Here is a 70,111-nt window from a genome sequence, read left to right on the forward strand (position 1 = left end):
GATTTATATATGGGTATTCAGTTTAATTCCACTGTTTAGCTTGTCTGTTTTTGTGCCAATATCCTGTTGTTTGTTTTTTTATTACTATTTCTCTGTAGTATAATTTGAGATTGGGAAAGGTGGTACCTCCAGCAATTCTTTTATTATTATTATTTGTAATTAAATTTTTTATTGTTTTTATTGTGCTATACATTTTTCTCTGCTCCCCTTCATTCCTCCCCTCTTCCTTCCTACTTTGTCCTGTGATCCACACGCTTCCAATTTACTCAGGAGATCTTGTCTTTTTTTCCTTATTATGTAAACCCAAGTATGTCTCTCTTAGGGTCCTCATTGTTGTCTAGGTTCTCTGGGATTGTGATTTGTTGGCTGATTTTTCTTTGCTTCTTGTTTAAAACCAACTTATGAGTGAGTACATATTATATTTATCTTTCTGGGTCTGGGCTACCTTACTCAAAACGTTTTTTTTTTTCTAGATCCTTCCATTTGCTTGCAAATTTCAAGACGACATTATTTTTTACTGCTGAGTAGTACTCCATTGTGTAAATGTACCACATTTTCTATATCCATTCCTCACTTGAAGGGCATCTAGGTTGTTTCCAGGTTCTGGCTATTATAAAATAGTGTACAGACATAAACAGAGATCTTTTAACAGATAAATCAAGTGAAAGACATTTAAGGAAATGCTCAACATCCTTAGCTATCAGAGAAATGTAAATCAAAACAACTCTGAGAATGGTCAAGATCAAAAACACTGATGACAATTTATGCTGGAGAGGATGTGGGGTAATGGGAACACTCCACCATTGTTGGTAGGAGTACAAATTTGTACAGCTGTTTTGGGAATCAGTATGGCTATTTCTAAGAAAATTAGGAAACAAGAGCCAGTAATACCACTTTTGGGTATATACCTAAAGGATGCTCAATCCTACTACAAGGACATGTACTCATCTATGTTCACAGTACTTCTTTTATTATTGAGGATTATTATTATCAAGGATTGTTTTAGCTATCCGTGAACACGTGTGTGTGTGTGTGTGTGTGTGTGTGTGTGTGCGTGCGTGTGTGTGGTGTTTCCATTGTCCTTTCAAGATCTGTGAAGAATTGTGTTGAAATTTTAGTGGAGATTGCATTGAATCTGTAGATTGCTGTTGGTAGGATGACTGTTTTGTCATGTTAATCTTCCTGATCCATGAACATGGGAGATCTTTTCATCTTCTGATATTTTCCTCCATTTCTTTCTTCACTGTATTAAAGGTTTTATACAAGTTGCTCAATTGCTTGGTTAGAGTAACCCCAAGGTATTTTATATTTTAAGGGTATTCTGAGATTTTAATTTAATGTATATGGTTGATTTGCCTCCATGTATATCTGTGTACCACCTGTGTGCCTGCTACCTAAAGAGGCCCGAAGAGGGTGTTGGATGCCTTGGAAATGGAGTTACAGTTGTGAATGGCCATGTTGGTGTTGGGAATTGAATCTCGATCCTCTGACAAAACCACTGAGGTTTTGGTAGGATGGTTCTTTTTACTACACTAATCCTCCAATCCATGAGTGTGGGAGATCATCCCATCTTCTGATATCTTCTTCAATTTCTTTCTTCAGTGTCTTAAAGGTTTTTTTTTTGTCATATATATCTTTTATTTGTTTGGTCAGAGTCACCCCTAAGAAATTTTATATTATTTGAGGGTATTGTGAAGGGTGTATTTTCCCTGACTTCTTTCTAAGTCTGCTTGTCATTTGTATATATGAAGGCTGCTGAATTTTGTGAATTAGTATTTTATCCTGGCACTTTGCTGAAAGTGTTGACCAGCAGTAGGCATTCACCAGTGGAAGTTTTAGGGTCCCATAGAAACTATCATCATAATTTGCAAGTCAAGATACTTTCACTTCTTCCTTTCCAGTTTGTGTCCCCTTGAGCTCCTTCAGTTGTCTCTTTACTCTAGACAAGACTACACTACTCTTCAAATGGCCCTTAGTTTTAGCTGTCTCTCCCTATATTCCTTCCTGCTACTTTCTCTCCCTTTCCCTCTCCGTTTGAGTCTCCCATTTCAGACATCCCCATCCATCAATAAATATTTATTCTCTTTTCCTTTCCTAACTAGAAGAATTGCAATACAATTTAGGATTGTTTTTAGCTATCCTGTTTCTCTTTGTTTGTTTTTGTTACTATTTGAAGCTGACTATTGATCTTTCAAGATCCATGAGGAACTGTGTTGGAATTCTGATGGGGATTTTATTTGAATCCATAGATTGCTTTTAGTAAGATGGCCATTTTTACTATGTTAATCCTACCAGTTCATGAGCATATGAGATCATCTCATCTTCTGATATCTTCTTTAACTTCTCCCTCTAGTCCCTTACTCTGTCCCTATTCTCTGTGGTTCTATGGATTGTAACTTATTATTGACTTAACAGCTAATATCCACATATAAGCATATACATACCATGTTTGTGTTTGTGTCTTGACTACTTCCCTCAGGATGAATTTTTCTAGTTCTGTCCATTTGTCTGCAAATTTCATGATGTCTTTTTTAAAAAAAACAGCTGAATGATACTGCATTGTATAAATATACCACATTTTTATCTACTTATCTGTTGAGGGACATTTTTGTTGTTTTTAATTTCTGACTGTTATCAATAGAGCAACAGTGGACATGACTGAGCAAGTGTCTGTACAGTCAGATGAAGCATCCTTTGGGTATGTACCAAGAGTGGACTAGCTGGATGCTGAGGTAGATTCCCACCTTTCCGAGGAACTTCCATTTGATTTCCATAATAGATATACAAGTTTGCACTCCCACCAGGAATGTATGAGTATTCCTCTTACTTCACAGCCTAGCCAGGATGAGCTGTCTCTTGTTTTGCCGATCTTAGCAATTCTGACAGTTGTAAGATGAAATCTCAGTGTTCTCATTTGCATTTCCCTGAAGGATGTTGGACATTTCTTTAAGTGTTTCTCAGCATTGGAGTTTCCTCTATTGAAAAGACTCTGTTTAGATAATTTAAAATTGGGTTATTTCTTGCTTTCTAGATTTTGAGTTCTTTGTATATTTTGGATATTAGCCCTATACCAGATGTAGTTGTTAAAAATGCTTTTTCCATTCTGTCAGCTTTTTTTTTGTCTGAATGGCAGTGTCCTTTTCCGTGCAGCAGCTTCTCAGAGCCATGTATTAACTGTTGATCTTAGTGTCTGCACTAATGGTGTCCAGAAAGTTTTTTTCCCCCTGTACTAATGAGTTCAAGGCTATTTGTCACCCTCTCTTCTATCAGGTTTATTATATCTGATTTATACTGATGTTTCAATTAATTTGGAGTTAAATTTTGCTGACTTTTGTTTAAGGTGATAAATATGGGTCTCTTTGGATTCTTTTACATCCAGTTGGACTACCACTATTTGTTGAAGATTCTGTCTTTATTTACAGTGTGCATTTCTGGCTTCTTTGTAAAATAATCAGGTGGCCATAGGTGCATGAATTCATGTCTTGGTCCTTAACTCGATTCCACTGATCAATGTGTCTGTTTTTGTGCCGATACCGTGACGTTTTCATTATTACAATTATTACAATCTGAGGTTTGGGATGGTGACACCTCTAGCAGTTCTCTTGTTACTCAGGATTGTTTTTAGCTATCCTGGGTGTTTTATGTTTCTATATGAAGTCAAACATTGTCCTTTCAAGGTCTGTGAAGAACTGTGTTGGAATTCTGATGGGGATTGTATTGCATCTGTAGATTGCTTTTGGTAAGATGGCCATTTTTCCTATGCTAATCTTACTAATCCACGAGCATGGGAGATCTTTCCATCTTCTGATATCTTCTTCAATTTTGTTTTTCAAAGACTTGAAGTTTTTAATCACACAAGTTTTTCTCTTGCTTGGTTAGAGTTATCTCACGATATTTTATAATATTTGAGGCTATTGTGAAAGGTGCTGGTTCTCTTATTTCCTTCTCAGACAATTTGTCATTTGTATATAGGAGGGCTACTGATTTTTTGAGTTGATTTTGTATTTCAGCTATTTTGCTGACCTCTTTATCAGGTGTAGGGGTCTCCCCCCCAACCATTGGTCTTTTGAGACAGGGTTTCTCTGTGTAACAGCCCTTGCTGTCCTGGAACTAGCTCTATAGACCAGTCTGGACTCTAACTCACAGAGATAATCTTGCCTCTGGCTTCTGAGTGCTGGGATTAAAGGTGTGAGCCACCCCCACAGTTTCCAAATATTTTTATAGTTAATGCAATGAACTTTTCTCTTAGAACTGCCTTTGTGTCTTATAAGTTTGAGCATATTGTGTTTTCATATTTTTAAATTTCAAATTCCTTGCATTTGTTGGGACTTGCCTTATGTCTGACTGTGGTAAACTTTGGAGAAGATTCCATGAACTGCTGAGAAGATATATTCCACTGTGCTTGGGTGATGTAAATACCTGATCCATTTGGTTTATGATGTTAGTTAATTCCAAATTTCTTTGTTTAGTTTTTGTCTGGATGACCAGTCTGTTTTATCTGTGGTTTTGGGGAGTCTAAGCCAGGAGGAGGAGGATTTTTATGGAGATTGGCTGAAGACATCGTCATCTCCAGACGAAAAAGCAAAGCAAGATATCTCTCACTTCTGAGGAAGTCGAGGATCATTTTGCAAAAGATCCCTCCTGTTCTCTGGGAACTCTGGAGCGTCTAGACAAAACAGCACAGGCCTCCACTGCCTGCTGGAGTCTCTGAAATCGGTCCTTATTTGGTGGAAGATCAGGTGTGATTTCACTGTTCACCACTAGATGGAGGAGCAGGATGCGAGGGTCCAGCAGCCTCTTCAGGGAAAAGCAGGCTTCACCAAGCCAAAGGTCTGAGTTTGGATTCTCCAGCACAAGCCAAGGATGCAGTTCTAGAAGGTGGTTGGGTGTTATTTTTGTGGAGAACAGCACAGAGTCCATTCATGATCTCTGTATAACAAAATCTACCAGGCCACCTTGAGAAGAGCCCTGCCACAAGGTGGCCCCAATCCATTTCCTCTGCGGTGGGAGTTTGTCAAACACCCTTAGGGGGCTGGTGAGATGGAGTAGCTGCTACAGAATTGTTTTCAGACCATGCAAGCTTCTCAGTATGTTTACCCTGGGTTTATAAGTGTGATTGGGACACATAGAATGTCAGGGGTTTTATAAGATTGGGCATGGATCAGGTGAAGAAGAGAAAGCAATTCCCAGCACCCGGGAGTGCAGAATTATGAGCTGGATCTTCAAGGCTGCTGTGAAGGCAGACATGAAGGACACGCACTCACTTTCTGGAGAACTTGAAGCGCTTGCTTTGGAGCTTGTTCAGCGCTGTCAGCTGCCATTTTCTTCAAAAGGCTCAGCCAGTAGCTGATTCTACACAGCCCTAGCCAATCCAGCACATCCTATGTCAATGACTCCCGATAACAGGGCCTCTGTGCCTGAGCAACCGGTTTGATGGAGGGAACTTAAGGCAAGCCTCACATTTGACTTCCTCAGAGGCCTGCACCAACCTGGTTTCTCCCACAGGCCTGTGAGCTGTGCCCGCCTCATCGTGTGGAACTCACCATTAGCACCTCCATGCCCGAGTTCTGGTCCTGCATGGCCACCATTCTGTCTTTCTCTCCCATGGACAAAAGTCATCTTCCACTTCCTCAGGCCCGTTGTCCCTGCTCTCCCTTCTTCCTTCCCCAGTCCACCCTCTGACTGGCTGGTTCCTGCATTGCACCATGGGAGCCTTTTGGTTAGTGTGTGGTAACGCACCCATAGCCAACACCAAATCTCACCTCACCCTACCAGTGCACGGCATGCACACCAGGGCCCACAATCCTTTCTGCAAAGAGCCAGATGTTTGGTTCTACCCAGCTCAGCCCTGTGTGGACCTTATATGACAGCTTTTGTTCCAAAGGGGATATGATAAATACATGATCGCTGGACAGCTGCATAATGTTTGCATTGATGGCTCTTTCTTATCCTCAGAGATCCATTGTAAGGCCTATGAACTATTGGTAACATTAATATGTATATATGTGCACATATGCAATATAAATACATATGTTCCAATTTATATATACACATACTAATGTTTGCTAGCATTTTTCTGTACCTATGATAGGTTTAGCATATTCATTTGGCATGCTAAGGATAACTACCAGTAAACCATAGGAAAATAGAACATGTTTGCCAACAGCCTGTCATAGCAAGGCAGGTGTCACTGCTTTTACATGGTAGGATGCTGTTGTGTTATCCAGGTGTTACTGCTGTCCTCCAGTCACAGAGATGATCACATGACTTTTGCATGGCCACATGCAGTGTGTGCACAATGCTGATGTGCTCATAGCTCTGGTACAATGCAAAGAAATAGAACAATGTGTCACCTCACTACAGAGATCTAATCCTGTATATTCTTTAAAAACAGAAATTCAGAAGTTTTAGGGGATCTGTGAGAATCCTTTTTTCCTTCTTGGCCTGTTGGTCATCGGTCCTAGAGGGGAAAGGGCAAAAGCGGCAACAGGAAGCTTTGACCGGGAATGGAGACAGCCCTCTAGGAGATTGCTTTAGAGGGAAACAGCTCAACTTTATTTCAGAATATAAGGACCATATAGGAGCGGGGAGTCTGGGGACAAACCCTAGTTTGCACTGAGTGGCACGCTCCCATCACCAGACTTTATACGTGGCAGTAGGGTCCTATAGCCCCAGCTCCTAGCAAAACTCTTCCACTGGGAAACTGTGCCAGGGTTCAAGCTAAAGATTAACCAGGGCATCTGGTTTAGAGACAGCTTCCAGATAAGGTCAGTCTTCCAGATACAGGGATATTATACTAAGGGCAGGTAGAGGCAGAAGTTTTTCTTGGGAGGGAAGGAGTTTGCTTGTTGCGTAGCTATTGCAATAAGCTGCCAGCCCATGGGAAACTGCAACCTTTACCAGTCAGCAAAACCCTTCCCTCAGGGATCCATTCCCATAAAACTATTGATAGCAGCTGATTCACATTTAATTAGAGTAAAACATGTCCTGGAATTCACACCTGCATTTAGATCTTCAGAGAATCAGGTGTTGTATCCCTCACAGCCAAGGTGTCTGCTGTGAAGGCAAAGGCCCTCTCTATACATGTGGTCCCCAGGAGTCACCATCAGGCAGCTCACAATGGCTACCCAGCATACAGAGCAACTCCATAGTGGCTCTCCCAGTTTTTGGTAATCTTCATCTAGCCCTCCATGCCCCATTCTTCACCTCAGCAGGAAGAGGAGCACATTTTCTATTTAGTAGAGAGAACACATCATAGCAGTTTGATGATGTTAACCCCGCTTAAACCCCAAGATACAGGCCACACTTAACTGACAGCATCTGAGAAGACAAACTCAGCTCCTAAGACCAACAATGACCTCACACAGGACCATGAAAATAAGACAAAGGATGGACAGACATCTTTCCCTACACATGTCATACAGAACCAAGACATGTGTCAGGATATATATAATATCATCTGGTTATTAATAAATAAAACATTTAGTGGTGTGGCTTACAGGTCCATTCGTTCGGTCCATTGTCTTCACGGTGGGACATGGCAATGTGCAACATTTAGTGCAAAGTCCTTCAAGAAAACCCTGTGATGGTGAGTCTCTCTTGAGGACCCCACCCCCAGTCCTGGATTGAGTGCTTTGCTTGTTATGAGTGTGGGGTCATTCAGAGATTCCCCAATCTGACAATAAATATGACTTTAATAAGAAGATGGTTTTTATTAAAAATACTGGCTAGGACCCAACCAGAGACTCAAAATTCTCTAGGTTAGGCCTCAGCTATTGTTAGTTCAAGGACTTTAAAGGTAAAACCCAACAAATTGCAGTTCGGGGGTCAAGTTGACGCATATTCTGTTTAGGGGAAGACAGAGCTTAATTATTTTAAACAGGTTTCAGACAGGTTCCTCAGTTACTCTGAGCAAGCAAGCTTTCATACAAAAGTAGACCGTAGCAGTTAGCCTGTTAGTCATGTGGCCCATTACCTTGTAAGAGTAGCTGAGGCAATGGAAGACTTTACAACAGTCTGCAGGTTTTAAGAACAGTCCAACTGCCCGGGAAGTCGTCCACTTTGGGTAAGGTAGCTGATAGGGTACATTTTTCTCGAGATAGCAGCAACTTCCACATGGCTCGTAAGCTAAATACAATTTTGTTTTTACAAGTTGTCCAGCACAGTAAATTATCATTTAAACACAAAGTTCACCATCACAGCTTTGTTATAAAATTGTCTCTCAGTTCAGTACTTAGGAGTCTTCCTTGAATTCTTTCTGAGCTTGTCTCCAGAACTCAGATACACTGGGTAGGTGAAAATTCCTATTCATGTTTTTCATCTTAAGGATTCCTGGCCTTCACTTTAAAAGTGAGAGCCAGTAGTTAAGAAGGAATTGACAAACTACTCTAACTGTGTTGTCTCTATTTTCTGGAATTGGCATCACTTTCCCACAACACTGTAAGCAAAGATAAACCAATTAAATGTCGTAGAGCACTTGCCACTTGCTGACTCCCGTGAATTAAGATGTTGACTCACTCAGTACAATTGAGCAAAACACAGCATTGTCTTTCTACTCATATCAAGATGTCCACACATGTTAAAGGTACATGTTAAAGAGACACATGTGGCCAGAGATGGAGGGAGATGGGCCTGGAACAGCTCAGGTCTGCCCTCTCTCTGTGCATTCTCATGTCTATACTGAGTCTTGTTCAAATGGGCTCAGCCCTCCAGCTACAAAGCATTGAGTAATTCCTCATCGGATTGATCGCACAAAGTATACTACTTCTTCATCTGTGGATTGTAAGGAACACTCTCATTTCATAAAACTATGGCAAGGCAAAATGGGTACTTCACTGTGCTCTAAACCCTGGCCAGACAAGAGGCATTTGCTCTCAGAGGCCACAGACAATGTTTCTTATCATGAAGAATGCTCAGGTACCAGCAGGACCTGTTCTTACAGAATGGGAACACCCAATAAAATGGACAACATTGTAAGAGTTTCCGTATGGACACACTGATTTCTTTTCTTCCTTTGGCATCATTAACTGAATGTCTCTCTCTCTCTCTCTCTCTCTCTCTCTCTCTCTCTCTCGCTCTCTCTCTCTCTCTCTCACACACACACACATACACACAATTATGTCCTCATGTTTAATTAAGGGTTGAACTATAAAAAGAATTCCCACTATCATTTTGAAACTAAGCTTTATCTTTGAATATGTAAATTTGTACATTCTTTTAAAAATGAAAATTCAAATTTTTATAAGAGACTCACTGCTACAAAGCTGTTTATGTCACTAATATTTATGAATTTAGTTCACATCAAACGTGGATGGGTCCTCAGTGACTCGGGTGTCATTCTCCACACAGCAGCAGCTGGTCTGTGAAGCGGAACCCCCTCCCCAGCACATGCTGTGCCCAGTCCTCGCCTTCCTTCTTGCCCCCAGAAGCTCACACGATGGGGTAGGTGGCATAGGTAGCAATTCCGCAGTTGTTGTTCCAGTCCTTGGCCATCTTCATGTAGCCTTTCACGCCCCATTCTTCACCCCAGCTGGAAGAAGAGCATGTCTGTCATTTAACAGAAAGAACACAGCACAGCAGGTTCATCGCTCTAACCTCCCATAAGCACCACGTCAGAAACCACACTTAATGGAAACGTACAGAAGACACAGAGGTTCACCTCCTGGATACCAGTAGTTGAATTACACAGGCTCTGAAAACCATGCATAGAAAGGACAGGCTGTCTTCTACCTACACGTGGTATGGAACCACTGGTCCATCTATCCAAATACTGACTACAGTAGTTCCCTTTTGAATTTCAAATATAAATGTTTTCCGAAATTTATACCTGTTCTTGACCAGCCAGTAGCTGTTGCCATTTGACTCTTCTCCTTCAAAGCCATAGCCGACCACCAGAACAGCATGATTTAGGTGAACCTTTCTGCACTGTGGCTCATAATAAGTGCCTAAAAAAGTAAAACCAAAGTTGGGTTGAGAGGCTCCAGTGACCTCACACTACCATGTCACAGTACCAGCAATAAGAGAAACATTTCTAAGCTCACTGGAATGACAGACACACCGTGTAGGACCAAACAAGAGGTTTCATTGTTATCAGGGCCAAGACTGTAAGCTTACAGAAAAAAATGAGCATAAATCCTTTGGTAAAATGGTTGTTTGGATGCATATGAGAAATCTTGTTGATTTACTTGTAGGTTAGTTCAAGCAAAACCCACAGAAAACAAAATTAATAGAATTGACAGGTCCCTTATAATAATTTTCTACATATATAAAATATTTGGTTAGAATCTTAAAGGTCAAACAGCTGGAGAAAATTCAAGTAAAGTTTACCACATGAAACGTTAGGCTAATTTAAAAAACATTATTGGCTCTCATTCATGGAATTGTTTTTTTAAAGTAAAGCAAAATAGGAAAATTTACATAAAAATTTTCACAGAGATTGTAAAATTCACAAATGGGAACATTTACATTTAATGCTATGTAAGAAAGAAGTCATGATCTTGATTTGTCATGGTGGCAGTGCAACTTTTATGCATGGATTTCTAGAAGGAAGACACTCACCATTCTCATAGAACCGGAAGGATCTAGGGCTGGCATCAACTGCCACAGAGATGGGCCCCACCTTAGCCACTGCCTTCATAAGGGCTTTCTCACATCCTAGGACTTGCACAAAGTCGCTAACATTAGCTGCAGAGATCCCAGCATGGTACCTGCACTCTCCACCCTTTTAAAGTTAAGGAGAAAGAAATTCATTCATGGCCATCAACCTCCCAGAGAAGATGAGCTAGAACCACAGAACTCAGCTCACAGCAGATGAGGCGCTCCAAGTCTGTGCTCTTATAAACCATTCTAGGAAGTGAAATTCTACTGGGAGATTATCTTCCCGAAGCATGAGACAAAGGGTTGAGTTCTGTGGGTGCACACTGGGCACACATTTTTTTCAGATTAGTTTTGACTTTCCTCTGACTTCTTCACTTTTTTCATGTAAAATGTATTGAAGACACCCATCCATTCTAACCTTAGAAAGACAGCAATCAATGATTCCATGCGTTTGGCAATATTTTTCATAAATTGTAAAATGCTTTCTTGTCTGGTTTGGTTCTGAGGCAGCATCTTACTATGCAGCCTTGGCTAGCAATGAACTCAGCACATTCACAACCCAGGCTGGGTGGGGACTAGCAGAGCTCTCTGCCCGTGCTTTTATGCCAACAGCATCGTCTGAGAAAGAAGGAGCTCTGGCCCTTGGCATACTAATGACAGAGAGAAATGACCTGGGAAAGAGCCATTTCCACACCCAGGGTTTGGAAATGTGCTATTTCTTAAGAGGTATGAGATTTTTGTCTGTTTGTTTCCGTATATTTTTCTACCTTTATTTCCTGGTTTTTGTTCCTCCTGGTAATCTATTAACTAAACTTTTATTCCCTGCAAACACAGTTTAATGATTGTGTAGTATCTTTGTACATGGTTGCCCCTGATACAAACTCAGCACAAGAGGCACTCTGGATCCTTAGGGGTTTTTGCTCTTCCGGTCCACAGCATTCCTTGTTGAAAATTCACATTGCAGACTCACAGACTCATGACTTTAAACACATGACCTACGTAAGATCTACCCTGCCAAAATACCAGCATGGACAATGGGGAGGATCATGAAGTCCCCCCCCCCCAGCTGTAAAACTATTGGCACCTGAGAGCTGCTGTAGGAGAAGAGTTTTGCCTTAGGGACGTGGCCTGAGAGTTCACTTACGCTCCAGTAAATGGTCCTATCCTGTCCACACACACAGTATGATGTAGGCTTAGTGAGCTTAACAAAAGCGTGCAGGAAGTTGGGAAGGAAGAGTGTTTAGGGGTGACAGAGGAGGAGTCAGAGGCAAAGGGATGGTGTAGACTTGGTCAAGGCACATTATATGCTTGCGTGTAGTTCTCCAGCAGTGAAAAGACAAATCAGTAACAAAGCGAGGTCGAAGAGAGCGAATTGCTCTGAGATTGTTCTGCTTTGCACAACCTGAGCTGGACGGACAAGAGCACGGGGAGTTCTACTCACCAGCCCTTTGTAAGGATAGGACTTCTCAGTAGCCAGGCCGCCGCTGTCCTTCACGTACTGGAAGGCATGCTGCATGAAGCCACCACTGCAGCCACGGGTAACATTAAATTCCATGCAGTCCAGCAGGTTCTGCTCACTCAGAGGGATCAGTCTCCCTGTTTTCCTGAACATCTGTCCTTCTAGGGCTCCAGTGGCACTAAAAGCCCAACTAGAAGCACAGTGACCCTAAGGAATGAAGAAAAAGCCGTCGCTCATTAGTGAGTCTAAAAATGGATATTTGTGAATGATTTGTACATCAGAATACTTTTATAAAGCAGTGAACTGCATGCTGCTCCACAGTCTGAAAAAGCAAAGGGGGCATTTCTTTCCTAGCCGCCTGTGAGTAGGGGATATTGAGGACATCACATGGCCATACCTGGTTCTTCACAGGGGTCACGAAGCCTCGTTCCCTCCAATCCACAGATCTGGGGACAGACAGAAAGAGATGATCCTGAAATGTGTGCCTCTTCTTGATCCTCTGCCGTTGAAAGCCAGTCATCTTTTTCCTGAATTCTGTATCAGTCTTCAAGAAAGGCCACACGTGATTGAGGGTATTTATAAAGAATGGAAGAGGAAAAGTACTATGTGATGTTATTCATGTTGCACTCACAAGGTCACCAAAGGCATTCATGGCCATGGTGAAGTCATGCTTCCCCTCGAGGTATTCCCAATTGTGGAGTTCAATCATTTTAAAATTCTTCTTCCACACTGTTCTCCTCACACTTTCTTCATTCTGGAAAAAAAATACAAGTTGTGATTTTTCTTTTTATTTTAAGTCCAACCCAAGTTCACTCAGTGGACATTCTGGTGAAGAGGAGCCATGGCAATAGATGGTTGTACTCTTCCGGAAGCCATTGTCCACATCTCCCAAGAACAATGGGGATTTTTGTCACCTAGCACACATGGTGCATGTCTTTAGGTTAAGCCTTGAATAGAGCTGGATTCCAGAACCTATGGTATGGCCATAGGACACAAATACATAAAAACACAAAGCCAGGCTGATCATCTACGGAAATTTCCATGTCACTAACAATGTTGTATGTTTTCCCATGCTTTGTCTTCCATTCATGCCACTCAGCATCCAAACTGGGACCCAGTGTGGTAAAAGCTGAGTCGACTTCCAAGCAGAGGGCGGCTAAGAAGAGAACAGCAATCATGTCTCATAAACCTAGAGGAGAAGAGACGAGATTCCAATTACATCAGTGCTTCTGAAAATTTAATTTCGTACCTGGAAATTAAAACCATAATGGTGGAAGGAAATCATTTGAACTGTCCTAAATAATACACTGTGGAAAAAGTTAAGATTCTGGTTGGCCTAAAGCCAAAACACAGAGTAATTTGGTTTATCTACTAAAATGAAGAGAAACTGGCCAGGCTCCAGGAACGTGAGCCTACATCATCACAGGGTGTGTATGCACCTATGGTTTAGACTCTTAAAGACTTAAGACATAGTTGGCCCAGGCTTTGTGTTGGTGGTGCTGAGGTCACATGAGCAAAATTTCATTAGTGCAGAATATGATCCCAAGTAGGGAGAGATACAACCCCAAGAGCTGGGGGCTACAAGAAATCTTTTCCTTGGCCTGAATGCAGCAGATGTCTTGGTTCATTCCCTTCAGAAATCTTTTGGAAACAGTCTCTGTATACAGTCATAGATACATACATTATATACAACATGCATTAGTTTCTATTATCTTTACTTGAAATGTGACTGAAAAATCCATTTCACTGCCTCAGTGAGATCCCATGGAGAGGTTGAAGAGATGTCCTTCTTGAAGAATGTGCCCACTTCCCTCAGGAGTCCACCCAAGACTCTCTAGTGTGAGCTCCCGATCTACCTTCCCTGGCCTAGTGGGCTCACCTGGGATGTCTGCTGCTCCTCAGATGCCCTTCATGGACGTGAGTTTCAGAGATCCTTGGGTTCCACAGATCTTTCTGATTGCATCTCCCTGAGTCTTTAACAACTGAGTCTTTGCCTAGGAAGCCCCACCTCTGAGTCCTGTCCTGCTTGTAAGTGGGTGTGTCAGTAAACAAATGGACCCTCTAGGCCTCAGACCTCCAGGAATGCATCACATAACTGATCCCATCTCCTCATGGCGTGGGACAATTTGTAGAGTGTTGCTGCTAGGCAATGTGACAAATCGTCCTCGGGACCTTGAATCCTGACAGTGTGCTCGGAGGGTTTATCAATAAAAAAAAAGCTCCCACTAGCCAGTTTGGATGTTCACCTTCCTAGATATGGACAGAGGGGGGAGGACCTAGGACTTACCACAGGGCAGGGAACCCGGACTGCTCTGTGGACTGGAGAGGGGGGGGGGGAGAGGAGTGGGGTGAGGGGGAGAAGGGTGGGAGGAGGGGGAGAAGGGTGGGAGGAGGGGAAGGGAAATGGGAGGCTGGGAGGAGGTGGAAACTTGTTTTTTTGTTTATGTTTTTTTTTCTTCTTTTCGCAATAAAAAAAAATTAAAAAAAAAGCTCCCAAATAAATTTATGTTTAAGGTTAACCCAACACTGATTTTACTTTAGAAACTATGGTTTGGTAAAATATTCTGGAATAGACTGAGTCACAACACTCCAGGGCAGTGTTTCCTGTTTAAGCTAAGGTTGGGCCCTATGTGTATACAGATGCCAGTACACGTTGACTTCAGTATTGGGGAGATGTCAGAAGAGTCTCAACAGAAGACCATCTCTGGTCATGTTTGGGAAGGTGAGAGTCAACCCTAGGAAGGAAAACCAACAGATGGGGTACCAGGTCTCTTGACACTGCCTGGAATTTAAAACGACTTTGTCCTCTCTCCCCATTCAACCATTATTCCTCTTCCCTGTCTTTAGTCAATCAAGTCAAGAAATCTGAGGCATTTGCAGAAAAAGCGTGGATACTAAATGCAGAAAAGCGGCTGAGGTCTTTGGGAAACAGCTTCCATTTTTCTCTTTGCAATTTGTTTTTTGCTCTTCTCAATATTCCTTCTGGGAGTTAATTCTAGACACTTACCTTCATGAGCCTTAATATCAGAATATAAGAGAAAGAAAACTCAGGAGGTTTCAGATAGGTTAAAAACATTAATTGATAAAAGTATGTATGCAAATCTTAGCTCCTACAGTTCAGCAAGTAAGGAACGCAGTCCCAAATATAATAAAGTTTGTGATTTTCCTACTTATATAAATACGTATTCGTTATAGAACTTAGTCAATTAATTTATTATATGATTTCTTTTAAAATCATATTTTGACTTGTTCTATAAAAGCAGAATCGTTGTGCATTCACGCTAATTTCTGGTTGAGGTTAAATTGATCCCCCTTCGAGAAGCATAATCTAAAACATCACTCTCTGTGTAGTAAAAAGTTCCCAGCTAAGCCAAGGTGGGTGCTCAGCTCAGTGGCGTTAGGAAGATCACACTGATATAGATCTCAGTGACACTGTTCTCATTAACCAATAATTGTCCACTTTATTTTCCTAAACCTTCCATTCAACATTGTCTTTTCTGTGTGCATGAACTTAGCTCCTTCTATGGGTTAAGCATTTGTCTCCATCCACAGCCATGTTGAAATGTGATTGCCCTTATAACAGCATGAAAAATAGGAGCATTAAGAGATAGAGTGGGTCCCAAATCCTGTGTCACCATTTACCTGCCGCCCGAGACTGTTAGTGTTTGAATCCATGGCCACAGCCTGCTTTTCTTGTCTATTTATTGCTTCACAACATGCGTTTTCTTCCCGTGTCTGGTGAAGATGGGTTTGGTATTTGTCTCCCCCACACTACACAATGAATATAAAATCAAAGTTCACACCAAGAAGTGTATAAATGTGTGAGAAACAGGGAATAACACTGAAGTCAGGGAGGAGCACATAGCCTGACTGCAAGTCACGGAAACTGCGGGACAAAACTGAACAAACAGTGCTTGGGCCTCTGAGTTACGGCGAATTCTGTCCTCCCATTTCCCAATATCCTGCAGTTCCAGGCAAACGTCCCGACAAGCCAGGTGAGCATGTCACCCTCCATATCTGATAAAGAGTCTCCTCCAGCATGCCCCAGGTAAACTCTGCACACCTGGTCTGCCTGCAGCAAGATCCTGAAGGACACAGCCGAGTCCTTCCAGCAACATTAATTTAAATTTTTGCAAGTACGTTTTTTCAGCAACAGTAATTCATTTTAGGATTACAATATAGAATGAAAAGAAGCTTATTTCAGTGTTTTCAAATTCCCTTGGTGCTGCCCCTGCAGATTCAGTGACTTAAATAAATCAGAATTCTTAGAGGAGTTCTCAGAAATTTTGAAATTATGATTATTTTAAATATACTTCTTTTAGGGGGCTTTTTTGAGACAGGGTTTCTCTGTAGCCTTGGAGCCTGTCCTGGAACTAGCTCTTGTAGACCAGGCTGGCCTTGAACTCACAGAAATCCGCCTACCTCGAGTACTGGGATTTAAGACCTGTGCCACCACTGCCCAGCTTTAAATATACTTCTAACCATTTTCATATTCTGTTATTTAGATAGAAAAACTTTTGTTTAAAAACAAACTTACTAACTTCAGTTGAACTTACAAAGAACTACTTCTTATATAAGCTATGGAAGATGTAATAGAAGATTTAGGTCTCCCAGTTACATAAGAGCCCCTCATGGAATCACAAGTGGGTACTGCCCAAAAAAGGATTTATTTTGCATTGAAAACTGTGTTATGCATTGGGAATTTACACGTACAGAGTTTCAACCTGCTTTTTGGTTCTAATATCCCCTACCTGTGTCAATGGGGGCTCAAAGAGGGTAATCTTTCTCTTAGTTCTGAGCTTACTATGACCCCTCTACCTATTTCCATGGTCCTTAATAAAGCTTTCCTACTTGTGTTTTAATGAGAATTATGGAATAACATTCTATTAAACAGTAGGTTACCTATATTTTATTTAAATTTTCCAATGTTAGGTAAGAAGACACCCTCATAATGAAAAAAGCATGAGGAGAACCCCCTATGTCTGCAGTTGGAGCCCTCTCTTCAGTGCCCTCCCCAACACCATTATGCTCTCTCTGGTGTGGACCTTTAATTCTCCTCAGAGCCTCCATCAGGCCAATGTCTTCCTGGCCAAGGAAAGGATCATTCGTCTAACTAACTCCATGCCCCAAGCAGTCCATCTCAGTGTCCCTCTTGAGTCATGGGGCTGCATGAGGCCCTGATGACAATCTGCCTGCCATCTCCCCTGGAGACTGTGTGTGACTTTTCAATAGGTCTTTCCATGGGATCTCTCTGGGAGACTTCTAGATGTTCTGTGTGGAACTCCAAGGGATGATGCCAGGTCTGCATGAGCTTCGTGTGTCATGAGAGGTCTGGGGGGCTTATGGTTGTCTTTCTGAGGGTGCTGTGTGAGGTCTGGAAGGCTAGGTGATATCTCTGTGAGGGAGTGCTGTGTGGCACCCAGAGGCCACCAAGTGACATCTACACCTTAGGGCTCTGAGAAGTTTCTGAGGTCTCCCTTAGTGTCTCTATCAAAAGTCTCTTTGAAAACTCTGTGAGGCTTCTGAGGTTTGTGACTTTTGCATGTTCTAAGATGTATCCACCATCAGAAGTCTCTTTGGGGGACTTTATCAGGGCTTCAGTGTGAATCTTTGTAGGGTATTTCTGTGTGAGTGTTTCTGAAAGTGGGTGATGCCTCTCTGTGAAGGTCTTCATAGAGGTCTGCGTGTGGGTTTCTGTGTGCGTGCCTGTGGAGGGTTGGGTGGGATTCTGGGGATCTGTATGTAGACGACAATGACAGTCCCCCTGGAGGGAACTTGATGTGTCTCTGTGGACTTCTCCCAGGGCCAGCGCAGATCTTGTTAGTCACTGCTGTCTCCCACTCTGCGGTGTCTGTGAACATCTTCTGAAATCTGTGTGGATTGCGGGTGGGTCTGTCAAGGTGACCGGAACTGTAGACTGTCAGTGTGGGATACAGTCAGGGACTTGAAGGATGTGTGTGGTTTCTGTGCTGGGGAAGCCTGTGAAAGTGTCTGTTTGCAGCTTTGGGGGTCTCAATATGTGGATTTCTGCCAGGGACTCTAGCAACCTCCTTCTATGGGGTTCTCTGTGGAAGTCTCTGTGGAGTGCTGTGGGATAATGCTCATGTACTGTGTAAACATTTGCCACTTGTATATACACAATATATATATATATATATATATATATATATATATATATATATTTGTTTGGGTCTTGTTAGGGTTGACTTATACTCCTCCCCTACACACACACATACACACACACACACACACAAATTCTAAAAACTTTTATTTCCATAATTACAGTATAATTGACTGACTACAGTAGTGGTGGAGCTAGGAGGTGGTTCAGGTCCCTCTTTGTGGAGCCATATCCTCTCCTGAAGCAGTACTCTAAGGTGAACCATGTTTGAGGTTTGCTTGGTGAACTGTGATTTTCTCATAGGAATCCTGTGGTGGGAGTCAGGCCTACTCACTCACTGAATTTGAGGGACCATACCTATGGTGAACTCCAAATTTCCCCTTTAGAATCTGTCAAACAGAAGTCGTGAGGTCCTGTCCTTCAGCAACCTGTTGGGGCATAAACAGTTTGCCCGTCACTGAGCCTTGGCTTTGGGTCATTATTGGTAAGCCCTTGCATTTTTGGGTCATTATTGGTAAGCCCTTGCATTTTTGGGTCATTATTGGTAAGCCCTTGCATTTTGGGGTCATTATTGGTAAGCCCTTGCATTTTTGCTTGGAGTTCTCTTGTACTTTGCACTTGGAAGTTAAAATTGACAGTATAAATCTTTTTATTCTGTCCCCAAAATTTTCATTATTTGACCTGTGGGCTTGGACATGCTTTGTTCTTTTAAGTTGCATGTCTTGCCTGGGACTCCTACATTTATTATTTTGGTTATTTTTAACAAAGATATGGCTGTGCTGTTGCTCCTGTGGTTTGGAATTCTTGGGAATATTCCTTTCTCTTGATGAGAAAGGGTACCTGTCCTGGAAGGTGAAAAGGACACTAAAAAAGAAATTCCACACTAGCTCAGAATTGAGCCTAATAAAAGGTTATTTATTTAGGGTAAACTCACAGATCACAATCCTTTGTTCAAATGAGGAACAGTAACCGAATCCAGCAGCTGGGAAAGAGGCTGGATTCATGCTTTACATGGGCATATATAGTACAAGAAGCCACACCCAAGTGGGTGGGTAACTTTAAGGCTACTGGTGGTAGGAATTACCACAGCACGTCCCCCTTTCAGTTAAATAAAGTTCTAAGCCTAGTATGAATTTATATACAATAAGAACAATTATCAGGGATAAAAACTAGAATTACAACCAGCATAAACAATATCAAAAAAGAAACATGTAATAAATGTTTCAATAATTATCCTATCCTAATGAGTTTCAGTCTTGTATAATAAATACCTTGGCCAACTCATGAGAGGAAAGTAACTACAACTATCTAGTCTTTAACCCCAATGAAGACCCGAGAAGGGAAATATTACTTGAGTAAGCAGGCAGTGCAATCAAGCAACTTCCAAAATGTACATTAAATGACAGAAATAACTGGCTACCTGGGAAATCACCCGAAGTCTCATTTGCAATGTTGGAGCAATCAACTTTGGCTAAGGACTAGAGTAACTGACAGACCATTACCGGAGGCAGGAAATTTTCAAAACCATCTTACCCTGTCTTGGCAAGATTTGACAGTCTTTTTTCTTGTATCCTGCTTGTCCTGTCGTGCATTTTGTCAGTGCTCGATGCATGGGCAGTTTCTTGCCCAAAGGCCAGTTTTGCCAAGAAGAAAACAAGCTCCCAGTGGAGTGTCTTTGGTGCTCAACATTCTCTCTGGAATAGATGGGTCCTCATTCTGCACATGTGATTCCAGGTCTGAAGTTTCTCCTTTAAAGATAACATCTCATCCTTGAACATTATTTGGATAGCATGCAGATTGCCTTCCAGGAGAGATATTCTATCTGCTAACCTATCATAACTTTTTAAACAAATTTTCATTGTCAAATTCAACAGTATGAATTCTTTCAGATAATTTCTCAGTATCCTTTGACATGGATTCAATTTTGTCTGTCAAATTAATGTTATCCCTTTCAATAGTATTAATTTTTTTCAGGTAACTAATTTTCAATGATATTAATCCTGTTAGCTGTTTATTATTAGTTTGTAAAGATTGTATCATTTCTAAAAGTGCCTCATTTTTGGCTCTGTTATCAAACCATTTTCTTAAGAATATAATATAAAAGCCGGGCGGTGGTGGCGCACGCCTTTAATCCCAGCACTCGGGAGGCAGAGGCAGGCGGATCTCTGTGAGTTCGAGACCAGCCTGGTCTACAGAGCTAGTTCCAGGACAGGCTCCAAAGCCACAGAGAAACCCTGTTTCGAAAAACCAAAAAAAAAAAAAAAAAAAAAAAAAAAAAAAAAAAAAAAAAAAAAAGAATATAATATAAAGAAAAAACCAAGTCCCAATATCTAATAAATGGATGCATCACAATAACCATATAAGCTTTGCAGAATACAATCCATAGTATTAGCAAAAAGTTACTAAAATTGTAGTATTGTCTGCAGTTATATAACTTTCCAGTTTATTGATAATTAATTAGTAAAAATATTTACCTAGCATGAGGTCTGGTAAATTGTTTTAGGGGTAATGATCTTTATTGTCCAGCAGGTGTCATGGTTGAAGAGTTGCCAGTACAACCTGGTGCCACCAACAGTCCTGAGCCGCTTTGGCTTTCTCGCCTTAGGGCTGGATAAATACTGAGAAATATGGCTTGCTTGGCAACTTCGAAGCAATTAAATCAATTTTGTACATGGAGCAAAAAGCCCAGAACTCACAGGCAGGGAGCACAAACTGGAAGCTGTGCAAGTCTCCACAAGTGTGGCAGGGAACTTGGCAGTGGAGGTAAGGGGCATGTGCGTGCTTGGGAAATTTCCAAGTTGCCACATGCGGTTAGTTCTGCTGTTGCAGGGGTTGGGGGTGGGAGACTTTCTGGTCCGTGGATTTAGGCCTTTAAACCAGTCCACCTGGTAAGTGTGGAGTCCAGATCCACCTGGGCGCCAGATGAAGAAAGAAGCTAAAAACGAAATCCCACACTAGCTCAGAATTGAGTATGATAAAAGGTTGTTTAGGGGTAGACTCACAGATCACAATCCTCTGCTCGAACGGGGAACAGGAACCGAATCCAGCAGCCAGGAAAAAGGCCGGATACATGCTTTACATTGGCATATACAGTATGAGGCCACACCCCTGTAAGCGCGTAACTTTTTTTGTTTTTGTTTTTGTTTTGTTCGAGACAGGGTTTCTCTGTAGCTTTGGAGCCTGTCCTGGAAGCAGCTCTTGCAGACCAGGCTGTCCTCGAACTCACAGAGATCTGCCTGCCTCTGCCTCCCAAGTGTTAGAATTAAAGGTGTGCACCACCACCAGTGGGCGGGTAACTTAAAGGCTACTATTGGTAAGAATTCCTACACCAGGAAGGGTTATTTGGTTATAGTGGGCACAGTCTTGAAGCTGGACTGGGAGGCCCTGGAGGCCAGGATATCTGCAGCGAGCAGAACCTCGGGACCCAGTCTTGGCAGAACTTGCAGTGGCACAATCCCGCAGGACAACGTCATCCGCTGAGCAGTGAGGTGTGCTCAGGCCTGAGTCTTCTGGATCCTGGGAAAGGGTTTTAGAAGGGGATGATAGACTTCCACTGGTTTGCAACTCATTGATTTGAAAATTACCCATCTCCCCAGCTTCCACGGGGACTGTCCACTCTCAGGACTCTTCCTCCTCTGTCTCCTCCAGCTCCCTGGTATCCCTGCTACGTGAGAACTGAGAAACCACACTGGTCTCCCAGACTGCCACCCCTTGGTAGTTACGTCTTGAGGTCACCCCCTCACTCTCCTCTGACCCACAGACACCTTCACTTGGCCTGGATTGGGCTCTGGGTTGTCTGTCTCAGATCTAACAACTGTATCACTGTGCCAGGCTCTGCCCACAAGGCTCTGTGGGGTGAACACAGAAGTCACGTTGTCCCCCTAGACAGTTGCAGGGGCCTCAAAGGGCCCAGAGTTGTAACTAGGTGGAGCCTCTCTCAGCAATTCTAGGTGAAGGGCAGAAGGATAGTTCTGTGTGGACTGAGATTACACAGTGGAAGCTGTTTTCATCACTTTCTTTTCTGGGGCTTTCTAGACAGGTTCTCCCAGGGCTTTCTAGACGGGTTCTCGCAGGGCTTTCTAGACGGGTTCTCCCAGGGCTTTCTAGACGGGTTCTCCCAGGGCTTTCTAGACGGGTTCTCCCAGGGCTTTCTAGACAGGTTCTCCCAGGGCTTTCTAGATGACGGGTTCTCCCGGGGCTTTCTAGACGGGTTCTCCCAGGGCTTTCTAGACGGGTTCTCCCAGGGCTTTCTAGACGGGTTCTCCTAGGGCTTTCTAGATGGGTTCTTCCAGGACACTGGCCGTTTGGATAATGGAGTCATCTCTAGAGTCCCAGGACAGAGAGGCATTGGAGGACCATGGAAAGGGCAAAGCTATAGTTTTCTTCATGTTTAAAATATGTATGGTCTTGAGGCCTCTGAGGGGCAGGCTCCATCTGTGCCTCACCAGGTGTCTTGTAATATGTGCTTCTAGCACCTTCTGAGTGCCCGGATCTAGGAAGGAAGGCCCATTAGTAGTTTTCTCGCTAGTGGGTGAATCATTGAAAGATTTTTTCCCCCAAGTTTTCATATTTGGCTTTGAGATTTCAGACAGGACCAATGCATGGTCTAAACATATTCCATGACAGGTGCCCACAGGCACCTTAGTGTTGCTGGTTAGCCTCCACTTACTATTTGAGTGATTTCTCAGGGAGCCTTCTAACTGCTTCTTTCCTGGTCCCACTGGGGAGACACTTTGCACATCACTTCTTGGGTGTCTCATGTGGCAAGTTTCCACCTCTGTCTCAGGAACAGCCTCGAGAACTTTGCCTAGGGAACCTTCTGGGGGCCTGCACAGAGATCTTCCCAGACATTTTGTCAGATCCTCGGGTGGGTTCCTCCATGGTTGGAATTTCTCTGGACCCTTTGATGAGACACTCTGTGTATGCTGACTGCCTTCATTTGCCTGTGCTGAGGGACATGAAGTCCTGTGATTAACTTGTGCCTGACCCAGGTCCAGAGATAGCTGGACTTTGTGGGGCCATTGTCCTTGGTGTTATGTGAATCTCTTTTTTAAATGTTCTTCCATCACCTCCTGGAGTTCAGGGCTAAGAAATTCCCCTGGAGATGGACAGCAGACCCCTGGCCCTGCGAGACCCATCTGTTGGAAGTGTGTTGATTGTCAGGAGCCAATTTCCTCCTAGGATTATTGCAGGAACCATCACCCTGGGGAGTCTGCAGAGAACCCCACACCCCTAATTGTGTTAGGAATCGTTCTATTGACAGAGCCTACCCCACACCCAAATTGGCTGTTAATGGAGAGCTATCTGTTAGCGGAACCCACCCCATATTCCAAACTATCAAGAGAACTAGGTGTGTCAATTCGTGACTTCCTGGCCTATGTGACCTGACCGAAGGTAACCTCCGGACCATGTGACCAACGTGAACCACGCGGCAAGAGTCCAGGCCCCTGTGCCCACCCCTCAACTCCTTACCCTATATAAGCTGTACCCCATCTCTAATAAACGGAGGCTCTGACAAACCTAGCATGGCCTCCTTCCTCTCTCTCAGCTCATATCTTCCAGATAGTGCCTCTCTGGGACCCTGGAATAACTGAACTGCCAGGTGGGTTACTAACCCTAGACTGAGTAACCCGCCAAAGGCAATCAACAGTTGATTAAATGCTTCCTGTGGTTTTTTAACCATGACTGGTAAATCGCTCATACTTTCTAGGTGCTTCTTCAAAAGGTGGCACTCTAGGAGTTCAACAGCAGGCGGGACAATAATTAGGGTTCTTGAGGGTGTAGGGCAAGAAGCCCCATCGTTCCTAATTGGAGCTGAATCACATGGTAGCTTTGAGAGAGAGGATGGGTCACGGGCCTGGGTTTGGATTCTAGTCTTTGGTGGAGATCTGGACCAGGAAAACTTCGGAGATGAAGGTTGAGATTTGACTGAGTGATGAAGCAAGGGCTGTGGAGAACAGAGCTGTGGAGGGTCCTTTGTCTAAACATGTAATGGGCTGTAAGCAGAAAGCCCATTGAATAAAATAGAGGGCAAACTAGTGGGGACCCTACTATGCTGACAGTAGCCACAAGGGACTCACTGTGGAGAAACGGGAGACCCCAGTAAAGCTGGTTATATGTCTCCTTGAAGTCGTTGCCTAAGACCTTCTGGTGACCTGGAAACTGCTCAGATATGCAGTTTTTGTTCCAGAGAAGGCGTGAGGTGATGGTGGCCGGTTTGCTGCTCCAGGAGTAAAGCATACTGCCCATACAGCCCAAGGAAAGGTCAGATTTTTCTTTTTCTTTCCCCTTCCAAACTTTTAGTTTGACTCTTTTGCTAGTTTGAATTTCCATCATCTCCTGGATATCAGGGTTAATGAAAGAGGGCTCCTCAGCCTCTTTCTGCCTGTATGTGGGGCCTGCCCAGAATGAGGCCTTGTGAATGGTGAGAGAAAGATCCTCTTGCAAGGACTCATCATGTGATGAGGTGGAGTGGCATAAGGTTTTGTCAGCTACCTGGTACCTGAAAGGGCCTGAGATAGGCCTACTTGAGTGGTCAAGGCCCGGGGTGGTTGAGGTAGACCTGCTTAAGTGGTTAAGGACTGGGGTGGTTAGGGTAGACCTGCTTAAGTGATCAAAGCCTGGGATGGTTGAGGTAGACCTGCTTAAGTGGTCAAGGCCTAGGTTGGTTGAGGTAGACCTTCTTTAGTTATCAAGGCCTGGGATGGTTGAGGTAGACCTGCTTAAGTGGTTAAGGACTGGGGTGGTTAGGGTAGGCCTGCTTAAGTGATCAAGGCCTGGGATGGTTGAGGTAGACCTGCTTAAGTGGTCAAGGCCTAGGTTGGTTGAGGTAGACCTTCTTTAGTTATCAAGGCCTGGGATGGTTGAGGTAGACCTGTTTAAATGGTCAAGGCCTGAGGTGGTTGAGGTAGGCCTTGAGGTGACTGGCCTGAGAGAAGGCAAACCTGGCAGATGTGTGTTCTTTGAGGTTGCCAGTATTTTCCAATCAAACTGAGGAGCTGCCATGCTGAGATCTGTCATAGGTGGAGGACAAGTCACAGAATCCAGAGGATGAGATGGGCAGCAAGGTGCCCATTGTGGTGGTGGTGAATGGCATCCAGGAGTCAAGGCCAAGAGGCAAGTACAGATGACTGTGACGTAATCTGTGAGGAATTCAGCAGGACAGGTGACACGGGTTGAGAATCTCTGGGCAACAGGTGTTTATTACGAGAAGCAAAGGAAGTCTCTAGGGATGAACTGGTGGCCACAGATGCCTCTGTGGGCTGCCTAGGTGGCAGATGGGCTTTGGCAGCTTCTGGTTTGAATGCTTCACCTGAGGCATCTTAAGTGCTGCCAAATGCTGATGGTGTTGACAAGTCTCTTTTGCATGCTGTAAGAGACAGGAGATATTGTAGAACTCTAGGACAATTCTGAGGCCATTTCTGAGGCCTCTCAGCCTTAGTCCTTCCCCCTGCTCCCCCAGGAACCTAACAACTACACATGCACGTACTGAATTTTTGGGACTTTCCATCTCCCTGTGTTCTTGTGGATGTTCTCCAAATAGATCTCCATTCCCAGAATTGGGACAAGATAACCCACAGATGTCCACAGATGTTTTGAATCTCTCCCTGGAAAGGGGACAAAGTAACACTCAGATGTTCCCTCTTACCTCGCCTGATCTGGCTCACACCAATTATTGTTAGTAGCACTTTGAATAAGCCAATCCTAATAGTTGAAAAACAACCTGAGAGTCCCTCCCCCCCCCCTTTGTTTCTATGGCTTTTTGCTTTAAAAAAACTTGTGACAGTCATCATTCGGGGTCTTTTGGCTTCTTGAATGCTGAAGGACCCTGTTGCAACAGAATTAAATCCTCTTGCTTTTACATCAACTGCGGTGTGAGAGTGGTCTCTTGGGGGCAACTCCTCCTCGGTAATTGGACTTTAGGGTCCAACAATATGATTGTAACCAGGAGCTCATGGGGCCAGGAGGTGGGACAAGATGAATGGGGAAGGACCCTCACAGCCCATCACAACCACTGTTCCATACTCTGCTTTTTACGAGACCTTGTTATCTTAACCTCAGGACTGTACTCACATCCCACCCATCCAGAGAGCCACTATTCCCAGGATAACCTCATGCCCTGGTCACGGGTGATCACATAGCAGGCAACAGGAGTGAGCCAGAGAGAACTGGAGATGGCTCACCTGTGCAGAAGTGAATCCAGCACCTCTTCCTCCTTTGGTTTCTCCCTGTTGCCTCTGTAAGCTGGAAATGGAGAGTGGGTTATTGGTGGGTATAGGAGGGACCAGGTATCTTACCAGAGACTGAATGAACTGTCCTTCCATAGAAATGAAAGTTAAACAGGAGCTTAGACATCCATGAGCAAGGCCATGTGCCCAAATGCATGGAGAGCAAGACGCATGTTGGGCAGGACAATGCCATGAACCAGGAGCCTCCACTTCTAAGGACCTCCATAGGCGTCATTATCTCCCTGTGGAGGGCAGGGAAGGACCAGGGCTCTGAGAGAGGAAAGTGTCTCAGAGGCAAACCACCAATTTACCTCCAAAACAGGAAGCATGGCACCACTTCATCACAGGGCACCACCTCCTCCCACACCATCCCTCCCAAGTCAGTACCCAGTCCTGGCTGCCCATAGCTTCATTCTGAGCACAGAACCTGGGGAATGTCTTCAGTTCTGGGTTCCTTCCCAGGAGCTGCTGCCTTGAAGGTCCTGCAGCTCATCAGTGTAATCATGGAGTAGGGGTGGGGGAAGGCTGAAGTCACCTCACCAGGGAAGGAAGTAGCCTACCTCTCACAGTCCTGACTTTCTTCCTGACTTTGTTGTGCTCCCTCTTCACCACCAGAGAGAGAGAGAGAGAGAGAGAGAGAGAGAGAGAGAGAGAGAGAGAGAACCAGCCCCATTGACGTATCTATAATGTGGACAAATATGTGTTCTTTTTCTCTTGGAAAACTCAAATGGGGGCTGTCTCTGTGAGATCCACCATGAATGTAATTGATCAAAGTTCTGCTGAGGAACCAGAGGCTCAGCTCTGAACTACCAGCAGTCGCTTCCTGATGTGCTGGAGGTCATCGCCCCCTTTCATCTCAGCTGGATCAACCCTATAAGCCTGTATGTTAGAGGGGAACACAGAAACCATCGCTCAGAACCTTTCCTTTCTCAGAGGTCCCTAACCAACCCAGGAACACCACCCCTGACCACTGAGTCACAAGGCCTCTCCCAGGTATGGATGGTCTGAGAGCAGACATTTTGGAGCCCACTCTCCCCTCTGCCCTACCTGCCAGTTCTCAAGAGGATGGGGTCCTGTTTCAGGCTGAGATCCCCTGTCAGCCCCCTATTTGATTTGGAAAGTGAAGCCTGGAGAGAGAGGAAGCTCTTCTTCATTGGTTTGGGCCTAAGGCATACTTACGATTTTGGTGGTGGTGTTTTCTGCTGGTGGAGGTGAGGATGAGTCAAGGTGGAGGAGGGGTGATAATAGGTGGAAGAGCCCCAGCCCACACACAAAGGCAAGGATCATGTCCATTGTCCAAGTGGTGGAGCTGGGGGTCAGCCATGAAGGATTAATGCTTTCCAGAAGAGAGAGAAAATTCTCCATCTGAATCACACTGTTATTCTCAGGCTACTGAAGGCTGAGAGTTCTCTCTGGGTGTTGGCAGCTGGGTCAGGTCCACATCACAGAGCTCCTGTCTCCCTGTCACAAAGGGCTCCTTTCAGGGGCCAGCCTCGACAAAATTACCTTTCTTCCAGAGTGGATGCATGGGAATTTAGAAATATAGTAAAGAATATAAAGACACAAATGAAAATAATAAAACCCAGAGACAAATAGGATAGTATTGGGAGGGAATTTCAGTGAGTTCTGAAAATTCATTCATGTTTAATTTCCAATAGCTTATTATACCCCTGACTTCAAAAGGTAGGAGCAGAACAAAATGACTGCATTAACACACAAATTGAAAGTCAGGGGGTCCATTCCTCACTCAGGCCCTTGACTCATGCCTTAGACCAAACACTCTGTAGGCAAGTTACTCCTGGGTGGAATCCCAAGTTATTTCCATAAAGGGAACTAGAACTTAGTTGGATCCTTAGACTTTTGTTTTCGGTAGGAACCAACTACTTCCCTGTTTCAGGAGCAGGAGGTCGGGTAACAAGCCACACCTGTGGACAACAGCTTTGAGAGAACAGAACTCTGATTTACAACTAGGTGGGATCTTTTGTTTGAGTTAGAGGTACAATAATCTCGAATGAACTAAAAAACAAGTCCCGGACTCTCTGACCTTTGGCCTCTTTGGGCCTCCAAAGAGTGTGGAGAAGGGCTCTAGGAAGAGCTGACCAAACAATCACTCCCTGTCCGCCAGGCTTCACATGGGCTCCATCCTCCACAGCCTTTTGTGTCTGTTTCCAATTCCATCTGCACACTCCATCAGAAATAGAGTCCTGTCCATTTTCTTTTCCTCTCCCACCCCTAGAGAGAGGTTTGTCTGTGTTCTGAGACCTCCATGCCACCTCCAGTGACATACCTCCTCCAAAAGGTCCCACCTCATAATCCCTTCCAGAAGTTCTACCAACTGGAGACCAAGCACTCAAATATATGAGCCTATGGGTTTATTCCAACCACGACATTCTATTCTCTGCCCCCCCCCCCCCATAGGCTTTTAGCAATGTCATAAAGCAGATTTCACTTCATCAAAGTTCCAAAGTCCCCATAGTCTTTCATAGTCTCATGTCAGGAGCCATTTCAGGCTCCTCCTTTCTCACATCTCACTGGGCCTTGAGGTGGAAATCTTGAGACAGAAAACTCAAAGTTAACTGAGACATTGTATACGTACCTTGGAGGCTCAAGCTCCCCGTGGCACCTTAGAGTGTCTTTTTTGTTTGCTGCTTATCACTAACAGCAGGTGCTCTAGCCCTTGACCTCGCAACTGCCCCACTTTGCTGCCTAGCTACGGAGCCACTCCTTTCCTTCCCCTCCTTTCCCCCTTCCTCAGTTCCCCCCTGCCCAATCTCCTCACTGACGAGTATATAAGATGTAAAACTTGCTTCAATAAAGGGGATGCCTTGACAAGGAATACTGCTTGGCGTCTCTTTCTCCCCCCCCCCCCCCATGTCTTTCAGATAGTGCCTGTTCTGGTTTTGGTCCCTTTAAGAGACAAGCCACACCCACTCCCCTCCCCATCCGCTGAGGCAGGCTGATCTTCAGCTTCTGGCCTGAGCTCATTCTCTCTTTTCCATCTTCCTCTCGGAGAGGCAGCTTCACTTCTGCCTCTCTCCCCACTTCTCTGCTTCCCCCCTTCTCTGTCTCTTTTTCCTCTCTCTCCCTCTCTCTCTGTCCCCCCTTTACCCTTCCTCCTCCATAACCCCCTGAATAAACATTCAACCTCACCCTGCATGTCGTGTCTATCCATGTTTCTGTCTTCTGCCCGCCTGCTATGTGTCTCCCTGCCTGGGACCAGTCATTGCTCAGGGACCAGCAGCCTACTCTGCCTGGGGCCCACTGCCTGCTGCCACATGGCCCGCCACCACCGCTCAGGCCACCACTGCTCTGGGACCGGCAGCCATTTCTGCCTGGGACTGGCTGCTCCCAGGGCCTGCTGCCTGCCACCACATGGCCGGCCGCCACCATTTGGGACCTACAACATTTCTGCTGCCTACTGCCGCGGGGATCTTGGAGCATTTTTTAAAAAAGAACAACAGTGCCTCTTCAAGACCCTGGAGTAACTTAGGACCTGCTGGGCGGGCCTTGTAAATAGAATAGCCAGTTGTAAAATAAAAACTTAAGCATCTAAGAAAATAGCTGGGATTGATTTATCCTTGATTGGCTGAGAAAGCTGCTGACAGTCTGTTTTCATTCTCCTAGACTTAAAACTTTATATTTCTTTAATTTTACATTCTTATTTCTGGAATATTCATTTTTATATTCTTATTCTTGGACTCTTCACCCACAAGGCCTCAACCCTAAACACAGAACTATAGACAACTGAGGAAAGCTGTGGGTGGGAGAGATGGTCCTCCCCAGGAGAGAGCACACCATCCTGTTGTCCAGTGCCAAATGGTCATCTCCCAAACAGACACACAGGTAGCATTAGACAGGCTGAACGGGTTATATTTAGGAATATAGATGCATATACAATTACACATTTGCATGTGATAACAGTAAAAAAAAAAAAGAGGCATGAATTTGAAGAAGAGTGGGGAGAGGTACCTGGAGGGTTTGGAGGGAGAAAAGGGAAGGGGGAAATATAAATATATTTTAGTAAAAAATGAAAAAAATTGCTTCTATAGGAATGGTAGAGTCTTTGAATGAAATGATGGTTTCCCAAACCAATGTTGATGATAATAAAGTAGGTAATTAAAGGAGAAAATAGAAGAACCAACCAATTAACCAGCACAATAATGTGCCAAACCAGCCTTTCACAATGATAAGTCCCATTTGCTTGTTCCATATAATATTTATCCACTTTTAATGGTTATTTGGGAGGGGCTTCCAGACACAGAGAAGCTCTGCCCACAAAGCTCCTTCCCCTTGTTGCAATGTTTGACTTCCAGAGCTGTGGGCAGAGGCTGCATGCATGGTAGAAGTTGCTTTAGCTCTCCTCCATGTCTTATTTAAAATCTGCTCAGTGTGAGCTCTGACCAGGTTGATTATAACACACACTCCCAGATCATTATTACATCCTACATTTCCATATAGATTGGAAACCTTTCATTTACTTCAGATGTAAATTTTCTTCAGACAAAAGAGATGGAAAGTGATTAACTCTAGAAGGATGTTTGGATTCAGGCAGGGGTCTCACTGCATGCAGCTGCAGTTACTCTTCCTTGTGACATCCTCTATTCTAAGGCAGGTGCAGCCCTGTGGGACCAAGCCCTTGGCTATACTGTGTGCGGAGAGATGCTTTGCAGTGTGTATATTGAGTATAGAACCCTCAGTTGGTGTCCACCAAGGAGCCGGGTGTTGGTGGAGATGATGTCTCAGATTCTGGTGTAGAAGATTTTTGTACTCATGATGAACATGAGGGTTTGGGGAATATATTTAGGACTGACATTCCTGGACTGTTTGGTAACCACATTTAAGGAGCATCCAGACTTTGGTGCACAGCGGAGGCACCATTTCCAATCCCATCAGCAAAGAAAGGGTTCCCTTTTCTCTACTTTCTCACCAATGTTTGTTATTATCTGTCCTTGATGTAATTGCTTTCTTTGTGGATATGACCTCATTGTGGTAAGCTTATTTTCTTCTTGTTTTTAAAGCTAGCACACCACACGTTTATAAAAACATTTAACTATGGAGCCATCCCTCCATCTCCATTAAACTCTTTCTATGCAACACTGGCATATTTTTTTTTCTAAATGTTCTCTTTAGTAAATAAAATCTCTCAATCTAAACTTAATTTTTTTAAAAAATTGAAATGAATAGAATTAACATTCTTCTGACAATCATTTTCAGAAATCTTGACTTTTTTTTAAATCTTGGCTTTCAACTACGATTCCAAGAATTAATTTTGTGTCGACATTAGATTCTTTGAAATTGACTTTTAATGTAATATTCTTAAGAACACTTAACTTGCTTATCTCTCCTTACCCATAAAGAAACACATCATTCTTTACGGCTTGCTCTCATTACAAGGGGCAGCTGGAGCTGCAAGGTGCTGGGGATGGGACGACCTGGCAGAGAATGCCAGAGCCAAGAGCTGAGCAAGCAGAGCCTGAAGGACCTCCCAGGAGCTCAGTTATGCCAGGTAGATGTGGGTGCCTGGCCGCACCCATCCTCGGGCACTTATTCTGTGGTCTGTGTAGATCTGGGGGGCAGTGGTGGGGGAGAACACTGTTGAGCACAGCAGATCATGAAACTTAGTGGGCAACATAAAGCTGGAAGTTATATCTCTACAAAGGAAACTGTGTGTTTGTTACTAAAAATGAAGCATTAGGAGAGCCATGGTGAGACAGGGTGGCTTGGTTTAAAGAATACAAAGTGTTTTGTCTTTCCGTGAGCACAATCCCAGACTGTTTTGTACATTTATGGGAACACGCTCATTCTAAACCCTTAAGTTGGCATGGAGACCACAGAAGGACGAGAGTAGTCTGGATCTTCTGAATGCGGCTGACAATTGGTGCAGAAGCCAATGAGAATGGCACTGGGATTTGTCTCTACTGCATGTACTGGCTTTTGGGGATCCTAGTCTATTTGGATGCACACCTTCCTAAGACTGGATGCGGGGGGGGGGGAGGCCTTGGGCTTCATGGAGGACTGAGAGAGTTAAGAGGACAGGAAGCTGTGGCACTTGAGTTAGCTTAGCATGGAGGTTAGCCACATGGTGGACAAGCGGCCTCAGAGCAGGAAGGGGAGTTTTAAACAAATAAAAACCGAAAGTGTTAGTGAGAGCATGCTTGAAACACAGGCATAAAGGAGAAAAGGGCAAGTCATACTTCTCTGGGTGAATCAGAAAAGCAAAACCACTTATGAGCTATTGCTTTGTGAGCTACTGTGATAAGGGGAGGGAATTCGGGAAAGGAGAGTGTGATCTCACTAAAAGGATAATTATTCCTCCTGTCTCTTTAGCTTGGCTTACTGAGGATCTGGCTTCCAGAGTGGGAGGCCTGACTCCCTGTGGGATGGTCTCTTAGACAGGTATCTGACCTGACAGGGTCCATTCACATCAGAGGTCCTATTGTCTAGATCTGAAGAAAATAATTTTCTGCCAATGGGCCTTGACTACTTCTGTAACAATACTTATTCTCTGAACATCTTTTTCACCAATTTTTAAATTATTCTCCTTCCTAAGTCTCTGACACAGAGCCAAACCATTGTCTATGGTCCACAAATTAGAACAGAGTTGAACATCTGGTCATTTTTTTTTCAAGCAAAATATGTGGCCATGTGCCTTGCTCAGGGTTCTGACCATGGGAAGATGTCTCTTGAGTTCATGGTTGTCCCAGATAGGGGCTCTAATAATATAGATGTAGCGTCTGTGTGGTTTCTGCTCAGTGTGAAGAACCATCAGTACCACACCTTGACCACTTTCTCAATTCTTTCTAGATTATATGAAGCCAAAGGTACGTGTTGGGGCTAGAAAGGCATTGCTACAGATAGATCTAAGAACCATAGACATTTGAACAATTTTTTCTCGTAAGTCGCTTGTTCCCTCAGGATATGCTCAACAACATATATCACAGCTATTCGATGACAGATTCCATCTATGAATGTCTAATTTTATGGTTTAGTGAGTCACATCAATCTCAACTCATGAAGTCTTGCTCGGATCACATGGTAACACTGATGGTACCATGGTAACACATGGTAACTCAGAACACATTGGTGTTCCACTGTCAAGCCTTCAGTTCCCACAAGGGCCAGCAATAAGCCCATAGCTATTTTTCAGAGAAGTTGTCTAAAGGTGATCATCATCGAACCTTGCTCCAAATTCTCAAGGGCCTCTCCTGAAATTCGCTCACAGAGTCTGCCAAAGACTCCAAACAGCACTCTTAGGTGCTGCTGAGACCAGAAGTCCAATCAAGTATGCTGGATTACATGAGTCAAGTGAGAGAACATTCTACAGAGACGCCTGGACCATTGAAAACCCCTATTTTGTTCTGGCTCCACTGGAAGGCAGCGGCTTTAAGGTTCGCTTGCTATACGGGTTTGAGTAACACACTCAAGTGAGGATTGTGCTGCTTTCAAAATCCACCGAGCTCTGTGTGTCTTAGTCAATGGGCTTCCCACCCAGCCATATGCAAGCAACCCAAAGTAAACCGAGGGAGACTCTTACCGAAAAGAGCCATTAAGGTAGAAGGGATATTTGTTAGAGAAAGTTAGTTTACATGACAGACAGGAGGTAAGAAAGTATATTGGGGCGATAGAAAATGACAAAATTAGTTATGTATATACAAAACTATTAAAGAATAAAAATTAAATATGAACAGCTTTCTGTATGTCAAATACAGACTTGAAGAGAAAGAAGTCAAGAAAAAATTCAATTAAAAAGTTTTTTTTTAAATACCCAGGAATCCACCTAACCAAGGTGGTAAAGGATCTCTGTAATGAGAACATTAAGACGACAGAGAAACAGGGATGAAGAAGCCTGAAGATGGAAAGTTGGCCCATGTTCATGGATTGGTATGACGGTGTAACAATTAGTAGAATATCAAAAGTTATGTAGCTAATGGCCTTTTGACTAAAATTTCAGTGTTCTTCAGAACACTACAAAACAGCTTTAAAATTTATAGGAGAACACAAAAGATATGTTTTGCATGCTGACACAGGTATGAATTTCTTTCATGACTGGGCTGTGTTGGGTTATGATAGGGTCACTTGCGTATGACCTACACGCCTGTGACCACAGACCTTGGTCTCTAGATGGCTTCTACAAGGCCTCAGTTCAGCTAGAACACAGTTCTGATCTGTTCGTGAGAAAAGAGTTTCACGGCACAGGTGCAGTGCAGTGGAATAGAAGACGGTCTCTTCTCTTTCACCAAAGACAAACAATTTTCACTTCTCAAACCCAGGTGAATTAAAATCATTAAGTTGAACAAAATTTCAAATAAACTTTCAGGTCATTGTTAAACAAGGCCATCTAAAACCCTGGAGACGAAGCTCAAGCAAAGGTGGAATCCCGACTCTCTACTGAAAAGGGCCACAGACACTGTCTCCCAGAACTCAGTTTCCACAGTCAGCTGCACCATCAAACAGAATTATATCTTTTACCTACATAAAAACTTACAGAACCAAAGCCAGAAAGAAAGCAGAATACTACAGTTAAAACCAAGCTTTATTTTTAAGACATTACAGTGTATGCTCTTTTTATTAAAGCAAATTTAAAGATCCTTGTTAGAATCGATAACGTAAAGGACTTCAGAGCATGCAATAAAATATCAGTAAGATTTTCTTAGTGCTCACACAACAGCGTGGACCTTAAAAGTCTTGAGTGTTGGATCTCTCACAGGACAGGCTGGCTAGTATAATGGAGGACCCTCGCTGTAGAACGGAGGAGGCCCCTCACTGTATAACAGAGGCGGCCCCCTCGCTGTAGAACGGAGGAGGCCCCCTCGCTGTTTCTTCTTTTGGCCTGCTCTAACCTTGTCACCATCATGAAGCGCACATCTTGGGGCAGCATGCTTCTGAGACAATGGTGTAGGAATTTATATACTCTGGCTGCCTTTGCATTGCCATCCAAATCCCAACTGCTACTCTGGCTGGAAGAAAAACACGTTGCGTGAACCCCAAAGAGAGCAGCAAAGCAGCTTTAGCACAGGATCTGCCTGGAACTTCTACCTTTCGTGTTCACCACCCACGGTCAAACCAAACTAAGAGAACATCTACAGTGAGCAAGGAGAGGCTGTCATCCGTAATCAAACATCAACTCTAGCCACTAATTCAGAGCTGCACACTTAGTCAAACAGGGAACGGGGTGTTTATCCACAGCTGACGTAAGTGAAGACCAGTTCCTTCTTGGCTTCCCAGTTTACCGTGGGCGACACAGCTACACATTTCTGTCCTCTGTCACACGCTCAAGTGCAGGAACGGCACTCAAGAGACGCGTGTCAATTACCTCCTGGTCTTCCAATACTGGGTCCAAAGAGCAAGTCATCATTTCCCAGAATTCATCACTAGTCTCCATGGAAAAGCAAACAAAACACGAAAACCAACAGATAGCAGAGAAGCGTGAAAAGAAAAACCACAGCGTTGACAATTCACACGCCACTCACCAGGTCGCTAAGCTCATTCAGGCCCATGCAGAAGCTGCTCTTGCCCTGTTCATATTCTGTGTTGTGCTCCTCGATTTTCTTCTTATTTTCTTCCCACACCATTCTTCTGTGGCCTTCTTCATCCTGGAAATCAACAGAGCAGGTAATATTTCTTTCCTATTAACTCCCACACAAGCTGACCAAAGGAAGTGTAGGGACAGGCAAAGTGGATCCATGGAGAGGGACCTCAGGACACGACATCCTCCGCACCCAGAGGATCAACGAGACTGATCACCTGGAGTTCATAACACCAGTCTTTAGGCAATCCCTTGGCAACGGCTGGTCTCTGTAGCCACGTCCATGTCCACGAACTTTTTAGAGGTAAGATCATTCTCTCTGAGATCTCCCTGGACTGCTTCTGTTACTAACCTGGCTGTAAGTTTTCTCATATTTCCTCTTCCACTCCTGCCATTCAGCATCTAAACTGGGATTAGCTGGTGAAGAAGCCAAAGCCATTTCCAAGCAAAGGATAGTTGGGAAAACAACAGGAGTCAGGTATCACAAACCTAGAGAAAGAAGTGCAGGGTTAGCCATAGCAAAGCTATTGACATGTTTATTTTTGCAGTATCAGTCAGTTCGATCTCATGCCCTGTGCACCTTGGCCGGTGTCTGAAATAGTTTCCAAGGTAGAGGCTGAGGCTAGGACTGCTTAGTCCTTGGCTGTCTAGGAGCTGCTTAAATGCAAAGGAGGCCCCCAGGGCACAGGCTCAGCCCCGCCTCCAATCCAATCCCCTCTGGACGGTTGCTCTCCCTACCTGGAGGCTTTGGACCACCACCTGGCATTGTGTGCAAGCTCAATTAGTTCATCTGGGTCACAGAGTTAAACATTGTGGCTCAGGAGACAAACTAGATCCCAGGCCCAAGCTCTGTGTTATAGGACGAGACTTTTCTGAGAAATCTAAAACTCACAGAATATTCTGTTTGTTACAAAGAAAATCTTCAGGGACATCAAAAATCATGGCAGGATGACACCAATGGGGACAGCTAGTGTCCTACAGTCCTTCCTACCTCAGATTCTGTGTCTGCACGGAGAGCATGTGCTAGTCTAAGAATCGTGAAGGCGCTGCTGACAGCAATCTGAAGAATTAAGGGTAGGTGTCTGTGTCTGCCTTGCCTGAAGCAGCCTCTGACCATAGGAGCGTCTTCAGAGAGGATGAAATACCCACCCCAAACCAGAGATGTTAGACACGCTTGTCATTTCTCCTGGCCATCAGTGTCTCAGTCCTGGAACTCTCATCATGACGAAAGAGCATCTGAGTTGCCTGAAACAAGGAAGAGATGCCTCATGCCCAAAGGGTGGCCTACAGGGTTGGACTGGACACATGAAACTCGCTGTGCGGACGTCCCCATTACGCTGACTAGATAACAGGGCATGATTGCAAAGCAGATGGAGCAAACATCAGAAAAGAGGATACAGTGTGACTGAAAAATATAGAGAATGTAAATTACTGAGTGTGAAGAGATCTGGTGTGTTTCTATTTTAATATGTCACAGAAAAAAATAAAAAAAGTGGATTCATGCACATTTTCCTCTGAGTTTTCCAGTTTTATTATTCACATGTTAGACAGATAATTGATATTTAAGGATGTTCGTATGTTTATTACAGGCAGAATTGGATGGATACAGCCGTATAGAGTGTGTGTGCTTCTTCCTCAGTCAGGGTGGATGCCAGTCTGCACAGCAAATTGAAATATACAGATAATAGGAACAAAGTTTAGCTCGACATTCTAAACAAAATGAAAGAAATCTCTGCATGTTTGCAGTGTGCTTGGGGTTTGGGAAAGTAGTCATGGTTTAATCTTGGCTTAGTGTTCTGTACTTGTGTTTAAAAGTAATTGCAGCATGGCTTCTGGCAGCAGGAGCAAAGGGGCAAAGAAGATGAGATCTGTCGTTTTCACACCAGCGGCTGGTGAGTATTTATGCCTAGCTAAATTAACTTCTACCAGCGCCTTCTGTAGAGCTGATTTGTAGAGAGTGCTTGAATTTGGTTTCATCAAGCAATGATTTAAAGTCTAGCTGGGTATAGTTGGCTGTGCTGAAACCTGTGGTCTCCTAGAGTCTGTACATCTGTCCAGATCCTTCTGTGTCTTTGAGTCTCCATCGAGACATTCAGTGTTATTCCAATGGGCCTGCCTTCACATGCTACTTGGTCTTTTTCCTTTGCATTATTTAATATCTTCCTTTCTTCTGTGTGTTTAGTGCTTTTATTTTTTAAAGATTTTTTTAAAAGATTTATTTATTTATTATGTATACAACATTCCTTCCATGTATGCTTTGCATGCCAGAAGGCGGCACCAGATCTCATTACAGATGGTTGTGAGCCACCATGTGATTGCTGGGAATTGAACTCAGGACCTCTGGAAGAGCAGTCAGTGCTCTTAACCTCTGAGCCATCTCTCCAGCCCGTGCTTTGATTTTTATGTGTCTTGGAGGATTGATTTTCTGGTTCTGTCTTTTTGGTGTTCTATAAGGATCTTGTACCTCCTTCATTGGGTTATAAGAATTTTCTTGGTTTTTATTGAAAACCTTTTCTCTGCTGTTGACTTGGGTTTCTCCTCCTTCCTCTGTTTCTATTACTCATAGATTTGGTTTTTTCTTTTTTATAGTTTGTCACATTTTCTGGATGGTTTTGCCAGGATGTATTTAGATTTAACTTTTTTTTTTGACTGAGGTGTCCGTTTCTTCTACCTGGTCTTCACTGTTTGAGAGTCTCCCTTCCATGTCTTGTATCTGTTTTGGGGACTTTTCTGAGTGTTTTGACTTCTTAAAGTTTTCATTTCCTGTTTTAGCGAATTTTGGGTTTTCCTTAGTGATTCTACTTCAACTTTCATGTCTTGCACAACACACTGTTTTTGTTTGTTTGTTTGAATGTTTGTTTTGTATGCATGTGTTTTCACAGACATCAGGGGCCCCTACTGGAGATCACATATGGGTCCTGCTACAGACTCCAGACAGCATTCCTATCTGTCACTGAGGACTCAGGTTCAATCAAGTATGTTGGGTAAATAGCTCACGTGACAGAACATTCTACACAGCAGCAAGGACCTGTTGAGTAGCCTTATCTTATCCTGGCCACACTCAAAGGCAGCAGCTTTCAAGTTCCTTAGCTATCTGGGTTATTCAAGTGAGGAATGCAAAGCTTTCAAAATCTAAATAGACTATTAAGCCCTGTGCAGCTCAGTCAGTAAAACTCCCACCCAGGCGTGAGCACAAAGCGTTCAGTTCAGCGAACTGAACAACAACCTCCACACCCACTTAAACAACGTAGTAAAGATCCTCTTCAACACAAACCTCAAGACAACTAAAAAAAATGGTCATGAGACCCTTGAAGATGGAGGATGCTCGTCAGTAGGACTGACCAGAGAGCACCATCTTTCTCAGCACCAGAAGGCAACACGCAAGCTTCCAAATGACGGAAGCAACAAACGGCCTTACTCAGCTATGACAGCTATGAACCCTAAAGATGTAGTAGTTGCACACATGTATTAGAGGTACCCAACTTCTTCCTAATTGAGTGTAAGATCCACTCAATAGGAAGGAATCCATGCCTAGTATTGAAAAGCTAGTCACCTGCCTAGGGCTGGTAGAGACATGGATCTTTCAGGAGAATCTACAATCACAATGTACTAAACCAGCATAATCTGTAGTCACATTTTAAATAATTCTCTTTATACCAACAGATAAGTGTATTTCTTCATCCACAATCAAGAAGACTTCTCTTTGTAAAAAATGGAGACCATTATAGAGAACAACAACCAGGCAATGTGCAGAGTTTTGAAGTCCAGCCCAGCTGATACACTTACAAAACAAAGCCCTCTCTTAAGGCTCAGGGACTATTGCAAGAAAGGTAGCAAGAGAGATGTCATAACTGGACACCCCTAGCAAGCCTGCCTTCTAAAGCTCCTACAAACGCTTGGTTACTTCTTATTTAGCAAATGCTCTGCTTTCTTGTAACTATCCATGGTGTTTGTGAGCTTCATGGCTGAGACTTAAGATCATGGAAATGAGAGTGGCCCCCTTACAGACTCACATGCCTGCCTGTAACAATGGCGAGGCAGGGTGGGTTTGCTGTTCCAGCCTCTGGAAAACTACTCCCTAGGGAAATGTGTCCCCAGTATCTGTGCCCATAAGTGATGTATTGAAGATCCCAAAGTGCCCAGCTTTACCCAAGGGTAAACATGAAAATCAGGTGGTGTAACTTGTGGCAACTGGTTCTATAGGCATGAAAACCCCAAAATTTGGTGAGTCATGGATTCTGAGAGACACTGAGGTGAGGCACCTGCTCTCAGGTCAGAGACTCTGCAAGCAGTTCTGAAAGGGGCCTCGTGGAACCGTGAAGGTGAAATCTAACTTGCAGTGGAGTTCACAGGATGTGCTGAGACTAGAACCACAGGATATCCACTAAGGAAAGCTGAACATATCAAGAGCCAGCCCAAGAGAGGCTACAGATCCTGCAGGAACCGTAGCTGAGGCACTCAATTGTCTGTGTCAGCCATGGGCATAAGGGTGGAGCTTTACCTGATGGGTTATTGTCTTGCTTTGGACCTTTCATTCCTTGCTGTGTCTCCATAATTCTATTTTGGGATGGAAATTTAAACTCTGCATTTGTCTGTTGGAAGTCTGTAATGAGCTGTTATTATTTTAATTACACACAAGGTAATCACAGTTAATGGGCTTTCTCAAGTCTAAGAAAAAAACCTGGATTTTGGAGATTTGAACCCTCCTGAAACTATGATGACTCCTGAGGTTAGGCTGAATGCCATTGCAGCAAGAGACAGCCGTGTATCCTGCACCGCTGGACTCTCTTGGGTCTGATAGGGTCACTTGAGCATACACTACATTCCTTTGACCACAGACTTTATCCTTTAGATGACTAGTACTTGGTCACAGCACAGTTAGAGCAGGTCACTGATATGTTTTATAAAATGAAATTTGTGGCAGAGGTCAGGACAGTGGGACAGAAGGTGCCTTCTCTGCTCTGAATTCGCCACTGTGGCCAATTATATTTGGTCAACTACTGCAAATTAACAAGTTGGAATCCCAGAAAATTCCTTGTTGACTTTCAGATCATTGCTGAAAGTAGACAACTGAATCCCTAGAAACAGAGCTCCACCAGGGATGGGAAACTGACCCTATGATGAGAGAACCATCCTACTCCTAGAACACCATCCCACAGCCAGGTATATTGTCAAGCAGAAGGTTTTAATGATGTACAGTATTACTAAAATAAAACCAGAAAGCAAGCACAATGCTACATTTAAAGTCAAGCTTTAATTTTAAGATATTGTTGTAAAAAACATTTTATTAGCATGACTATGCCTGGCCATTCCTATCACAATGTTGCTATTAAATGAAGTCAGCATTTTCTTCTGCAGGGCACATGCTGGACAATGTGATGGAGAGAACCCCTCCTGCTCCTCCTTTGCACGGGTCCGTTCTCCTCAGCATCATCTTGGGCAGCAGGCTCCTGAGGCAATGCAAGAGCAAAGGAGTAAAGATTGCTTCACACCTGGGCTATCTTATTGTTGTCAATCATCCCCTCTCGTTACTCCGACTGGCAGAAAAGCACTTATGACCTCGATTAGAAAGACTACAGCACAGTGACTTTGTCAGAGTGCCTTCATGGTCACCATGTTTCATGCCCAACTATAGCACCCCAATCAAGAAGAAAAGATTGTCACCCACACCCCAGTATAAACTCTCTCCACACTCCGTAGAGCAGACCACTCAGTCCAACAGTGAAGCGCCAGCTGTTTCACAGCTGACGTCCGCGAGGGACGAGACACTGTCATACCTTCCGCGAGGGACGAGACACTGTCATACCTTATCTGCCACAGATGTCACTTAGTTGTTCTCTTCTACCGTCTCAGATTTAGACAAATCTTGTGTAAACTTTGGCCTTCCACAGCAACTTGTCCTGAATTCCTCATTCGTCTCCATGGAAAAGCAAACAAAAATATTGAGAAACAGGAGACTAACGGTAAAGATCCGAAGTGAAGAAACACAGAGTTAGTAACCCATTTCTCACTCACCATGTCGCTAAATTGGTTGAGGCCCATCGTGTAGCTGGTCTTGCCCTGTTCGTACTCTGCATTGTGTCTCTCGATAACTTTCTTATTTTCTTCCCACAGTGCTCTTCGGTGTCCTTCTTCATCCTGGAAACAAATACTATAGATGGTATTTTTTCTTATTAACACCCACACAAGCTGACCAAATAGAGTGTAGTCAAGAGGAGCCATGGACACGACAGCCAGCCATTGTCCACACTCAGAGAATTAGCCATAGTGCAAGTCTTCAGCAAGTCCTTAGTGATGGCTGGCCTCTGTGGCCGCATTTATGTCTATAGACTCTCAACAGCAGGGGGCATTCTTTCTGAAATCCCTCTGTACAGGGTCCATGTTACCAACCGGGCTGTAGGTTTTTTCAAATTTCTTCTTCCATTCCTCCCATTCAGCATCCAAACTGGGATCACGTGAATGAGCAGCTGAGGCCATTCTCAAGCAGGAAGACAGCACTGATCAGGTGAACAAGGACTTGTCCAATACCAAATGGTCAGCCCTGAAAACATTCACACAAGTAATTATGCATACTGATCAGGCTACATTTAGGAGTATATGTGTATATGCATATAGGCACATAGTTACAATAAATGAAAAAAGAGGCCAGGTTTTAAAATGACTCAGGAAGGGTGTTTCTGAGGGCATGAGGGAGGAAAAGGAGGGAGTAGCAATGATGTAATTCCACTAGTATCTTAAAACAATAAAACCAACCAAACAAACAAACAGATAAAAAAACAAAGAGAAAGAAAACCCAGGGAAAGAAGAGAAGTCCCAGGTAACCAGAGCAAAGCTGCGGTATGTTTCTAGAGCATGAGTCGGCCGGATCCAGGGCCTCTGTACCTTGCTTGTCTCTGTAGTGCTGCAGCTTCCGTTAAAAACGTGGACACCAGGACTGTGGTATGCAGGGCCTCCTAAGAGCTATTTATAAAAGAGTCCAGTGTTGCAAGAGCAGAGCAGCCCGTGGCTCCACCCCTTCCCTTCCGGAGCAAAGCCTAGCTTTTTCCTGAAGCCTCAGCCTGGTGCTCAGAGCAAGTCCTTAACCGGCTTGACTCATGCACACCAGGAAGGAAGTCAGAACTCTGCAGACTAACCAGCCCTTAACACCCATCTGTCTCATAAAGGATGTGGCTTTTCTGCGAATCCTAAGACTCAGATATGTCCTGTTTTATAAAATTGAAAGTCTTCAGAAACAACAGAATTGTGGGGAGGAGAACCCACTGGGGACAGTTTGTGTGTGCGCCACAGTCCTGCCTCAGGTTCTGCATCTGTATGGGGAACTGTGACAGCACTTTTGAAACATCAAGCAGTGTGTATCTGCCTGTGATTTCCTTACCTGAAACTCAGCCCCTGACAGATAGGAGCGCCTGCAGAGGGGAAGAAATAACCAGAAGGAAACAGAGATGTTAGAGATACTTTGTTATTCAGCCTGACCATCAGTTTCTCAGCCTAGGGCTCCACAGCTTTAGAAAAAGCATTGAAGTTGCTCAAATCAAAGAAGAGATACCTCATGTGCTCAAAAAGGTTACCCACAGAGTTTGACTGGACACGTGAAACTTTACCATGACTCTGGACACCCGAAACTTGCTGTGAGTGTCCCCAGCGAACACAGCTGGCCACATGGTTACAAAGCAGATGTAGTAAAAGCCAGAAAAGTGGTCCTTGGACTTCCCACAGGGCAGGGAACCCTGATTGCTCTTTGGGCTGATGAGGGAGGGGGACTTGACCGGGGGAGGGGGAGGGAAATGGGAGGCAGTGGCAGGGAGGAGGCAGAAATCTTTAATAAATAATTAAAAAAAAAAGACTACCAAAAAAAAAATAACAAAAAAAAAAAAAGAAAAGAGGATACAGTGTGAAAAACACAGAAAATATAAACTGCTGCAGGTGAAGGGATCTGGTTCATTCTTATTTTATATATTACAGGAAAAGGTTAAAACAAAGTAGATTTGTGCCCATTTTCTTTGGGGTTTTTTGAAGTTTTACTGTGCACTTGCCAGACAGATAATTGAAATTTAAGGATTTCGTATGTTGGTTCCAGGCAGAGTTGGTTAGACACAGCCCAAGAGAATGCGTGTGCCTCCCCTCAGTCAGGGTGGATTACCATTGGCCACGTCAGAGGAGCAGCAGATATCAATCAGGGGATTGGCCCACCAGGAAATGAAACTCTGCTGAGTTAAACTCCTCTGCAAGGCCTTGGCTCCGGAACGTCTCTTGCCTTTGGGGGTGGGGTGGGAGGGTGTGTGGAAGGAATGGGAGGAGGGAAGGGAGTGGGAATTTGGATTGCTACAGCTGTGTCTTTGTATGTTTGTCGCTGCCATCTCTCTCTGGTGTGTGGCGTGGTGTGGGGAGACCCGCACTGCCTATAACATAGTGTGTTTACCTCATGGAAATATTCTGTTCTCCTGGACATTTTTACCTGTGGATTATTATGAAGACGATTTCCTCCCAAGCTGTACTGTTTAACTGAAGCAATGATTTTATACAATAGTATTATTAGTTAAAATAGGATTTCGATGGTTGAGGGTCTTTAATAAATACAGTAAAGAATTATATCAGAGGTTAGGTTAATGGAAAAATTAACATAGGTAAAATTAGGATAAAGTTGCCTCTGCCTCTGATTTTGACTCTTATTGCTGCTGGGGACTGGCCCTAGGCAACCATAGAGGATGGAAGTCTGAGTTGTTATTATGTTAATTTCACACAAGGTAATCACAGTTAATGGACTTCCTCAAGTCTAAGAAAAAAACTGGATTTTGGAGATCTGAACTCTCTTGAAACTATGATGACTCCTGAGGTTAGACTGAATGCAATTGCAGCAAGAGACCATCAAGAATCTTCACGCACAAGTGGACACTATGGGTTTCTGATAGGGTCACTAGAAAATACACTACACTCTTGTGACTCTTGAACAGCTAGTGCAGGTCACTGTAGTGGTATAGTATTTGTGTTTTAATAAATAAAGCTTGCCTGATGATCAGAGTGCAAAACAGACACTCTCATCAGTCACACAGGTCAGGCAGTGGTGGTACACACCTTTAATCCCAGCACTAGAGCAGAATATAAGATAGGAGAAGACAGGTCTCAGCTGGGTCTCAATCTGAGGGTTTGTGGAGGCAGGATCACCTATTTTAGTCTGAGGTAAGAGCCAGAGGCCGGCTGCTTTGCTTTTCTGATCTTCAGCTTGAACCCCAATATCTGTCTCTGGGTTCTTATTATTCATGCTATAAGTCACTGTTATGTTCATATAAAATGAGGTTCATGACACAGGATCAGGCCAGTGGGGCAGAAGGTGCCTTCTCTGCACTGAATGCTTTTCAATCACCAATTATACTTGGTTTTCTGATGGAAATTAGAAAGTTGGAACCCCAGAAAATCCAGATCATTGCTGAAAGTGGGCACCTGAAACAGTGGAAACTGAGCTCTACCAGGGATGGGAAACTGGCTCTGAAATGAGAGAACTCTCCACTCCTGTTAGCCACCCTAACAGCCAGTTATACCTTCAAGGAAAATGTTTCAATGATGCAAAATTTGATTAAAACGAAACCAGAAAGAAAGCACAATGTTACATTTAAAGTTGACTTTTAATTTTAAGACATTGTGGTTTACATTCTTTTTGTTAAAAAAGTAAAAATTCTTGTGAGAATCAATAATATAAAGTAAGTGAGAGCACAGATTAAGTTATTGTAGGGTTTGTCGAGTAATCGTGTTTTAGATTTTATATCACAGTGTGTATCTTAAAAGGTTTCAGAGTTGGAATCCACACAGCCCAGGCTAGCCTCTGTACTGGAGAGGCCCCCTGCTGTTTCTTCTTCTATTTTTCCCTTGTTCAGCCTTGTCACCATCACGCGGGTCACTTCTTGAAGCAGAGAGCTCCTGAGGCAATGACACATAGATTGCTTTATTCCGAGGTTAAAATAATGTTGCCATTTCTGCCAGAACCGTTACTTGGGCTGGAAGAAACACACTTGTTGCATTATTTACAAAGAATGCACCAAAGTGGCTTTGTCATTACCTCCCCTGTAACACATTTGTCTGACAAGGGAACCAACCATGTTTTTTTTTTTTTTTTTTGGTTTTTCGAGACAGGGTTTCTCTGTGGTTTTGGAGCCTGTCCTGGAACTAGCTCTTGTAGACCAGGCTGGTCTTGAACTCACAGAGATCCGCCTGCCTCTACCATGTTTAAAACTGAACAATTAGTACAGCTACCCTGAGAAAGAAGAATTGGTTGTCACCTACAACCATGTCAACTGTAGGCACAGTCCAAAGAGCAGAACGCTTAGTCAAACAGTGAACTGTGTGCTGTTTGCAGCTGATAGAAGTAAGGACTTCAGCTTCTTGTCCGCTTCCTTGTGGGCACTTGTAGGTAGAAATGTGACAGTCATACCTGATCCTTCTCAGCTGTTACATTGTTGTCCTTTGTCAAATCCTTATATTCATGCTTATCACAATCCAGGTCTTCTTCTGCCCACATTAAGTTTCCACAGCAAACTTTCCTGAATTCTTCATAGGTCTTCATGAAAAAGCAAATAAAACATTGAAAACCAACCGATACTTGAAAGATGTATAGAGAAGAAACATAGAGTTAACAATCCATAGCTCAGTCACCATGTCGCTAAATCCATTCAGGCTTGCATAGATGCCGGTCTGGTCTTGCCCATACTCGGCATTGTGTTCATCAATCTTCTTCTTCTCCTCCTCCCACAAGGTCCTTCTGTATTTTTCTTCATCCTGATACATGGAAGAGACAGTGTTTCCTTCAGACAAGTCAAGAGGAGGCACGGAGAGGGGTCTCAGGACACGACAGCCAGTCATCCTCCACATCCAGAGGATGAGCAAATCTGGCCACTTTGAGTACATAAGTGAATGTCTTTAGCAAGTCCTTAATGATGGCTGGCCTCTGTGGCCACGTTTATGTCTATAGACGCTTAATAGCAGGGGCCATTCTTCCTGAAATCCCTCTAGACAGTGCCCATGTTACCAACCTGGCAATAGGTTTTTTCATATTTCATTTTCCATTCCTCCCATTCAGCATCCAAACTGGGATCTGGTGATGGAGCAGTCGAGGCCATTCTCAAGAAGAAAGACAGCACTGATCAGGTCTCAAAAACCTAGGGAACAAGGACTTGTCTAATACCAAATGGTCAGCCCTGAAAACATACGCACAAGTAATATTATGCATACTGACTAACATAGTTATATATATATATATATATATGCATGTAGCAACAATTAATGAAATAGAGGTCAGAATTTAAGGACGAATTAGAAGTGTTATATCAGGAGAAGTACACGAGAGAGTTTTTAGGGCAGAGAGGGAAGACAACAATGATGTAATTATATTCTCTTAAAAAAAACAAAAACCCTCAAAAAAAAGTCTAGAGAAAGAAGAGAAATTCCAGTTAACCAGAGCAAGCTATGAGGATGTTTTTGGAGCATGATTTGATAGGATCAGGGCCAGTGTACCTTGCTTGTCTCCACTCCCACCTGAAGTGCTGCAGCTTCTGTTCAAAGGTGGGAACCAGGATTGTGATGTGCAGGGTCTCCTAAAGAGCTATTTATAAGGGAGTCTGGTGGTGTAGGAGAAGAGTAGCCTGTGGCTCCACCCTTTCCTTCCAGAAGCAGTGGCTAGCCCTTCCCTGAAGCCTCAGCCTGGCCCACAGAATAGAGATATAAGCTAGCTTGACTAGTGTGTTAAGCATCCCAGCTAGAGAAACATAGTTCTGAAGACTAAGCAGACCCCTGACCGAAGCTGTTTCACACAGAATGTAGCTCACCTGACAGTCACAAGACTCATGGAATGTTCTCTGTTTTGTATAATTGAGTACTTTAGAAACAACCGAGTTGTCGTAGGATGAACCCATCGATGACACAGTAGATCCTACAGTCTTACCTCAGATTCTGCGTGTGTATGGAGAGCATGTGCTAGCCTAAGTACTGTGAAGGCAGCACATCTGAAGAATCTAGCAACGCATACCTGTCTGTGGCTGCCTTGCCTGAAATGTATGACAGACAGGAGCGTCTTCAGAGAGGATAAATAACTAACAGGAAAGAGAGGTGTCAGAGATATGTGTCATTCAGCCCGACCATCAACATCTCAACCTACAGCTTTAGAAAAAGTATTAGAGTTCCTCAAACCAAAAACCAAATGCCCCATGCACCCAGAATTAAATGGCCAACAGGGTTTAGTGGATAGGAGGAAATTGCTGTGTGAGCTTCACCATTCCTTTGACTAACACAGCTGTGCATTTGACTGCAAAGCAGATATGACAAAATTCATAAAACAATACAGTGGCTTTGGCTGAGAAATTAGAGAAAATATACATTCCTATAGAATACAGAAAATATACATGTGATCAGAAGCTTTTCTTTCTATTTTGATATATCACATAAAAAGATAAAAGCATAGTTGTATGGCCACATTCTTTTGATGTTCTCTGGAGTTTGAATGAATACTTGTCTGTCTGATAATTGAGATTTGAAGATTTTTGGATGTTTGTTAAAAGCAGAATTGAATGAACAAATGGATACTTTCCTAAAAGATGCATTTGATCTCCCCAAGTCAAATTGGATGAAAATATAAGCAGAAATTGATATACACAGATAGACATACAGTTTAATTCCATATTACAATCAAAATTAAAGAAAACTCTGCATGTTTGCAGTGTTCCTGATTTTTGGCTATGTGCTCAAGATATAAACTATGGTTATTGTTCTCTGCTATCTTCTTCTAGCCCTTATGTAACTTTCACCAAAATCAACTATATACTTAGACATAAAGCAAGTCTCAACAAATATGCAAAATTTGAAATAACACCCTCTGTTCTTTCTGGCCACCACAGATTGATGCTAAATATTGAAATCTTACAAATCCATGGAAATGGAACAACTTACTACTGAATAAAAATGGGTCAAGACAGACATCAAAAATATATTAAAACCTTTTCAAATTTAAATAAATATGAATACATAACATGTCCAAAATTATGAACACAATGAAGGTGGTCCTAAGAGGAAAGTTCATGGCACTAAGCACTTACTTAAAAAAATTGATAGATCTTATACAAGTGACTAAATAGTATGCCTGAAAGATTTAGAACAAAAGGAAGAAATAATTTCCAGAGGTCAAAATATCATCAAACTTATCAACCATTGAAAACAAATTTAAGATATCAGAAGATGGAAAGATTGCCCCATGCTCATGAGTCAGTAGGATTAATATATTGAAAATGGTCATCCCTTACTGTACAGGATTGTTTTAGCTGTCTTGGTTTTTTTTTTGTTGTTGTTGTTTTTTTTTTCCATACAATGTTCAGCATTGGTCTTTTGAGGCCTGTGAAGAATTGTGTTGGGATTTTAATGGGAATTGCATTGACTCTGTAGATTTCTTTTGGTAAGATTATCATTCTTATTATGTTGACCCAAACTATCCAAGAGTGTGGGAGATATTTCCATATTCTGATATCTTCTTAAATTTCTTTCTTCCAAGACTTAAAGTTCTTTTCAAACAGGTCTTTCATTTGTTTAGTCAGATTTACCCCAAGATAATTTATATTATTGGTGCCTAACATAAACAGTGATGCTTCTCTAATTTCTTTCTCAGCCCATTTATCATTTGTATATAGGAGAACTACTGATTTTTTTGAGTTAGTTATGTATCCTGCCACATTACCGAAGATGTTTATCAACTGTAGATGTTCACTGGTAGAATTTTTGTGGTCTCTTATGTATATTATCATATCATTTGCAAAGAGAAAAGTTTGACGTCTTCAAGGTAAAATAATCCTATATAATAAAGGTACTTCTGGGGGGCTGGAGAGATGGTTCAGAGGTTAAGAGCATTGCCTGCTCTTCCAAAGGTTCAATTCCCAGCAACCACATGGTGGCTCATAACCATCTGTAATGGGGTCTGGTGCCCTCTTCTGGTCTGCAGGCATACTCACAGACAGAATATTGTATACATAATAAATAAATAAATATTAAAAAAATAAAGGTATTTCTGGAGGCATCACCATCCCTGACTTCCAGCTCTATAGAGTTACAGTAATAAAAACAGTTTGGTATTAGCATAAAAATAGACATGCGGACCAATGAAATTAAATTGAAGACCCTAATATTAATCCACACACTTATGAACACCCGAATTTTGACAAAAAAGCCAAAAATGTACAATGAAAAAAAGAAAATATCTTTAAAACATAGTGCTGGTATAACTGAATGTCAATATGTAGAAAAATGCAAATAGATAAATGTCTCTTGTCATGCACAAAACTCAAGTCCAAGTGGATCAAAGACTTCAACATAAATCCAGTTACACTGAACTTGATAGAAGAGAAAGTAGGAAATAGCCTTGAATGCATTGGCACAGGAGACCACTTCTGGAATAGAACACCAGTAGCACAGACACTGAGTTTGACAATTATTAGATGAGACCTCCTGAAACTGAGAAGCTTCTCTAATGCAAAGGACATGGTGAATAAGACAAAACAACAGCCTACAGAATGGGAAAACTCATCAACCCAACATCTGACAGAAGACTGATATCCAAAATATATAAAGAACTCAAGAAACTACACATCAAAATACTAAATAATCCCATTAAAAATGGGGTACAGAATTAAACAGAATTTTCAACAGTAGAATCTCAAATGGGCAAGATATACTTAAAGAATTGTTTGACATCATTAGTTATTAGGGAAATGCAAATTAAAATGACTCTGAGATATCATCTTACACCTATCAGAATGGCTAAGATTAAAAACACTGATTCAGCCTATGTTAGAGAAGATGTGGAGTAAGGAGAACTCTTCACTGCTGGTGGGAGTACAAACTTGTACAGCCACTTTGGAAATCAGTATGATGATTTCTCAGAAAATTGAAAATCAATTAAGACCCAGCATACACTCTTGGGCATGTACCCAAAGGATGCTCAATCAGACCACAAGGACATTTGCTCAGATATGGTCATAGGAACTTTATTTGTAATAGCCAGAACCTGGATAAAACTTAGATCACATCTACTGAAGAATAGGCAAAGAAAACGTGATACATTAACACAATAGGATATTAGTATTACTCAGTGGAAAAAAGCAGTGACATCATGAAATTTGTAGGCAATTGGATAGAACTAGATTCTGAGTGAGGTAACCCAAACCCAAAAAGAAAAACTCACTCACAAGTGAATATTAGATGTAAAACAAAGGATAACCAGGCTAGAATCCTCAGTCCCAGAGAAGCTCAGTAACAAGGAGGACCCTAAGGGGATCACATGAATCTCCCTGGGAAGAGAAAATAGATCAGATGTCCCAGATAAACTGGGAGTAGGGGGAGAGGGGGAGGGGATAGGGGTTGTGAATGAGGGATCAGGATGGTCTAGTTGAGGTCAGGGCAGAAGAGGAGAGTAACAAAACAGGTATCTTGATAGAGGAGGCCATAATGGGGCTAGGGATAAACCTGGTGCTAAGGAAATTCCTAGGAACCCACAAGGATGAAGCCAGTGGTGTCTATCTGGTGTAGGTATGGATGTTCACACAGGTTTATGGGAAGAAGTACAGAGCCACCTCAAGGCTGATTTTAGCCTTTTCAGTTGCAGGAGGCCTCAGCTTCTCTCAGACTGAGAGATGAGCAAAGGGTCCTTTTATTTTAATACAATTCACACTTGTATCAAGTCAATTCTGATACCAAAGTCTTTGATCAGAGTCCCCCAGAGGGACAAGACCAAATGCAAATTCTCAGCTAAGAATACCACAGTTTTCTGGGGGTTCCTTAAACTAAGCTTTCATAGACTTTGATCCCCCAGGAAGACTCTCAGATAAGACTTTAAACAGAATATACAGGGGCAGCAGGTAACAATCACAAAAGGCAGATCAAAAGCTAGAAAATAACACTCCAGAGTCAAGTCTGCTGCAGAAATCTGTGGGGGCTCATTCCATACCCCAGCTAAGACTCCTAGCAATAGTGAAGAGTGTGCCTGAACTGATCTTCCACTGTAATCAGATTGGTGACTACACTAATTGTCATCATAGAGCCTTCAACCAGTAACTGATGGAAACAGATGCAGAGATCCATAGCCAAGCACTAGGCAGAGCTCCTGGAGTCCAGCTGAAGAGAGGTAGAAGGGATTATATGAGCAAGAGGGAGGGGTTCAAGATTGTGACAGGGGAACCCACAGAGACAGATGGCCCAAGCTAGTGGGAGCTCACAGACTCTGCACAGCTAGGAATATGGCTTGGGATCAACTAAGGCCCTCTGCATCTGGGTGACAGTTGTGTATCATGGTCTTTTCTAGGACCCTTAGCAGTGGGAGCAGAACCCGTCCCTGACACATGAGCTAGCTCTTTGGAAAATATTAGCTATAGTGGGATGCCTTGCCTAGCCTTGATGCAAGGGGGAAAAGGTTGCGCCTGCCTCAGCTAGATATGCCATGCTTTCTCGATTGGCATGGAAGGCATTATATTTTCTGAATGGAGATGGAGCAGGAGTGGATGGTAGTAAGTAGGAGGGAGGTGGAAGGAGAGAACGAGAGGAGAAGAGGGAGGAGAAACTGTGGTTGGTATGTAAAACAAATGAATTAATTAAAATTTAATTTACACAAAAATAGAAACCAGGATAGTGCATTTTAAATAAAACTTTATTTTAAAGACATAGCTTTACTTGTTCTTTTTAAAAGTTATATCTAAAAGTCATTCTGAGAATAATTAATATAAAGGAACTGAGAACATGGGTTAAAGTGTTTGTAAGGTTTTTTTATTTTAGTGTGATCATGCCTTGGAGTTCACACCACAGTGTGGCTCTGAAGGGATTTGAGTGTTGGATCCTGTGATGTTGAGTTCCCTTCTGCTCTGCTCCCTTCCCTCACTTCAGACCTTCTTCCTCACCATCAGGCAGCTCACATCTTGGGGCAGAAGGCTCTGAGACAAAGGCACAGTGGTCGCTTCACTCCTTGGCTACTTTACATTGCCATCCATGTTACTCTGGCTGGAAGCAAAGCACACATTGCATGAGAGGACCTAGGACTTACCACAGGGCAGGGAACCCTGACTGCTCTTTGGACTGGAGAGGGAGGGGGAGAGGAGTTGGGGGAGGGGGAGAAGGGTGGGAGGAGGGGAAGAAGGGTGGGAGGAGGGGGAGGGAAATGGGAGGCTGGGAGGAGGTGGAAACTTGTTTTTTTTTTTCCTTTTCTCAATAAAAAAATGGAAAAAAAAGAGAAAGACTGCAGCAAGGTGGGTTTGTCACAGTTCCTCCCCGGGAGCACCCGCCCTTCAAGGGCACCAGCCATGTTTAAAGCTCATGAAGCAGAACATCTACCCTGAGCAGGAGAAGGTTGTCACCCACAAGCAGTTATCACCTCTAGCCACAATCCACAGGGCAGAACACTTAGTCCAATAGTGAGCTGTGTGTTGTTCCACAGCTGACATGAGTGAGGACTCCAGTTCCACAGGGTGATGCTGTGGGACAATGGTCTTGTACTCTAAAGATCTGTCACTTGTATTCGTTTACCAAAATGCTGAGTGGCCAGTAGCCAGGCAGGAAGTATAGGCGGGGTAACCAGAACAGGAAAATTCTCGGAAGAGGAAGGGCTCAGTCTACAGTTATCACCCAGACTCAGAGGAAGCAAGATGAGAATGTGTCACTGCTAAAGGTACCAAGCCACATGGTGAACTCAGAAAAGAATTATGGGTTAATGTAAGATGTAAAAGTTAGTTAATAAGAAAGCCTGTGCTTATAGGGCAACCTCTGTGTCTTTGGGAATGAATGGCTGTGGGATCAGGCGGGACAGAAATCTCTGTCAACAGAATGGGAATGTGACCATTATACCTGATCCTGGACAGGAATGGCATCACCACTCCCTGACCAATCCTCAAAATCGTCAACTGGCTGTGTTTGGGTATTTTCTTCATCTTCAAACATTGTGAATAAAAGTTCATTCTTCTCTTTCTTGAATTCTTCTGGAATCTTCATGGAAAAAGTAAATAAAACATTGTAAACCAACAGACTAACTATAAAAGTGTGAAGTGAAGAAGCACAGAGCTAAGCCGTCTAAGCCACACTCACCAGGCCATCATTCACATGAGGGTTGACATTGTCATCCTCCAGGCTATTTTCCTTATTGCCCTGTTCAATCTTCTTCATAAACTCCTCCCACATCACTCTGCTCTGTTCTTCTTCAACCTAGAAATGACATAAGTGACAGTGTTTCCTTCATATTATGTCCAAACACAAGCCAACCAATTGGGCTTGCTGTGACAGATAAAGAGAAACCAGGAGAGGGATCTCAGAACACTACAGCCAGCCACGCTCCATACCCTGTATTTCAGCAATGGAAGCCACCCTGTGTTCATAGTACACAACTTTAAACAGTTCCTTGGTCATGGTTGACCTCTATGACCTCCTTTATTCCTATGTATTCCAATGAAAAAGAACTAGTTCTGACATCCTTTTGGACAGTTTCCATGTTACCAACCGGCTTCTCAATTGTTATCTTCGCCTCTTGATCTTTGACCTCCAGAGTGACATCAGGGGATTCAGCAGCTGAGGCCACTGCCAAGCACAGGATGACTAGGAAGACAGCAGGATTCATGTCTCAAGTGCCTGGAGGAAAAAGGGAGAAATCCCCAGTCTACGTATTTCAAAGTTACTAAAACGTTTTCTTCTTTACTGAGATCCAATGGTCGATCAAGACTGTTTGAACTCTTCCAAGTATTTACCTAAGCAATATGTAAAAGTATAAGGATGCGATTTGTTGAAGAAAACATATGGAGGTATTTGTTAGACCACCAACTTTAGTAGCTGCTCATGGCTGCAGGCCTGGAAACAGCAAGATGTATGAGCTTCAGTTATCAGGCAGATGTTCATATACTCCATGATTCCAAAGTTAAAACTGAAACTAAGGACACAAGGCAGAGAAGACCTAGGATTTGTACAGAGTATGGTAACTTCAATAGCTGAGGGACACTGAACATCTTCTTCCAGCTTGTTGCATTGCAGGAGTTACCCTATGTCTTGGACCCTCCCTCCTGAATAATAACAGTCTAACCTCTCCTTTCTTGAGAACCTAGGAACGACAACATCTACTTCTTCCTCTGACTCACAGTTGTCTCTGTGCCCCCTGAGTCTCTGCTTACTGCCTCACAGAGGAAGGGGTTCACAAGGACATGTCACTGGAAGGCAGAGCCACTAGTATGCATGGAGTAAAGAGGAGACCACTCTTAGCCAGACTTCGCATTCTTCAGTTTACCTTCCCAAGAAGATGCCTGGTTAGGGCCATGCTGCTTGGTGTTCTGTCTGTACAGGCCAGAAGAGACCAAAGTTTTAACTTGTTTTGATATGGGAATAGGTAATCTATCAGAATGGGAAGTACTAGGCTGCCATTGTGCAAGGGACAAATGATACTCCCTGTGACCAGGCTAGACTTGTATTCACAGGGATCCAACACAAAGCTAGATGCCTGAGGTGCCTGGTTGACTTGTTCCATCCTCCACTCATCCTCCCCTGCTTCTCACCAAGACTCCTAAGTGTAAGGAGTCATCCTCATTCATGATGGGTCTGCCTCATTTTCCAGGGTGTCTCTCCAGGGCTCTCCCCCAGTTCCCAGTCTACTTTGGCAGAGCCAGGGCTCACCTGAGATGTCCAATGCTGTACTTGTGCACTTCACTGACAGCTCCTCAGTGGTTTCTGGGCATCCAGAATGTAGCCCAGCTGCACACCGTCTGTCTTTAAATCCCCCAATCTCTGGCCTCAAAGCCCCACCCAACAATCCTAATGTCTTTATGACTGTCTGTGCAGATGACAGCCTTGGGCCCCAGGCTCTATCAGTCCAGATGTTTTCAGAAATTTGATTCCACCCTGTCCTGGAGGATGGAGTGATGTGTTGTCACGGTCAGCTATGGGGGAGATCGCAAAGGCCTCTTGTAGAGGATGCTAAGGAATGAGCCTTGAGTCCTAGGTTCACTTAGCACCCCTCTATTTTGCTTGTGGGTTTTTAAGAAGCATGTGTTTCCAGACAATTTTGAATGGATTTTCAACATAACCATGCTTTTAACTTTGAATAAGAAACATATCCTGGATTTGTATAAGTCAGTATTTTCAAGTCTAATGTCTGTTGGTAGGAATACAGACCCTAGGAAGCTTCCTTAGCATATGGGTGGAATCCAGATGGGTTTCAGAAAAAACTCTTAGGAGAGGGACTAGAGTGATAACTCTGTAGTTAAGAGTATTTGCTGGTCTTATAGGAGACCCAAGTTCAGCTTCCATGATCCTCCTGTGGCCCCCAACAATCTTTAACTCTAATTCCAGGGAATCCAATACTCTCTTCTTCTCCCTTTGAGCACTGGACACACAAATAGTGAAGGCAAAATGCACACACACATAAATCAAAATTAAATAAGAGATTTTAAATAAAGAGAATAATTAGAGAAAGGCTGTCTTGAAACAGAGATGGTCAAGGTCAAAGCCTTGGGTGGGACAGGGGATGAAAGGAAGGGGTGAGGTCTCCTGTGAAGCCTCCACTGGTTGCACATCTTGCCTAATCTTTTTTTTTTTTTTTTTTTTTTTTTTTTTAGTTTTTCGAGACAGGGTTTCTCTGTAGCTTTGGAGCCTGTCCTGGCACTAGCTCTTGTAGACCAGGCTGGTCTCGAACTCACAGAGATCCGCCTGCCTCTGCCTCCCGAGTGCTGGGATTAAAGGCGTGTGCCACCACCGCCCGGCTTTGCCTAATCTTTTTGAGCAGAGATACTTTGACCTCTCCTGTCTTTAGCAACTGATTCATGATATCAGAATTATTTGTAAAGGCTGTGTTAATTAATGGAAAGGGGTAAATGAGAAACATGGAAATTTCTTCAGTTTTACTCTCTGGGTTCTGCTGTATGGAAACCTAGTGTCTATCCTGAAATTTAAGTTAAGAACCTCAGTGTTAAAACTTCATGAACTTTAAAGTTAAAATGTAAAATAGAGAGAACTTAAGACAGTTTTAGGTAGAAGAAATCATAAGTATATAACAGTAACCATTAGCTACTGCAACCCAGAACCTAGAAACAGAGGTCTCCAGGAGAGCATGGCTACCAAATCAACTAAGCGGGGCTCTCATGGGTTCAGAGAGACTGAAGCTTGCTGCTTCAGGGCCTACGTGTTTTTGTGGGATGCCTATGAGTGGGAGCAGGTATGTCTCTGACTCTTCTGTCTGTTTGGGGACTCTTTTTCTCCTGTCCAACCTCAATATGAGGACTTTTGTCTTGTCTTACTGTCTCTTGTTTTGTCCTGTTTGGCTGTCATCTCTTGGAGGCCTGCTCTTTTCTGAAGAGGAAATGGAGGGGGAGTGGATCTGGGAGAGATGAGGTAGGGGAAGTTGGGGGGAGTAGAGGGAGGGAAACTATGATCAGGATGTACTGCGTGAGGGAAGAATCTTTTTTCAATAAAAAACCCAAGGTTCAGAAATGTTCTAAATCATTTTGATTTCCTTACTAATATAAACATGCATTTGTTATAGAAGTCCTTTCCAGGTAAAACAATCATCTCTCCATTTCCACAATAATATTTCTTAATGAATATTATTTTACTTATTTGATAAAAATGGGATCATAATACACACATTTTTGCACATATCATAATTTACAGATTTTTCTGAGTGAGATTCATTTGGTGCCAAGAAGCACCATGTAACCTGTCATTCTTTTCATTGAGTGACACATATATTGCATGCAAGCTCCCATTTTAACTATTGTCCAGTGGCAGTAGCCCCTTAAAAAGCCATTTGATAACATAAATGGTGGGCCTGCAAGATTACTCTTGCATTATAAACACAGCTTACAGGAAACCCAGTGACCTGAATTTAAGTCACTCGATAGTGGAAGTAGAAACCTGACTCCTGTACATCTTCCTTGACCTCCACACACACGCCCTCCCCCAAATTTAAAATACATAATAAAACATAATTTTTCTTAAATGGAATTAATTAGGTCCCATTATCATGTGTTCAACTTTCTTACTTTTTAAGGATAAATAATATTTATTACATAGTTTTTGGTTTGAATGAGATGTCACCATATTCTTGGACATCTATATATTTGGTCCCCAGTTCGTGGCATGGTTTGGGTAGCTGTGGGAGACCTGGCTTTCCTGGGGGGAAACATGTCACCAAGTGTGGGATGTGAGCATCCAAAGCCTTGCACTTGTTTCTAGTGTGCTCTCTGCTTCTTGTTCGTGTTTCAAGATGTGAGCTCTCGGCCCCTGCTTTAGCTGATGTGTCTGCCCTGCTGCCACTCTTGCTGTGAACCCTAATCCTATGGAATCAGAAGCCCAGAATTCTTTCTATAAATTGCCCTGGTCATGGTGTTCCATTACAGCAATACAATAGTAAGTGATACATAGAGACATTATTTTTCCCCTGTACATTATTTCATGAACACGTTTCCCAACCAAGTAGGAAAAGAAGATACAATATCTGTTTCTCTTACACTATCAAGTGTGGAGAAAGACTAAATTTGATCTACAGAATCTGTAATGGAAGGGAAGCATTTACGGATGTAATGAGTATTCTCTCTCTGCCGTTTGATTAGTTTGGATAGGGGTTTATCAATCTTGTTTATTTTCTCCAGGAACCAGCTTTTTGTTTCATTGATTCTTTGGATTGTTTTCTGTGTTTCTATTTTGTTGATTTCAGCCCTCAGTTTGATTATTTCCAATCTTCTACTCCTCCTAGGTGAGTCTGCTTCTTTTTTTTCTAGAGCTTTCAGGTGGGCTGTTAAGTCTTCAATATGTGCTTTCTCTGTTTTCTTTAAGTGGGCACTTAGTGCGATGAACTTTCCTCTTAGCACTGCTTTCATAGTGTCCCATAAGTTTACGGATGTAATGAGAAGCCAGAGAAAGGAAGTCATGACTGTTGCTGCAAGTGATTGGGATACCTGTTTATATGGAAAATCTGTTAAATTATACTTGGCTCTTCTTAATTTAGACCTCTAAATCTTGTGCTAAGCCTGCCAATGCAAGTCTTTGTAATCCTCTTTCAGACAACAGTGCTATCGAGTCAGTTTAGCATGAACCTCCATCCTTACTCTATGATAACCAACGCTGTGTGATAAAGAGCCCTTTTCTCCACCAATGCCCCAGGTTATGTCTCCTCACAGGGCCAACAGCAAGATTCCTGTAGGTCTGTTTAGTCAGACCCCTTCACCTTGATGCTTCTTAACAATTTTCCATCTACTGACTCTCAGTCAGCTCCTTGCCATAAAATTTGCATAACCATCTCTACGTGACACCTAGCACTCTCTTGCCTCTCAAGCAGGATTCCATGCAAATGACTCCTATAACCTACTCCTTAGTATAATTTTCTTAGATATTTTAATAAGTAATTAATTCTTTAATTCCTAGATATGCCTTATTAAGCAATCATAACTTAATTTCTTTCCCACAGTACTTTTTCACCCTCTCCTTTTCCTCTGCCTCACTAGAACAGCAGACACTCGAATTGAAAGAAGAGCATTTAATTAAATGGTTTCCTTTGTAAGAGTTGTAGTGGTCATGGTGTCTCTTCATAGCAATAGGAAACCTAACTAAGACATACAGGTGATGTGGGATTCCCCTCTATATACTGTGAATATGTTTTATTGCCATTGGTTAATAAAGAAGCTTCTTTTGGCCAAGGCAGAAAATCCAAACAGAGATGTGTAGAGAGAGTATGCAGAGTCAAAGAGACTCCATGTACCCTGCTAGAGGAGACAGACACCGGAGAACCTTACTGGTAAAGCACAGGGTCTGGGCAGCCAGGAAACAAACACACAGCCTCCACCTACAGAGATTGGTGCACCAACGTGGGCTGACTATATCCACATAAAATCTGAGAGAGCTTTAAAAAGGAACTCTAGACACAAAAACACAGAGTTTAGCACAGCTTCTTGGTAGCCTTTTTTTTTTATTCAGATGGGCACTGATTGCTGATACCAAGCAGGGGCACTATGGCTCCATTAAGAGAGGTCTTCCTGACTCAGCATTGGCAGCAAAGGCTGCGTGGATTCTTTAGGGGAGGGCTTCCTGGTTTTTGCTAGTTGCAGGAACAGCTCTATGTGTTTCAGTATTTAATGAGTACTTAAATGGGGTCTATGAGTAGTGTGTTACAAATTGTTTAACATTAGACATAGACCTGCTCTCTGGAGCTGGGGCAATGTTCATGGCTCTCAGAGGCAGTGAACATGCCTTCACCATGTTGGACTGGGTGGAGCCAACAGGCAGGGCCATGGAGTTGGTCCTAGCCAAATCCTTTGAGCATTTAAAAGAAAAGACAATACATTCCTAATCAAATAATAATTACAGGTATGCATGCAATAAAGACAAATTCAGATGGAGAGGACCTCTAAATGAGTCACAGTGTTGGATAAATGTACATAGGCTTGAGAGAGGAAAAAGAGTATAGAGAGTTACAATATAAAAGAGTACAGACAGTCATAGATTAAAGGAGTAAGCATAATAAAATATAAATATTAAACTTGTAGAAAAAGTAATAGAGTAAGAAAAATAAGCCATGTAAAGATGGAATATGCACAGAGAGTCTATATTATGTATATTATTGTGTTTTATTTAATTTTTTTGACTGTGAATGAGCTAAGTATAGAGAGACATTTCATTTTATGGGCTGTTAAGCTAAACTAACATAAATATTTTAAAGGTATCTTTACTACAAAATTTGGTTCTAAGGATATGTTGCTTTGGAAAAGAGGTTCTGCTTTTTACCACAGAGGATAGAAAGCTGTGGATACCTTATCATCTAATATGGTTTGATAAACAAGACCTGCTGAAACAGTGGCCCAGATGGTCTAATATCTATGACAGTTTCAGGACTGCTGGCTGAGATGGACCCACCACACAGGACACCCCATGAAAACCTGATTAACAGTGCCCCAAATCAGCAGGAAGTAGTCTAAAGAACAATGTCCAAATTCTGTAAATGACTGTTTAATGTTTATTTACATTTAAAGGGGGATATGCTATAGAGATGAATTGGTATGGATCTTAGTTTATTGATACAAATTTAATGCCATTTTTTATATGTATATTTCTGCTCTTAATTAAGGTATTGTGATTGTGCAGCTCATTAAAAAATAAAGTGTATACTTAAAAAAAACAGGTTAACAGATTATATATGTATATATATGTATGTATGTATATATATATATATATTAGTCAAGCTTGTAGTCAATTAGTTTGATTTTATAGATGTACAGAGATATATTTCAAATGGCTAGGTATTTTTTCAAACCTTTCAAAGACTAACAGAATATGGCATTTAAAATGTTTTAAAAACTTAGGACTTTTCATGATGAGACACTCTGCTCCTGGTAGCACCAATCTACCTCAAGAGGATGATGGACATTGAAGAGACTCCTTATGGAGTCTATTTTAGCTATTTCATATTTCTTGCTATTTTAGCAAGAAACTGCTCTTGCCTGGACTGCTTGAGGTTATGCTGTTTGAACTGGATACACAGGGCCCATAGAAAAATGATTGTTGAACTTGCCTAAAGGTGAGACATTCCTTCAGGTTTCCTGCATCATAAAAGAGTCTGCCAGACATTCTGCAGGATACAGAAGAAAGTGACTGACAAACTTCCAATAGAGGTGAAGCAGTCTTTCAGATTTCCTGCTTCATGGAAAAATCTGCTGGATACTACGAGCCTGTAGGCTGAAGATGGATGCTCCAATGCTACAGAAGAACTTTGGGTGACTGTCCAGGCAGTGAGATGTCTCTGTCAATTCTAGAGTTTTGGAAGTTGCTTACGGTGTACTTCCTGTTAACTTAGGTAATATTATATCCTTCTGGAGTCTTTAATGGAGTTGAAGAATATATAGTTATAAATATAGAATTCCTTAGTTGTGATAAAAGATAAAGTAGATATAAATACTGTAATTGTAATTCTTACTTGATAGTTGTCTTGCTATATGTAATTTTACCATGTTAAAATAAAACTGTCTTTTTAAGTTAGACAGAAAAGGGAGGTGATGTGGGATTCACCTCTGTTTTATGTGAGTATGTTTTATTTCCATGATTAATAAAGAAGCTGCTTTTGGCCAATGGCTTAATAGAGTAAAGCCAGGCAGAAAACCCAAACAGAGCTATATGGAGAAAGTAGACAGAATCAAAGAGATGTCATGTCGCTGCTGGGGACAGACACAGAAGAACCTTACTGGTAAACAACAAATCTTGTGGCAATACATGGATTAATATAAATGGGTTAATTTAAGATGTAAGAGTTAGTTAATAAAAAGCCTAATCTGATCACTAAGCAGTGTTGTAACTAATATAGTTTATGTGTGATTATTTTTGGTCTGGGCTGCCAGGAAACGAACAAAGAGCTTCCACCTACATACAAGAAAAAAATATTGTTGACAAATGGAATTTAATTGAAGACCCAGACACAAATTACACACTCATGGACACCTATTTTTTTTTATAAAGAGGCTAGAAATACACAATGGTAAAAAGCAGCATCTTTAACAAATGGTGCTGGTCAAAGTTGAGGGCTACGTGTGAAAGGATGCAAATAGGTCTGTATCTATCACCTGCTCAAAATTCACCTGAATCAAAGACATCCACATAAAACCAGATAAACGGAACCTGAAAGAAAAGAAAGTAAAGAATAACCTTGAACTCATTGGCTCGGTAGAAGGTTGCCTGTAGAGAACTATAATAGCATAGGTATTAAGATCAACAATTAGTAAATAGAAACTCACGAACCTGAAAAACTTCCGTAAGACAAAGGACACCATCATTCAGATAAGGCAACAACCTACTAAATGGGAAAAGATGTTTATCAACTCCACATATGATAAGGGACCAGATATCAAACAACCAAATAACCAAATTCAAAACAGCATACATATCTAAACAGAGAGTTCTCAATAGAGGAAGCTCAGATGGCTGAGAAACACTTGAAAAAATGTTCAATATCCACAACCATCAGGGAAATGCGAATAGAATTTACCTTGAGATTCTATCTTACACCTGTCAGAATGTGTAAGATCAATAATACAAGTGATAGCTCACTTTATTTGTAGAGGATGTGGAATAAGGGGAACATTCTCCATTGGTGATAGGAGTGAAAACTTGTACAGCCATTATAGACATCAATATGACAGCTCCTCAGAAATTTGGGAATTGAAATACTGCTAGTTTCAGCTATATCATTACTCTTGGGCACATACCTAAAGGTTGCTTAATTCCAGAAGAATGGATAAAGAAATTGTGTTATAAATGGCACCATGACATTTACAGGCAAATGGATGGAATTAGAAAAATCATCCTGAGTGAGGTAATTGAGACATGGAAAGATAAATATGGCATTTATTCACTTATATATAAAGTAATTCACTAAACAAATGATAATCAAATTCCAATCTGCACATCCAGAGAGGATAGCTATAGAGTAAGTGACTAGCAGTGACATATGGATCTTCCTGTAAGGGGGAAATAGAATATATTTTATGGATGGACAGAGTCAGGGTTAGTAGAAACAGGAGGAAGAGGTGGAGAGGCAGAGTGGAGATATAACAAAAGGAACACACACACACACACACACACACACACACACACAGAGAGAGAGAGAGAGAGAGAGAGAGAGAGAGAGAGAGAGAGAGGGAATTAAAGGGCTCTTGAGGTACGGTATTAAAACCTAATAGAGTGGAAATTTCCTAAAATATATGAACATAATTTGAATGCACGGGATACAGAGTCCCATCTGGCCATCTCTCATCACCAAATGGCCTTCCAGTACTGGGACTAGGCTGATTCATACTGAATTGTTGGCCAGGAGGAGTCCCGTGGAAATCTCCAAACAACCCAGACTGTTGATGAGACAATGTGCTCTTCTCCACAAACCAACAGCATTGTCCTGTTGATGAGGACGGCACCAATACAACTCACTGAACATGGAGACGTCAAGCTGGTGTCCTACATGTTACCTTCACCCTAACTTTCTAGTGTCTTTGTTGAGGGAAGGTCCTTTGCAGGCTGCCAAAACACACAGAAACATCAACCCAGTCACAAACATTTCAAACATAATTCCTTACTACACTATAAATGCTATCATTGCACCCACAGACTGTGTACTACCACCTCTCAGTCAAGAAGCCTCTCTTTACAGCAAATACTGAACACTGCGTAGATCAATGGAGACCCAACAGCCCCAAGAGATACATCTGCATCACAGCTCCTGCATTTATGACACAGGGAACATTGTAGAAGAGACAGAAAGTTTGCAAGAGCCAGAAAATGAGGAAGTCTGTGTGAAACAGTCTCTACTATAGATGTCTGCATAAACAAGAGTGGAAAATAGCAATATCAATAGGCATATTAATGTAGGAGGGAAATTTTTCACAGGGTCCCAGTATAAACAAAGAACTACAGGCAACTAATGACTGCTCGGAGAATGAGGAGAACCTCTCTCTGGGATGAGCCCCCTCATTGGTTGTCCGACACAGAGTGATCAACTATGAAACCATACATGCACAAACAACAAAACGGGACTCAGCAGGATATATCAATTTCAATCAAAGATAAAGATGAGACCAACTTGAGAGTGAGTAGCAGACATCCAGGGACAGGAAACTGGGAGGAGCCAGTGTGAGGAAGCAGGAGTGGAGAGAAAGTGATGTGATTCTGTTTCAATTAAACACACTTTAACAAATAGATAGAGCCTAAGCCTCTATCTACTACACACTATAAACAAAGAAGCCGCTTGGCAGATTTTACACTTCAGTGGTGCTTGCCGGATCCGAAACTGGATCTCTCCAAGAAGCAAGGAGCAGGAAAGGCAGAAACAACAAATCATGAGGAACGTGAAGGCAGGGATTCACAACCTACATACCAAATACGATCTTGACGTGAGATCACCACACAGAGCTCGTGTGGAAATGAAGATGACTCCTTACCTTCTGGCCAGCTGACACATTCGTGAAATGAGGTATTTGCTGATGAGTCACAGGAGTCAACGAAAAATCCATGCTCCTTTCTACAACGTTCCCAAGATTCTGTGCAAACCCACCGAGAAAACTCTGTGATATTTACTCTAAGATCCCTCACTTATTCCTTTAGGTGAGCATTTTGCTCTACAATAAAGCATCACTTAATTAAAAAATGTCTGTTCTTTCACACACACACAGACACACACACACACACTCAATTTTGGTGATTTATAACCCTTCATTAATCTTTCTAATTCACTTCTTTGTCTGGCTGGAATCCAAATCCCTCTTATCAATACCTCTTATTAACAAGCTTTAATCAGCAAAGAAAGAAATTTTTTTTTTTTTTGGATTTTTCGAGACAGGGTTTCTCCATAGCTTTTGGTTCCTGTCCTGGAACTAGCTCTTGTAGACCAGGCTGGCCTCGAACTCACAGAGATCTGCCTGCCTCTGCCTCACGAGTGTTGGGATTAAAAGCGTGCGCCACCACCGCCCGGCTAAGAAAGAAAATTTTAATTGATTACATTTCTCTCTCTCTCTCTCTCTCTCTCTCTCTCTCTCTCTCTCTCATGTGTAAAAGTCCAGGTGTGGAAGTCAGAGGAAAACCTCTGGGTATAGTTTCTCTTCTTTTACTACATGGATTCCAGGGATCAATTCAGCTAGTCAGACTATGCAGCAAATGATTTTACCCAGTGAGCTATTTATTGATTATTATTGCTTGATCTATTGGGATTAAATATAGCTGCTTGAAGGAGCATGAATGAAGGCAGCTATTTATTAGAGTACAAACAACTCAGCCCTTGCTTACTCACTAAGAAAATTACCTCTCCAGTACGAGCACCCAGTAATGCTCTCGTCCCTGTAATCAATTCCATTGATCTATGTGCCTGTCTAGGGGCCAGTACCATGTTCCTTTATTACTATGACTTTGCAGTACAACTTCAAATCAGGGATGGCAATAGCTCCTGCAGCAATCTTTTCTGCTCTAGATTGCTTTGTTTATCCAGGGCCTTTGGTGCTTCAGTATGAACTTAAATGAAGAATGACAATAGAATTTAATTGGTACATCCCGAACCCATGTATTAGTTAGTACGGTGGTAATTTTCACAGAGCAAATCTCAACAATTCATGAGCATGGGACGTCTTCCCATCTTCCAGTGTCTTCAATTTATTTCTTCAGTATCTCAGAGATTTTTATTTCTTCCTTGACTGTTTGTTTATTTTTGAAGTCACTGTGAATGGGAGGATTAAAGACTCTTTCCCTGATTTCATCTTCAATCTGTTCGCCATTATTATTAAGGAAGAGGCTGGAGACATGGCTCAGTGGTTAAGAGCATTGCCTGCTCTTCCAAAGGTCCTGAGTTCAATTCCCAGCAACCACATGGTGGCTCACAACCATCTGTAATGGGTTCTGGTGCCCTCTTCTGGCCTGCAGGCATACAGACAGAACATTGTATACATAATAAATAAATATTTTTAAAAAACCAGTATTATTAAGGAAGATTACTGATTTGAGTGTGTTAGTGATTTTTGAGTGTGTTACTGATTTGTTTGCTGTGTTTCCTGCAGTTTTCTTAAAGTATCTGTCACCCAGGAGTTCCCTGGTGATGATACTCGGACCTTTTATGTACAGAAGTACATTTTCTACAAATACAGAATTATTGACTCCCTTCTTCTTTTGCATTCATTTCATTTTATTCTCTCGTTGTGTGTGTCAGCTAAGACTTCAAGCATCATACTGAGTAGGAGTGGAGACAGTGGAAACCTTTGTCTTGTAATGGGGATGATTCTAGATTTTCTCATTTTGTCTAGTGTTGGCTATAGGTTTGCTATATATGCCTTTTTAATGTTGAGTGATATTACCTTCATTCGGTTCTCATCAGATCTTTATCATGAAGGGATGTGGGATTTTGTCAAAGGTCTTTTTTGTATCAATTGAGATGAACATGTGGTTTTAGTCTTTTAATACATTTATGTAATTAACTACATTTATTTGAATTTATTCATTGGTGTGTGTCTTTTTAACCATTCTTGTGCACTGGAATGAAGCCAACTTGATCATGATTAATGATCATTTTGATAGATACTTGAATTCGTTGTACAATTATTCTATTGAAAACTTTGCCTGTTTATTAGATATTACTTCTAAACTTGTGTGTGTGTTGTTAATTTTATTATCAGTGTAATTTTGTAATATTGTCTTCATAAAAAGTTTGGACACATTCTTACCTTATATATTTCATGGAATAATTTTATTTGACTGTATTCATATTTACTCTGAGAATTTCATACATGCACATAACGTACTTTGATCATATTGCCTACATTCTCCCAGTTCAAATATTTCCTGTCTCCCACCACATCCTCCCCTCTTCTAGCTTCATGTCTTCTTAAGCCTTGGTGCCCTGCTTGCCTTCTCATCCTCAAGTTTTTTACTATTGAGTCTTCCTATAATCATTTTACAGAACCTGGAAGCCCTGAATAGGTGAAAATCTCTGTGCCCTGCTATCTCTGAGGTCACCCTCCCTCCAGCCGTCTCCAATACCAACCCATGAATAATTGGTGAGGTTCTTGAAATTTTAATTCTGCCCTTTCTGTGGTTAAAATGCATTTGTTGTAACAGTGTGAATCCAGACACAGCAGCTAAATTCTATTTCAATACTCGCTAGCTCCCACATTCCAATAAAAGGGAAAATAGGAACAGCAAGCAGGATAGATTTACATCAAATTCAATGTCTACATGATGGCACACAGTAACTCTACTTACACAGCACCCTGTGGCCCCTCACATAGGACTAAGTTCTCACTCTAGTCTCACATCTCTTCTCATCCCCGATGACAACAGCTCTTCATTGTGCTACCTTACCAATGTAGACACATGGTCCTCAACTCAAAAGTCCACCACCCAACCCCACCCCGATGGAGTTCCCTCCCCTGTGAGAACGCAGGCTGTGAGGAGAAAGTGGTCAGAACACAAAGGCAGCACTGGCTTGGGTACCAACCAAACACTAATGTGCAGGGGTCTGTACATCACCACCTACCACTCAGAATGTCCATGACCCCGAGACTGGACCCTGAGGGGGACGGACTCTATGAGATGAGATTTTATCAACAGGAAAAGACACAGCCAAAAGAAAAAGCAGCCCCGTGGTAAGAACACACCTGCTCCCTGAATGAGAACAGCCCAGGTGTGCTTGGACAGAGGTAAGGAGCTGTTGGGGCTTTGGTCAGATCCATCACATGCCTGTACATTTTCACCTGTGCCTTCTGCTGTTCTTCCTGCTATCACCTTCATCCGTCAGTACAGGAAGTGCGTAAATCATCTTCAGGTTTATGTCCCAAAGTGCACTTCATTTTAGTGCTGAGCCACAGGAACACCCCTCACATTGTAAAAGCCTGAGCTGGCTGACTAGGTGCTGAATAACCCTGCTATATCCCCGATGCCCTAAAGACCTGGTAGGCAAGAGACATTTCACCCTGCAAAAACGAAGAAGCTCTTCATTGACATCAAGAGGTTCTTCTGTTGGATGGGCTTCTGAAGGTGATAGCGGTTCCTACACGACAATTATATATATATATATATATATATATATATATATATATGTTTATACATCCCTATGATTTCTCTATGAGAGTTATATAATATAACTTCTATATGAGAAGCTATAATCTCTTAACTTTGAAAGATTTGGGTTTCCGATCTCCTTGCTATGTGACACTGGATCTTCCCTCACATCAAACATGTTCCTAGTCTTGGATGCTTCACCATCTTTAAATAGCAACCCAGACATCTGCCAATGTGGAAGGCTAACTGGTCTACAAGGATGTTACTAAGCAGGTCTGTGATCTTCTGAGCATCAGGAACCTACTACCAGTAGCATTTCTTGGAGTCAGAACAGTTAGGTGGTGTGGGATTCCTCTCTGTATGCTGTGAATATGCTTTATTACAATTGGTTAATAAAGAAACTGTTTTGGGTCTATGGCAGAGTAGAATATAGCCAGGTGGGAAATCTGACCAGAAATATAGAGAGAGTAGGCAGAGTCAAGGAGACACCATATAGCTGTGGAAGGAGAAAGGCAACCAGGAACCTTACCAGTAAACCATGAGCCTCATGGTAAAACACAAAATAATAGGAATAGGCTAATTTAAGATATAAGAGTTAGTTAATAAGAAGCATGAGCTAACAGGCCAAGCTTATTAATTGTAATTAATATAGTTTTTGTGTGATTACTTTGGGTCTGGGCAGCCAGGAACAAACAAGAGGTCTCCACCTACGGTTACAGATACTTTACAATCTCACCCTGATAGGATGTGTCAGAGACTGAGAGGAGATTTGCTCTATCAGTCAAAGACAGAATTAGTTCAGGACAAGAAAAATAGCCTAAGTATGAGGAGAAGGTCCCACCAGCTTCTGGGAGCCAGCAACTATGGACTTGGTGGCTCTTGAAAGTGAGGTCCTGCTGAAACCCTCGCGGGAAGGATCACTCTGATAAGTGGACTCTACTCTGTAAGGCTTCATATGTATATATTTTCATTCATATTTTCTTTTTACTAAAAACATTTCTAGCTGTCCTTGCTATGTATGTGCATAAAGATATTCATGCAAGACATGGCATGGTAAGAAGTTGTAAGATTTTCAGTTTTATTGTGCAATCACCCATTGATGTCATTGGAGTTTTTTTTCAACTTGAGGATGAATAAAGCCTTTTAATATTTTTTTTAAATTTTATTTATTAAGTATACAGTTTCTGCCTGCCTGCATGTCTGCAGGCCAGAAGAGAGCACTAGATCTCATTACAGTTGGTTGTGGTCTACCATGTGGTTGCTGGGAATTGAACTCAGGACCTTTGGAAAAACAGTCAGTGCTCTTAACCTGATGTGGGAGTGTCATATATCAATCTGTTGATTTCATTGGTTAAGCAATAAAGAAACTGCTTGGCCCTGTGGGTGAAGTAAACAGAACAAAATGCTGGGAGGAAGAGGAAGTGAGGTCAGACTCGACAGCTCTCCTCTCGGGAGCAGACGCCTGAGAGAGACGCCATACTCCCAGCTCCCAGGCAGACACATGCCATGAAGCTCGACCCAGGATGGACTAGGCTAGAATCTTCCCGGTAAGACCGGTTCTCACAGATTATTAGAGATGGGTTGATCGGGATATCAGAATTAGCCAGTAAGGGCTAGAGCTAAAGGGCCAAGCA

The 70,111-nt window shown here is 42.6% G+C and overlaps 4 protein-coding genes across 5 annotated transcripts; all 4 read right to left on the reverse strand.

The window, feature by feature from the left end:
• Positions 1 to 9,429: 9,429 nt before the first annotated feature.
• LOC121443363 (testin-2-like) lies at positions 9,430 to 13,233 on the reverse strand. The gene is made up of 7 exons (XM_041645104.1): positions 13,108 to 13,233; positions 12,687 to 12,809; positions 12,453 to 12,599; positions 12,038 to 12,262; positions 10,558 to 10,720; positions 9,827 to 9,944; positions 9,430 to 9,529 (listed from the first exon to the last, which is right to left on the reverse strand). Exons 1-7 carry the CDS (start codon positions 13,231 to 13,233, stop codon positions 9,430 to 9,432), a joined length of 1,002 nt encoding a protein of 333 aa, XP_041501038.1.
• A 12,122-nt stretch (positions 13,234 to 25,355) lies between these two features.
• On the reverse strand, positions 25,356 to 37,114 carry LOC121443365 (protein CTLA-2-alpha-like). Of its 2 annotated transcripts, XM_041645106.1 has the most exons (6): positions 37,080 to 37,114; positions 36,283 to 36,419; positions 35,875 to 35,997; positions 26,360 to 26,420; positions 25,666 to 25,783; positions 25,356 to 25,545 (listed from the first exon to the last, which is right to left on the reverse strand). In XM_041645106.1, exons 2-6 carry the CDS (start codon positions 36,367 to 36,369, stop codon positions 25,485 to 25,487), a joined length of 450 nt encoding a protein of 149 aa, XP_041501040.1. In that variant the 5' UTR covers positions 36,370 to 36,419; positions 37,080 to 37,114; the 3' UTR covers positions 25,356 to 25,484. The 2 variants fall into 2 exon arrangements, with proteins under 2 accessions (XP_041501040.1, XP_041501041.1); XM_041645107.1 differs by lacking the exons at positions 25,666 to 25,783; positions 37,080 to 37,114 and having other exon boundaries at positions 36,283 to 36,453.
• A 4,051-nt stretch (positions 37,115 to 41,165) lies between these two features.
• LOC121443366 (protein CTLA-2-beta-like) lies at positions 41,166 to 42,936 on the reverse strand. Its single transcript, XM_041645108.1, has 5 exons — positions 42,813 to 42,936; positions 42,321 to 42,471; positions 41,946 to 42,068; positions 41,737 to 41,847; positions 41,166 to 41,380 (listed from the first exon to the last, which is right to left on the reverse strand). Exons 2-4 carry the CDS (start codon positions 42,405 to 42,407, stop codon positions 41,758 to 41,760), a joined length of 300 nt encoding a protein of 99 aa, XP_041501042.1. The 5' UTR covers positions 42,408 to 42,471; positions 42,813 to 42,936; the 3' UTR covers positions 41,166 to 41,380; positions 41,737 to 41,757.
• A 3,411-nt stretch (positions 42,937 to 46,347) lies between these two features.
• Positions 46,348 to 47,038, reverse strand: LOC121443345 (protein CTLA-2-beta-like). The gene is made up of 3 exons (XM_041645076.1): positions 46,952 to 47,038; positions 46,575 to 46,697; positions 46,348 to 46,479 (listed from the first exon to the last, which is right to left on the reverse strand). Exons 1-3 carry the CDS (start codon positions 47,036 to 47,038, stop codon positions 46,348 to 46,350), a joined length of 342 nt encoding a protein of 113 aa, XP_041501010.1.
• Positions 47,039 to 70,111: the final 23,073 nt, after the last annotated feature.

Source organism: Microtus oregoni, unplaced genomic scaffold (genome assembly GCF_018167655.1).
Source record: "Microtus oregoni isolate MIOR12 unplaced genomic scaffold, Mior012 000105F_ref0000443, whole genome shotgun sequence".
Classification (NCBI taxonomy): domain Eukaryota; kingdom Metazoa; phylum Chordata; class Mammalia; order Rodentia; family Cricetidae; genus Microtus; species Microtus oregoni.

What these genes read in the sequence shown, in the direction of transcription:
- LOC121443363 (XM_041645104.1), bottom strand. Translation starts at nt 13,233, where the DNA reads ATGATTGCTGTTCTCTTCTTAGCCGCCCTCTGCTTGGAAGTCGACTCA. An exon ending in TGACCCCTGTGAAGAACCAG is followed by an intron (nt 12,263 to 12,452) that starts GTATGGCCATGT and finishes TTCATTCCTTAG; the next exon opens with GGTCACTGTGCTTCTAGTTG. An exon ending in CCTATCCTTACAAAGGGCTG is followed by an intron (nt 10,721 to 12,037) that starts GTGAGTAGAACT and finishes TAACTTTAAAAG; the next exon opens with GGTGGAGAGTGCAGGTACCA.
- LOC121443365 (XM_041645106.1), bottom strand. Translation starts at nt 36,369, where the DNA reads ATGGCTTTGGCTTCTTCACCAGCTAATCCCAGTTTAGATGCTGAATGG. An exon ending in CTGGATTCACTTCTGCACAG is followed by an intron (nt 25,784 to 26,359) that starts GTGAGCCATCTC and finishes TCCCCTTTCCAG; the next exon opens with GGAGAGATTCAAAACATCTG. An exon ending in TGGAAAGTCCCAAAAATTCA is followed by an intron (nt 25,546 to 25,665) that starts GTACGTGCATGT and finishes TGTCTCTTACAG; the next exon opens with CATGCAAAAGAGACTTGTCA.
- LOC121443366 (XM_041645108.1), bottom strand. Translation starts at nt 42,407, where the DNA reads ATGGCCTCAGCTGCTCATTCACGTGATCCCAGTTTGGATGCTGAATGG. An exon ending in TTGAAAAAACCTACAGCCCG is followed by an intron (nt 42,069 to 42,320) that starts GTTGGTAACATG and finishes ATTTGTTTCCAG; the next exon opens with GATGAAGAAGGACACCGAAG. An exon ending in TCAACCAATTTAGCGACATG is followed by an intron (nt 41,848 to 41,945) that starts GTGAGTGAGAAA and finishes TTTTCCATGGAG; the next exon opens with ACGAATGAGGAATTCAGGAC.
- LOC121443345 (XM_041645076.1), bottom strand. Translation starts at nt 47,038, where the DNA reads ATGGCCTCGACTGCTCCATCACCAGATCCCAGTTTGGATGCTGAATGG. An exon ending in ATGAAAAAACCTATTGCCAG is followed by an intron (nt 46,698 to 46,951) that starts GTTGGTAACATG and finishes TCCATGTATCAG; the next exon opens with GATGAAGAAAAATACAGAAG. An exon ending in TGAATGGATTTAGCGACATG is followed by an intron (nt 46,480 to 46,574) that starts GTGACTGAGCTA and finishes TTTTTCATGAAG; the next exon opens with ACCTATGAAGAATTCAGGAA.